The sequence below is a fragment of the Haliotis rubra genome, unplaced genomic scaffold (assembly GCF_003918875.1).
Source record: "Haliotis rubra isolate DU_JTF1 unplaced genomic scaffold, ASM391887v1 Scf193, whole genome shotgun sequence".
NCBI lineage: Eukaryota > Metazoa > Mollusca > Gastropoda > Lepetellida > Haliotidae > Haliotis > Haliotis rubra.
This window is the reverse complement of record NW_025765925.1, coordinates 902,783-971,850: the sequence shown is the minus strand read 5'-3', so window position 1 is coordinate 971,850 and position 69,068 is coordinate 902,783. Positions and strand designations below refer to the sequence as shown.

Genomic DNA, 69,068 nt, shown 5'->3' with positions numbered 1-69,068 from the left:
TCAAACTGTATTGGCTTTGTGTCCATTGTTATTGCTTGTATTTGATCTGTATGAGTGACGATAGTCACCCAGTGTCTACTGAAGTCTATGGGTGTAATAAACGAGTATCTAGGAAGCCATTGTTCCTTGGGGACAACATGTGTCATGCATGTCGGGGTCCCACTGATGTTGCTTTTGCTAAATTTCATCAACATCACAGGTTTGTCTGACACGATTTCCACAAGTGTGCCAATGTTTACAACAATCCACTCCCCAGATACGCCAATGTTGTAACTACTATTGCCAACAAGTATCTTCGTTTCAGAAAAAACGGATATTATCGATTAGACTCCAGTGACTGTTGGAATTCAATACAGATACGAAACTCTTCCCCCATGAGTCGATTGATTAAGTCTGTTCAACAAGATGGCTTCCTTCCCCGATAAACCTATTTCCACTGACCACACTAACACGTTTGTCTGCATGAATATAAGCCCCTGTAAGGTCAGTATCAGCTTCGAGAAGAAGGACTTCAAATTGATCCAAAGTGACGTTAACATATTCTGGAGCCGTGATTTGTACATCATCCACGACCAACACACATCCAAGCGGTAACCTGACCGATACGCTGGTCATGGCATTGCTTGCAGTGATAGCAACTTGACTTCTACCTTCGTCGTGAGTGATGACATAGTACCTCTTGCATCAGCGTCGAAGACCAGGTAACCATCGGTTGGTCCAAGTGACGTGCTGACAGCCATTACAGTTATCCAACGTTCTTATGACACAGAGAGGCTGTTAGTCGAACGTGTATGGACTGGCTCTGAATTGTCCAGAGTTGCTTTCCATCCATAACCACGCTGTCTCTTGGCTGTATATGACGTGGACGTACTTCCTGCATGATGACATATGGTTCCATTACTTTCGTGGAATATGGACGTTGAGATGAGGAGCTCACCAGGAAATGGTCCTCCGTCCCCGAGCAATGTTGGTAGGATGACTGACTGACTGAGTTTGGATTTACGCTGCTTTTAGCAATATTCCAGCACCATCACGGCGGGGTACACCAGAAATGTGACGCCAAAGTCCCGTGTTCGACTCCCCACATGGGTACAAAGTGTGAAGCCCATATCCGATATCCCACACTGTGATGTTGCTAGAATATAAAAGCGGCGTAAAACTACACCCAATCACCCAGACAGATATAATTTAATTTACTCACTCACTCCAAGACGAAGGCAACCCTTATCATCTTTTTTAAACACATATTTTTGGTCTTTGTCATGCGTCAACGGTATCTGGCCTAACATCTTCGAACTGTGTCAACCAGAAAGTCCCAGAAATGGAAAGCCGAATATGACCACCCAGCAAATGCGGGTCACTCGAACATTCCCAGACATGTCATGAACACCGACTGAATCTTCTACGTTTTAAATCCTGTTGTGGTTTGGCACCACCAACACAATGCCAAAGACTTAAGTCACAAAACGCTTTTCAAAATATTTACTGTTTTCTCTTAATCATTCAAAGTATCATGTGTGATGGAAAGGAATGTCTGTTTGTATATATAGGGGTGTTTCTTGAAGTTAACACACAAACGTTTTAAGATTGACCCAAACAAGATTAAGGCTACCCGTAACACCGAGTTTTAACACTTCTTTTGGTTTTTGGTTTAAGTGCGGTCAAAGGCATTTTGAATCAAAACATTTATCATATTCTCGTATTAAATCCTACCACTTAGAATATCCAAAAAAAGCTACCACAAATAGAAATCTCATACAACTGTACTCACATGTCTGCACGGAATCTGGCGAATACGCCACAAGAATTGTCCAGAACAGTACCAGACCGACTTCGTCCATTTCTGCCGCGTGCACTGGTCATAACCATACTTGTCAGTCAGTTTGTATTTATACTGTCGTTGATTGTTGACTGTTTAATTGATCAGTGAAAATTGTTGTTAGCATCAGGACACTTTTCTGAACATCAAAGGAGTAGCGACAAACACAGAGCAATATAGCAAGCCGATCAAAAATATAAATTTTGCTAAATTAATGAGTTCAATAACACTAGTTTTAGGTTTTGAACAAAATATTTTTGACACAAAGATTGAGATTGTTGTTTATGTAAAATGTGAAAACAACATGTGTATGTATTTTTGTTTAAACACTAGTTTGTAAATATTTGCATTCGTTCGTATTCCAACGTTTTTCAACCTGTATTCAATGCGTTTTGCAAGTGGAGTCCAGCAAGAAGGTCGTGGTAGTGAAGTGTCAAGGCTGATGGAGAATGTGTTGATGTCAGCATACTGATACATTTCACAATGTGAATTGAACAATGCTTCGTATACGAGATGACCTCGAGACAAATCTGCCTCGCAAAAGAAAATATTCACTGGAAATGGGCTATGATCAAACCGTAAGGAACGTTTCTCGGTTCAGTTCCAATACCACCTTTAGTACAGGTAACAAAAACATCCCCATCCGATAAGAAGCTCCTGCTCAGTTCGCTCTATTCACCACCCATTAAATATTTTTCTGTATATTTCCTTGTTTTCACCATCGAATATATACATCTTGTTTATTTCGTTTATTTACCATCTATTAACTGCTTCTTTTTTGGACCCGTGCAGATCTGGGTTAGAACTGGTCTGCAACAACTCATGCTTGTTGTAAGAGGTGACTGGATTGGGTGGTCAGGTTCTCTAATTTGGTTGACACGTGTCATCGTATCCCAGTCAACCTATTAACCACTGCATCGTCTGCTCCAGACTCGATTATTCACAGATTATTTAGATGGAATATTGCTTAGTGCGGTGTTAAACAACCAACCAACCAACCAACCAACTTCTAGTTCTTGTTTATTTATTTTTTCACCACCAAATAACGATTGTACAGTTAGTTTTTTCTCCATCCAATAACATCTTCGTGTTTTTTTTCTTTAAGGCACCATAAAACATGGATGTATGCCACCTTTCGCCGGCAAATTGACCATGTGCTCACAATGGCCGGTATATATGGCCGGTATTTGTTGGATGATAGATCATGGAAAACACAGTACCACGTTTCGATATCCATGTTTTGAACACAAGGTACCGGTCATTCTATATGAACGGAAATGGCAGGCCACATTGTGCACGCGCCGTCGGTCATAGCTTACGCCAAGAGGCGGTAGCAACTTTAGCTTGGCCCCGCATGGAGTCCTGATCAAAAGTAATATGCACATGAAATGTTTTCATTGTGTGGAAAGCGTTGATAGATTCACTAATATGACTGAATTCAACTTGTAAAATCTACGCTCCGATACATGGAGTTGGACAGATTGAGTGTAACATGTCTTCCCTTTGTCTGGCTAGTACAAATCCGTACATCTGACAACCTAAATTTATCGATTGCTTTCATTACTAATCAAACCTTCATCTTCACCGTATTTGATACAGGAAATATATTCTGTTTATCTAGTCAAGCACAAGAAATAAGTTGGACAAAAAATGAAACAAAATTAAAAATTCATTAAAAATGAAAGGGAGTTTTCCTGCGTAAAATCAACATTACTTATTACAATAAACGTTGGTGGCGTACATCTGAATAAATAATGACTAGTTCATTATCAGAATCTTTAGTTGGTGGAATTCTCTTATTTTAAACAAACATTAAAACATGGCAATGAAAATACGTTGATCTGCACACTGCAGAACTATAGTGTCTACGTTGATATTTCAATAAACGACTGCGTGACAGACAGTAAGTCTTTGAACCGTCTTCCGTCAGCTGGGTGCAGGATGGAGAAGAAAGAAGCTAACAAACAAATAGCGGGATCCGTCACTGATTAAGGCAAACTTATATTTCAAAGAAATAATCTTGCGGCGTTGGCGCATCCATGTTCAGCAATTAAACTTAATTAATACCAAGTAAGAAACAAATATTAAACTCATGTTTAGACATGATATAGTAACAGCTTTCATTTTTAGCATCTAACATTGGGCGGATGGATCAGTCACTTCTCAAGAATTATAGTATGACCAGAAATTATTAAGAATTTTAGGAATATGTTTAATTAGATTTCTAGTATAAACAACCTTGACCAGCTATCAAGTGCTTGGTTTCATTCAAGAGAGACAGCTCCGTTAATCCTTTTTCATTAGTTTGTGAAGAGTTATCCCCCTTTGTTTACTTGCTAGCAGACGACATTTTCAGTGATCCTCAGTATGGATGATTTAGAGAAGAGGAAGTTGATTTTAGAGTATTATAACAAGGACATCAGATCAGCTAAAGTGATTTCAAGGAGAACAGGCATCCCTTTGTCCACTGTTTATCGTGTTTGAAAAATATTGTAAATGGGTATGGGATTGAGCACCAGGGAGGCGCAAGTAGGCCAAGAAACTTGACTGTCGGTGAGAGGAGGCGGCTTGGTATTCTTGTTTCTAACAACAAACGAAGGAGTTTAGAAAACTTCAGGCTGGATATGATCGATAGAGGAACTGTGGCTGTCTGTAAGGAGACAATTAGAACTGAGCTGCATGCAATGGGTTGGCAGAAAAGTCGAGGAATTCCATCACCGATCATGAAACCTGAACAAAAGGAGCGAAGGTTGAACTGGTGCTTACAGCATACAAATTTTAACTGGGACAATGTGATTTTCTCAAATGAAAGTTCCGTGTGGCTGTTTCCTAATACACTGAAATTCTGGACCAAACAAACTGAAAAACCTTTGTATCAGCGCCCAAAGTACAGTTCGAAATATAACGTGTGGGGTGGCATATCTGTGTTAGGGGCAGCGCCCCTCTGTGTATTTGAAGGGACTATGAACAGTGAGCGGTACACAGATATTCTCGAGGGACATTTACTTCCATCTGCTCACGTGTTCTATGGAAATTTTTGGATTTTCCAGCAGGACAAGGACACAAACAACCGTTCAAAGCATTCACAGTGCTGGTTTCGGACCCAAAATATGACATTATTAGATTGGCTAAGCTAGAGCCCTGACCTAAATCCAATAGAAAATGTTTGGGGACTTATGAAGGAAAGTGTCAATAAGAAAAATCTGACAAATATTGCTGAAATGAAAGAAGAGGTGGTCCGATATTGGGACAGCATGGACCACGACTTTCTAACTTCTTTGATCAGTAGTATGCCCCGCGCTTTGAAGCCTGCATTGCTGCCCATGGTGACTTGACAAAGTACTAACTGTTCACCTGTCTTTGAATCTCGAGTTATGTTCTGCTAATATTCACATTTAATACGTGAGTAATGAGTGAAAAAAACATAGAAAAATTACAATCTTAAATTCTCAATAATTTCTGGTTGTACTGTATAGTCTTGAACAGTGTGCGAAATAGTTTCCAAATTTTGCTAGCCAGTCCGGCTAGCTATTCCTGAAAGTTACAAGCCCACAAAATACATAATTCACTAGCCCGAAATTTGAATGTAGAAACTAAGCAAAAGATTACAAAAAGGTAAAATACCATAAAAAACCAATGACCCCATGAAATTCACTAGCCAGTCGGACCAGTGACTGTGGAGATTTACTGGCCCGATTTGAGTTTTACTAGCCACGGGCCACCGGGCCAGTGTCTATTTTGCACACTGCTCCTTAAGACCAATCCAAAATGTCATGGATAGGAGGAGGATAGGAGGGTAAACCCAATAACCAGACTCACTTTGTCATTTCCGTTCGTTTCTGTACTACGGACAATACACAACATTGCATGAATATCTGAATCTATACAATATATTGCTTATGCCTAGGTCACGTATCCACTTTTGCCATGAAAATTAGTTTGCGATGCCCAGCCGGGCTTAAAATCGGTAAGATTGAGAGATACCCGACCGGGAGGTGGACGATCATCCGTGGGCATCGGCTATGTTTTTGACATCGGAAAAACCCTGTTGACAATTCGAAGATAAGTGGAAAAAATCCTTTTTTTCTTACGGCGATCGGTTGTCTACACTCCCAACAGATCTGTGGCATATTTTCCGGCAACCCACCGGTGATCCTACAGGAACCTGCCACACCGCCGGGAATCGGACGATTTTTGCAGTCTGCTGTTGTGGTATGGTCACCGGAAGATAACAGAAAGGTTGTCTGCCGGGAATCGATCATTTCTTCAATTGTTCCCGTTCGTAGACCGTACGATTTAACTTAGTCGGAAGGTGACCAATGACAGTCTGGACAAGCATCGACCATGCCCCACACGGGTGACCAGGCATCGACCATCGCCTGTTCGGGAATCGAACGATTTGGTTTACAATCGAAGGATACCGTCTGGGTATCGATGACCGGCCGATTTCCCGCCAGATGACCCGTTAGTCACTTGACGACTTTAGCCTTCCATTTTTCCAGTGAGTGGAAGCGTACCTTTCGATCATCCTTGGTTTTGTGACGACTGCTCCGATGTGAAACGGATGTGCTCGTACATCTGTCGCACGCCACAACATCGGTGAAACCCACAATGCCCCCGCATCGTCCGGCGACCTTTGTAAAATTAGGTCTATGTGACCTGGCATAAACATTGATGTGCTTTGTGCTTAGAAGACCAGTATCCTCTACCAATCCGTTTTGTTCATTCTTATCCGTTTCGATGGCGCCAAGTTGATGATGTCATGGCAAAGAATCGGCAGGTCTATGACGATCAGGATACAAAGAGCACAAATAAGTAATACGATGCCGAGCGTCCCCAGAGCTCGTGCTGACACTCGCGAATCAGGGGCACTTGTGTGCCTTCTCTTGTAGGCCGACAGATCCTTCTGGTTCAGAAGCAGATTAAGACGGAAACGATCAATCATGTCCTTACGTTGATCTTGAGTGAGGTTTGTTATGAGTGATTTAACACTGACACAACCCTCCCCAGGAAAAAGAATGTTGATCACTTTGGGTTTTCTCAACAATTGCTCTGTCGGAACTGAAGATCTGAAGATGTTTCCTTGCCAGACGTGGCTGGTGAAGTGAAAAGTGAAAGGTCCTGACTTGAAGTCAACTGAGAAGTAGGGGTGGTATGTATCAAAAGTTCAGATGAAGAAGATGCCTGTATGCTCAAAAGCCCCAGGTCCATGGTAGAGTTTACTGGAAACGTCAAACTTGAAGACGGTTCCTGTACGTAGGAGGAAGTATCCTGCATGCACGGTTCTTCATTGACCTCTGGTGCCAGATATGTCCAGTTCTGAAGAACAAGATTATAAGAACTTTCCTTACTGACTACACACATGTACACACACGCAATCACACACAAACAAATAATGAACAGGTCGTTCACAGTATATGAATAGCACAACCGAATTTGCACAATTATGTTTTATTATAAATATTAAAATCACTGTTTTCCCTTGATATTGGAATCGACCATTGGTATTCTAATACTGAAGATGACAATACTGGCCAAGTCGTGCAGTGTCTTGAACTTCAGTGTGGAGTGTTTTCTCCCTTAAGGATCCTGCTTATCATGGTTTCTAAAAGTGGGAAACGTTAACGAGTTACGTCACTTGTCTCACATATTCCCTGTCTGTTGTACATGACGCATGTTTGGAATGGGTGTTGCTCCTAACGGCAGTTGCGATAACATATGCAGTTTACCATGTACCTCGTCATTTGATCTGAAATCTAACAAAGGTCCGACTGACACGATCAAATCCAAAATCACTCACTCAGTTTTAAGAAAGCTCAAACACTTACTGTATTGATGTTTCTTGTGCCCATACCTGCTGGATAACAGTATGAAGTTGTGGCATTCCCCGAGCCTGACAGATACACAGCACAGCTTCCTGTTCCATCCAGAAAGTGGGATCCTTCAGATACTTCTCTCACTCCAACGGATATGTCTGATCCAGGAACAGAGGACCATTGGAAGTCAATCTGTACTGGCTGTGTGTCCATTGTTATTGCTTGTATTTGATCTGTATGAGTGACGATAGTCACCCAGTGTCTATTGAAGTTTATGGGTGTAATAAACGAGCATCTAGGAAGCCACTGTTCCTCGGGGACAACATGTGTCATGCATGTCGGGGTCCCACTGATGCTGCTTTTACTGAATTTCATCACCATCACAGGTTTGTCTGACACGATTTCCACAAGTGTACCAATGTTTACAACAATCCACTCCCCAGACACGCCTATGTTGTAACTACTATTGCCAACAAGTATCTTCGTTTCAGGAAAGACGGATATGATCTTATAAGTATCGATTGGACTCCAGTGACTGTCGGTATTCAGTACAGATACGAAACTCTTCCCCCATGATCTGATTGGTAAAGCCTGTTCAACAAGATAGCTTCCTTCCCCGATAAACCTATTCCCACTGACCACACTAACACGTTTATCTGCATGAAGATAGGCCCCTGTAAGGTCGGTATCAGCTTCGAGAAGAAGGACTTCAAATTGATCTAAAGTGACGTTGACATATTCTGGAGCCGTGATTTGTACATCATCCACGACCAACACACACCCAGTTGGTAACCTGACCGATACGCTGGTCATGTCTTTACTTGCAGTGATAGCCACTTGACTTCGACCTTCGTCATGAGTGATGACATAGTGCTTCGCGCGCCATGCAGCAACGTCGAAGACCAGGTAACCATCGGTTGGTCCAAGTGACGTGCTGACAGCCATGACAGCTGTCCTAAATTCTGATGCCACAGAGAGGCTGTTAGTCGAACGTGTATGGGCTGGCTCTGAGTTGTCCACAGTTGTTTTCCATCCATAACCACGTTGTCTGGTGGCTGTATATGACGTTGACGTATTTCCTGCATGATGACGTATGGTTCCATTACCTTCGCGGAGTCTGAACGGTGAGAGAAGGAGCTCGCCTGGAAATATCCCTCCGTCCCCGAGCAATGTTGGTAGGATGAACCAATCTCCTCTGGTTGAGACTATAAGACAAGAGTTTACAGCACTAGTTATATATGTTATTTCATGCAGACTGAAAGCCGTGTCCCAATGTACTACTGTACCCGATGTTAACTACCTATATATAATTGCATGTAACTTAATTGTTACAAATGTTTGATTTCGTTTCAAAATCATTTACCTTAGATGAAAGGAAGATAAATCACTCTCAAATGATTTTTTTACATATCTATGTTCAAACGTGTCAGTAAGATATCCTGAAATTCAGAGGCCTGAACAATTGTAATCTTGTAACTTGTCATAAATAGTTTTGATTAGGGTAATCTTTCCTTTTCATAAAATCTTTGAAGGATCCAAACACAATTGTTCACACATTGCTCCAAATTTCATTTACAGTGGAGCACCGTTGTCTCGATATTCATGGGACCAGGAAAAAATATCGAGTTATCCGAACTTCGAGACATCCGACCAGGGCATATCATCACATATCACTATGAAAGAAAACAAAACGCTTCTCAGTATGGTTTGATTCGAAACTATAATCCGTTATCAGTATCGTTTAGTCGTAACAGTGAGTTCTTCCTAATTAAATCTTTCTTATTTAATCCTATTGAACTAACAAACAAGTGACACCTTCAACTCAATTTGCCCTAATTAGTTTTACTACCGCATCCCTACACTACCGCATGTATATAAATGTCATATGTTTTCAGTGTATTTATTTTTTTCTCTAACTTTTCGTCTGGCTATATGCTGATTTGGCGTGTGTGTTGTGATTTGTTGCAGATGTTACACACCCATCAGTGCAACTGTCCATTGCGTAGTATAACCATAAGCAGACACATCAACAGTGGCGTAAACAACATCTGGCATGACCTCAACAGGAGTGTAACCTTCAGGCGCGACATCGGTAGTGTGAACATCAACAGACACATCAACAGTGGCGTCAACAACATCTGGCATGACCTCAACAGGAATGTAACCTTCAGGCACGACAGTGTGAACATCAACAGGCACAGCAATAGTGGCGTCTACAACATCTGGCATGACCTCAACAGGAATGTAACCTTCAGGCACGACAGTGTGAACATCAACAGACACATCAACAGTGGCGTCAACAACATCTGGCATGACCTCAACAGGAATGTAACCTTCAGGCACGACAGTGTGAACATCAACAGGCACAGCAATAGTGGCGTCTACAACATCTGGCATGACCTCAACAGGAATGTAACCTTCAGGCACGACAGTGTGAACATCAACAGACACATCAACAGTGGCGTCAACAACATCTGGCATGACCTCAACAGGAATGTAACCTTCAGGCACGACAGTGTGAACATCAACAGGCACAGCAATAGTGGCGTCTACAACATCTGGCATGACCTCAACAGGAATGTAACCTTCAGGCACGACAGTGTGAACATCAACAGACACATCAACAGTGGCGTCAACAACATCTGGCATGACCTCAACAGGAATGTAACCTTCAGGCACGACACGGTAGTGTGAACATCAACAGGCACAGCAATAGTGGCGTCAACAACATCTGGCATGACCTCAACAGGAATGTAACCTTCAGGCACGACAGTGTGAACATCAACAGGCACAGCAATAGTGGCGTCTACAACATCTGCATGATGTAACATTGTACTGCCAATTGCACGGACTGTGTGTAACATACACATTATTGTTACTGCATGTAGGTTTCACACACATTGTCACACACAGAATTGTTTTAAAGGCAACTAAAATATTTGAAAATCTGTTTTGATCGTACATGCATGCTTTATTTCCAAAAGATTTACGACTGTGATTTACAAGTGTGCCTGTGAACAGCACACATCACAATGCAAACATTATCAGAAGTGGAGTAAAAACAAGCCATTAGGATGCTGCAGATTTGGGCTGCAAACCGCCATATCACCAGAGCTTCGGCTGTACAAGGCAGACCATCATCAGACAAACGAGACGCGTCAACCAGAAAGTCCCAGAACTGGAAGACTGAGAATGACCACCCATCAAATCTGGGTCACTTGGCCAATTCCAGGAATGTCATGAACAATCAACATCGACGTTTGGAATAATATCCGTCGCGGTTTGGCCACAATGTTTAAGACTCAAGTCACAATCAGAACACTTTTCAAAATATTTACATTGCTGTTTTATCTTAATTATTAAAAGTACCAAGTGTTAGGGGAGGAATGTGTGTATGCATTTTAGGGGTGTTACCTAAAGTTCACACACAAACGTTTTCAGAGTGATCCAAACACGACGAAGGAAACCCACATCACTTGGTTTTAACAGTTCTTTTTGTCTTAGTCTCAGATGCGGCCAAATGAATTTTGTATTCAAACATTTATCTAATTCTTGTATTAAATCTTACCACTTATATAATAGCAGGTCTCCGAAAGGTCATTACGGATAGAAAGCTCATACAGCTGTACTCACATGTCTGCACGGAATTTGGCGAATACGCCACAAGAATTGTCCAGAATAGTACCAGACCGTCCATTTCTGCCGTGTGCACTGATCATAACCAAACGTGTGGAAGTGAGTTTTTATTTACGCCGTCGCTGAGTGTATCATTGATTGGTGGAAAACTAATACACATGTTGTTAGCATCCACACATGTGTTGTCCGGTATTGTTGACATCAAATCAACGGTGACAAACAAACAGCAATATAGCAAGTCAATCAGATAAATAATTGCTGTTAAATAAATGAGTTCAAACACAGTAGATTTATGTTCTGAACAAAATATTTTCAATAGATAAACTTCTCGAGGTCGCCCCTCACTCACCAGATAATCCCTTTAGTCCTGCACGCGTACTTGACATTTTTGTTTATGAAAACTGTGGTAACAACATATGTATGTATTTTTGTTTAAACATAAGTTCGTAAATATTTACATTCGTTCGTATTCAAATGATTTTTTTTTCAACCTGTATCGAATACGTTTTGCAAGTGGAGTCCAGCAAGAAGGTCGTGGTAGTGAAGTGTCAAGGCTGAAGGAGAATATGTTGATGACAGAATACTGATACATTTCAGTGTGTGAATGGAACAATGCTTCAAATACGAGAAGTGCTCGAGACAAATCTAGCAAAAGAAAGAATTCACTGGAAATGGGCTATGATCCAGTTGTAACGAACGTTATCCAAACGTTCCTCGGTTCAGTTCCAATACCACCTGAGGTACCGGTAACAAGAACATTACCATCGAATAACAATTTCTTGTTTATTTCGTTCTATTCACCATTCATTCTTTTTTTTTTTTTTTTTTTAATTTTTTGGGTGGGAAAGGCTATTTCGTTGTTTTCACCATCCGATGAATATTTCTTCTATATATCGTCCTTTTCATCATCGAATAAAAACCTCTTGTTTACTGGTTTATTCACCACCTATTAACTACTACTTTCGTAAGAGGCGAATTTCGGGATCGGGTGGTCAGACTCGCTGACATAGTTGTCATCGTATCCCAATGGACTCGATTATTTACAGCTGGAATATTACTGAGTGCGGCGTTAAATGACAAACAAGCCAACCAACAAATGTTTTGTTTATTTCCTTTTATCACCATCCAAAACCTAGGTCTTGTTTACTTTTTCTCACCACCAAATAACGATTTTGCAGTTCTTTTTTTTTACCATCCAGTAACATCTTCTCATTTTTTATTTAAGGCACCATAAAACATAGGTGTATGCTACCATAAAACACGGCAGATAACATTCCATGTCATCCTGTATAGAAGAGTGTAAAATGAAGATGAATCTCAAGCTGAACGAGTAAAAAAATAATGCATCCGCACTATTTAGATCTGTCGATGGTGGATTTACAAATTAATTATATTAAATACTCATGAATATATGCACATGCTTACACATTGCATTTAGCCAATTGTCTCCATTTATGTATTTAGAAACAGACATCCAATCAATATGCAAATGGAATGTTTTCATTATGTGTAAAGCATTGATAGGTTCACTAAAATGAAAAGCCCCAACAGAGTTGAGTGGAAAACACTACGTCTTCGCTTTGTCTGACTCATACAAATCCGTACACCTGACAACTGAAATCTGTTGAGAGCTTTCATTACTAGTCAAAACTTCATGTCTTCACCGTATGTGATACTGGAAATATAATCTGCTTATCCAGTCAAGCACGCAAAAACTAAGTTGTCTGTTGACAGGAAAAAGAAAAGAGTCTTGTGCTTTTTTTCCTTTCTGCGTAAAATCACACTACTTGATTCTGAAACACGATGCCATTGCCATTAAATAGTAACGCCATTTAGTACTTTATATTAGGTTTTCAACAGTCTATGTACAATACTTCCCGTGTTTTAGCCTGACACACTAGACCCCCAGTACAATGTCAGTAACATAAATACCACCCGCTCATCAGCCATTTCCACTGTGACTGTGTCAGGTGCTGGTCAGTTGCTGATCACTACTTCTTCGCAGTACTTCAAACTCCTGAAGAAAACTGACAATGGAATTCCAAGACACAAACAATAAAAATATATATTCGTACAACAAACGCTGGTGGCAAACATCTGAATAAGTTATGATTAGTTCATTATCAGAATCTTTAGTTGATGGAATTCTCTTATTCTCTTATTTTATTGGTGAGCAAGCAATAAATACATGACAAGTACGAGGATGGACAACTGAAAATACATTGATTTCCACACAACAGAACTAAAGTCCCTACGTTGATATTCAGATAATCGAATGAGTGACAGACAGTGAGTCTTTGAACCGTCGTGTGTCGGTTGGGTGCAGGATGAAGAAGAAAGAAGAAGCTCACAAACAACTACCATGATCCGTCCGTGGTTAAAGGCGAATTCATATTTCAAACGAACGATCTTGCAGCTCTGGTGCGTCTAACTGTGACTCCGCAAAAAGCAAAAACTTTGGGTGGCGGGATTAATCCGAATAAGTACATGGAAGGTGTTCTTAAGTCTTAAAACAAGAAAAAGCTAAAAAAAACCCAACTACCTGGATCCGTCAGTCAGTCGAATTTACATTTCTTCGATCTTGCACACGTACATGGAATATTTTCTTGTCTTAAAACAAGAAACCACATTGCATTAATCACTTTATGCTGGCATAATAATATTACAAATCTCGTTTCAGGCAGGTTTTAATGTTGCTTTTGTTTGTTGTTTATTAAACAGTGCCCAAAGCCAATTCCAGGTGAAAATAATCCTGTCTGGATCAAACAATCTCGGTGAAAGACACAGGAGCATCTACATAACTATCATACAATGACATGCATGACTGACCGTCAGTCACTCTGGCATGTGTTCCTGAAGACCAATCCGGAATTTCACGGCGATAATATTTTCCATTTATCAGAGAGCACATTAGTTCGATAGTAAGGTAAACCATTCTGGCTTTTCGTTTGTTCCTTTACAATGGTAAATTGAACACGGCATTACAGAAATTTCTGATTCTTGTATTCACTACTAAACCGTTTGTTATTTCTGATCCGTTTCGATGGCGCCAAGTTGATGACGTCATGGCAAAGTACCGGCAGGTCTATGGCGATCAGGATACAAAGAGCACAAATGAGTATTACGATGCCGGAAGTCCCCAAAGCTCTTGCTGACACTCGTGAGTCGGGGGCACTGGTGTGCCTTCTCTTGTAGGTCGACAGATCCTTCTGATTCAGAAGCAGATGAAGTCGGAGATGGTCTATCATGTCCTTACGTTGTTCTTGAGTGAGGTTTTTTATGAGTGATTTAAAACTGACACAGCCCTCCCCGGGGAAGGATGAATGTTGATCACTTTGGGTTTTCTCAACAATTGCTCTGTCGGAACTCGCAATTTCTGAAGATGTTTCCTTGCCAGACGTGGCTGGTGAAGTTAAAAGTGAAAGGTCCTGACTTGAAGCCGACTGAGAAGTAGGGGTGGTATGTATCAAAAGTTCAGATGAAAAAGATGCCTGTATGCTCAAAAGCCCAATGTCCATGGTAGAGTTTACTGGAAACGTCAAACTTGAAGTCGGTTCCTGTACGTAGGAGGAAGTATCCTGCATGCACGGTACTTCATTGACCTTTGGTGCCAGATATGTCCAGTTCTGAAGAACAAACTTTGAGATCAGTAAGATCTTTCTTCACTGGCTACACACATGTGCACACACGTAATCACACCAAGCAAATACTCGCACATCGCGAGTGTTAGGACCGAACTTGCACAAACGCCTTGGAATTAATATCAATACTTTACCAAGAGTCTGGAATTGACCATCGCTATTACAATACTGAAGATGACAATACTGGCCAAGGCGTGCAATTTACAATGTTTGACCCTTAAGGATCCTGCTAGTCATGGGCTCGACCAAGATGGAACTTTTATTGTTTCCTCAAGGGCTTTCTCGATATCGAAAACGTTAACGAGTTACGTCGCATATCAGATGTATTCCCTGATCGACTGACACGATCAAACCCAGACACACTCACTCAGGTTGGACAAAGCTGAAACACTTACTGTATTGATGTTATTCGCACCCATGCCTGCTGGATAACAGTATGAAGTTGTGGCATTCCCCGAGCCTGACAGATACACAGCACAGCTCCCTGTTCCACCAAAAAAGTGGGATCCTTCAGATATTTCTCTCACTCCAACGGATATGTCTGATCCAGGAACAGAGGACCATTGTAAGTCAATGAGTACTGGCTGTGTGTCCATTGTTATTGCTTGTATTTGGTCCTTATGAGTGACGATAGTCACCCAGTGTCTATTGAAGTCTATGGGTGTAATAAACGAGTATCTAGCATGCCACTGTTCCTCAGGGACAACATGTGTCATGTATGTCGGGGTCCCACTGATGCTGCTTTTACTGAATTTCATCACAATCACAGGTTTGTCTGACACGATTTCCACAAGTGTGCCAATGTTTACAACAATCCACTCCCCAGACACGTCTATGTTGTAACTACTATTGCCAACAAGTATCTTTGTTTCAGAAAAACGGATATGATCTTGTAAGTATCGATTGGACCCCAGTGACTGTCGGTATTCAGTACAGATACGAAACTCTTCCCCCATGAGTCGATTGGTAAAGTCTGTTCAACAAGATGGCTTCCTTCTCCGATAAACCTATTTCCACTGACCACACTAACACGTTGGTCTGCATGAACATAGGCCCCTGTAAGGTCAGTATCAGCTTCGAGAAGAAGGACTTCAAATTGATCCAAAGTGACGTTAACATATTCTGGAGCCGTGATTTGTACATCATCCACGACCAACACACACCCAGGTGGTAACCTGACCGATACGCTGGTCATGTCGTTACTTGCAGTGATAGCAACTTGACTTCGACCTTCGTCATGGGTGATGACATAGTGATTCGTGCGCCATGCATCAACGTCGAAGACCAGGTAACCATCTGTTTGTCCATGTGACGAGCTGACAGCAACCACAGTAGTCATCTGCTGTTCTGATGCCACAGAGAGGCTGTTACTTGAACGTGTATACCCTGGTGCTGAATTATGCATAGTTGCATTCCATCCATAACCACGTTGTCTGCTGGCTGTATATGACGTTGATGTATTTCCTGCATGATGACGTATGGTTCCATTATCTTCGCGGACTCTAAGCGTTGAGATAAGGAGCTCGCCTGGACATATTCCTCCCTCCCCGGGCAATGTTGGTAGAACGAACCAGCCTCCTCTCGTCGTTACTACAAGATAAGAAATTACTAGCTATTTTTAACTATTTCGAGCATCCCTCACAAAAAAGCAATGTGCCGGTCAGAATTTGAATGTACTCCTGTGCCAACTGATTTCCAAATGACTCGGTTACCAATGTCTTACCTGCATATAAGTTGACTTTATCATTACAGTTTGTTTGGGGTTTGTTTGTTTGTTTTCTTTTCGAATACAGACATTGTACCTTGTGATCTGTGAGATAACAGGACGATAAATCAATGTCAAATGGTCTTTTTCACTTTTCTTTGTTCATAAGTTCGAGCAAAGTTTCTTGCAATCGCACCATTTACAAACAATGTTATGCATGTTAAAATATGGCTTCCCAATGTTATTATTTAAACCTTTCTTTTTGAAAGAAAATATTGAATAGTCTAAACTTGCAACATTAGTCACACATTGCTTCAAATTCAATACAAATAGATTTCATGAATTCTTCAATATAGTTTTGTATATTCCTCTCCTTTGAGGTCGACTGTGGAATAAACTTATGTGTGTGGTTATTGGTTGTATGCAATGAATAAAATGACTCAGGGGTGTCCGGAAGGTGACTGATGCCGACATGGGCTATCGACCCACTGACATAGGGGATAAGTGGAGACTGGATTTCATTTCAGTCACTGCTTCTAAGCAGCATCTACTCTCTCTCTCTCTCTCTCTCTCTCTCTCTCTCTCTCTCTCTCTCTCTCTCTCTCTCTCTCTCTCACACACACACACTCACATACACACACACACACACACACACACACACTCACTCACACACACACACTCATAAACTGACGTACAAAAAAAGGTACATTCCTTATTTGAGGGAACAAAAGAACTGTTTTGATTGTGCCACGTGGGATATTTTCATGATTTTGTTGACCCCTACGTCCATGTTATGCACCAAAAGTATAACAGCCGATTGATATTGTTAGTGGTATGCCTGTGAACGGGACACATCCCAACGCAAACATTTTCAGAAGGAGAGTAAAACAAGCCATTAGAATGTCGCAGATCGGGGCTTCGAACATTGTAGAACGTTCGGCTGTACAAGACAGACCATCATCAGGCTAACGAAACGGGTCAACCTGACTGGCAAGACCTCTGACAGCTCTGAAACTGGAAGAACAAGAGTGACCACGCCGGAAGATGCGTAACCGGATGCGCACATTGACGTCATCAGCATCAGTAGCAGTGGGTCACAGCACCAACCGAAATACAGTGGCCAGACGACTGTGTGCAGTTGACAACACGTACACAATGTTTATGACTTGTAAGAATTACGGTTTATAATTTTCCGTGACAAAAGGTTTAAGAGTCCCCTTTGAACCAGCAAAATAGAACACAGACAAGTCTAAAATATTCAATAATATATTGAACAAACAATGAGCAAGCTACAATGAATGACAACACAGATTTCTAGTACAATGCCATTGAGTCACAAATCTAAAATATTGGGTCACAAATATCAAATATTAATTCACCAGAGTCTTAACATTTACAATGAGAACATATATATTGATTGAAGGTTGTTTACAATGACAGTAGACAACTAGGCAACCACCATCGGTCTTGAAATGTTGACGATTGCTGACAGATGTACATTAATCCAGTGATATGAAAAGTCCCATGTGATTCCGTGTCGCACAACACAACAACCAGCCTTGATATAGCTCTTACATAGTTTTCGAGCATTCTAGGCTAGGCTGTATCAAGATCCACTCAGAACTTTATAGAAATTCGTCGAACATGCGACATGACAAAATAAAATAAACAAGCCAAGGGTGGCAAATCTGGAGCACTATCAAAAATGCGTTCCTCTACAAATACTATTGCCATTGAACATATACGATGTGAGATGCGAGACAAAACCCACACCCAAAACTCTAAAGATTCTGGGGGCGATGGGGAAGCCTAGTGGTTAAAGCGTTCGCTCGTCACGCTGACTACCCGGGTTCGATTCCCCACATGGGTACAATGTGTGAAGCCCATGTCTGGTGTCCCCCGCCGTGATATTGCTCGGATATTGCTAAAAGCAGCGTAAAATCAAACTCACTCACTCACTCACTAAACATTGTGACCAATAACAACTATTACTCAATCAATGTGATATTACAAATTACAAAAAAAAAAAAACACTCTCGTAACAAGAGTGTGAACATATATACTGATGCAAAGTTGTTTACAATGACAGCAGTAATATTGAAGAGACAAGCACGGTCGGTCAGCTTGATGATGGCAGACAGATGTGTATAAATCAAGTCATGTGAAAAGCCCCAGTCGCACAACTCAACAACCAGCCTGTATATAGCTCTTACAGTTCTCGAGAATTCTAGCAAAGCTAGGCTCCATCATTATTCTCTCGGAACGATTTGGAATCATGTGGAACACACGGCATGAAGTCAACAACTTGCCAAGGGAGGCAACTCTGAAGTGCTATCAAAAGGGCGTGCCACTAAATATACTATTGCCATTGAACATATATGATGCGAAATGCGAGCCAAAACCCAAACTCAGAACTTTAAACATTGTGACCCACAACAACTATCACTTAATCAATGTGATATTACAAATTACAAAAAACACACTCTCATAACATAAGTCAGAATAAAAATACTTAAAGTTTTCAAAATATTTGCGTTGTCTTTTTGGGAGAAAAAAAACTCCAAAAGCGCCGACTGTGTACTTTCTTTCGTGTGGCCGTTTATGTCACCATATTCAGACGTTCCAGACAGACAGACAGACAGACAGACAGACAGATTTATTTTCAGTATACAAGGCCATGGCCCACATTACAGAATGTTTTTACATTTTGGTTTGATGCTGGTAAAACCAGTAATGGTCATACATTATTGCCTCTGAAAGCTGTGAAAACATTTGTGTACAATGTACAGGCATAATATACCCTTCTAAAGAAAAAGTAGCAACACTTATCAAAACATCATCCTTAGATGACACAAGTCTAACAAGACTATCTTACACGGGTTACCAATATATAGGCAAGGTGGAAAACATTCTATCTTATGCATTTTTAAACATTGACATTTTAAATGGTATTCCTCTTCAACTACTGGTATAGCAATATAAACAGAGTCTATTACAGTACAGTGTATTATGCCTCCCTGTTACAGTTGGAGGTTGGAAGCTATTATATCTGGACTAGCTTAAAACATGTTTATAATACTGTAGAATATATCTTTCAATTTACACAAGTGTCATAAAATGACAGTATGTTGTAATTTGCTTTATAAAGTGTCTGACATACTTGCACAGTGTATAGGCATAACATATCTAAGAAATAACATATAGATCTTAATGTGTAGAATATTGACTGAGATTTATGCATTTCTAATTTTGCCTCTGAAAGCTATGAAAACATTTTAGCACAATAAACAGGCATAATATACCCTTCTAAAGAAAAAGTAGCAACACTTATCAAAACATCATCCTTAGATGACACAAGTCTAACAAGACTATCTTACACGGGTTACCAATATATAGGCAAGGTGGAAAACATTCTATCTTATGCATTTTTAAACATTGACATTTTAAATGGTATTCCTCTTCAACCACTGGTATAGCAATATAATTAGAGTCTGTTACAGTACAGTGTATTATGCCTCCCTGTTACAGTTGGAGGTTGGAAGCTATTATATCTGGACTAGCTTAAAACATGTTTATAATACTGTAGAATATATCTAAGGAAATATATCTTTCAATTTACACAAGTGTCATAAAATGACAGTATGTTGTACTTTGCTTTATAAGGTGTCTGACATACTTGCACAGTGTATAGGCATAACATATCTAAGAAATAACATATAAATCTTAATGTGTAGAATGTTGACTGAGATTTATGCGTTTCTAATTTTACGAGCCTTCATCAGAAACTTAGCAATACTTGTCAAAACATTTTCATCCTCACATGACATGAGTCTTGCAAAACTTTGCCTATCAGGGTTTCTACTATAGGTATGGTGGAAACATTCAATTCGTGCATCTTTATAGCGTTGACAAACCATCAATAGGTGGTATTCATCTTCAACTAATGACATGCCTTTGCTTTGACAATATAAACAGATTCTATTGCAGTACAGTGTATTATTATGCCTCCCTGTTTCAATGGCAAGTTTGAAGTTATTACATCTGAACTGGCTTAAAACATGTTTGTAACACCATGGAATGTCTAAGGACAGATATCTTTCAACTTGCAAAATTGTCTTAAATTGACAGTATGTCTGACATTTGCTCATAAGTGAAGTAGTATGATGCCAATCTTGGTTCAAACAATCAGACAATCTCTGCTTAAAAGTGGGATAAACATTTTTACATTTCCTATGTCTTGGCTTATCCATAGAATACCAAAACCAAATTGAAATAAAATATTTCTGATATGCGATGCCCATGTAATTCTCCCTACACCATCAAGTGTCTTAAGCATACAATAAGCTTGATAAGGCATTCTATTGTTATCCATCATAATCAACTTACACCAATATTTAACTGATTTTAACATGTAATTATACTGAAGGGGAACTCTGCCACATTCACCCAATGCCATAACGTTACATGTATATTTATTCAGCCTCAATACCCTCTTGCATAACTGTGTTTGTACTCTTTCAATAATTTGTGAATAGTGAACACCCCATACCTCTGCTCCATAAGTAACTATAGGTAAAATCATTGTGTCAAAAACTTTAAATACATCAGTACAAGAGACTAATCCATATCTATATTGGTAACCATAGAATGCCATTAAGGCTTTATTTGCCTGAGATGCTAAACAACTCTGTGCCCTAGTCCATGATAGAGTAGGAGTAAACACAACACCAAGATATCTATAATTATTAACAGTCTCTATTTTGTTGCCCTTATAGTACCATTTTTCATACGATCTGAGGGGACCACCTCTACGAAACACCATGATTTTAGTTTTGCTTATGTTTATCCTCATTCCTGTCTCATCACAGAACCTTTCCAGAACATTTACCTTCCTTTGGAGTTGAGCAGCAGTATCACTAACACCAGAAATATCATCCGCAAAAAATAGTGCAACCACGTTTGGAAACTCTTGAGTCATGAAAATACCATTTCCACCTTTCTCCTCAAGCATCACTGATAAGCGGTTTATGAAAATGATAAATATTATAGGACTTAAAATGCAGCCTTGCCTAGTTCCGATATTACACTTGAAAAACTCTGTTATTCCACTGGGTGTTCTGACACAGGATGCAAGAGATGAATACATGGAAATCAGGAATTTAAGGAATCTGCCTTTAACACCAATATCATATAAACTCTGAAAGAGAACTCTATGATTTATACAATCAAACGCCTTGCTAAAATCGATGAATATACAATAGAACCTACCATTTTTCTTGGAGAGATGCTTTTGAATCATTGCTTGCAAGGAAAATATCTGGTCAACAGTTGAGTAATTTGGTCTGAAACCAGCTTGTAACTCCGAAATAATATTTCTCTTATCACACCAAGTTCTCAACCTCTTATCTAAAACAGCAGCAAGGGTTTTACATAGAGTGTCTATTAGTGAAATCCCTCTATAATTATCAACACTCTTTCTATCTCCAGACTTATGTAATGGACAGATAATGCTTTTACCCCATTGAGCTGGAAATACACCACTATCAAACAAAGTATTAAAGACTTGTGTCAACAAAGGAACAATATATTGTTTAGTGCTTTTCAGAAGTTCACTTGGAATGCCATCCTCCCCCGGTGATTTACCTTGCTTAAGATTTGACAGACTCAACTCAATTTCAGCCTCAGTAAAAGGAGTGTTCAGTTCTTCCACGACATCAACACCAATGTCATCACCCAAATCAGAACATAAGGTAACCTGTTCAAAACAAGGATGAGAGGTCTCATCTATATAAGAAATAACATCATCGGTATTGTCAGCAGAAAGTACATGTAACAATTTCTCAAAATGATTGAACCACTGATAAGCACTGATTTCCTTTGGCAAATCTCTCTCAATTCTATGCCTTTTTAGAATCTTCCAGAATGTTTTAGGATCATTTCTAGATTCCATAAGTAATGACCTCTGTTGGGTGTGATAAATCTCTCTTTTCACTGAGAATAAAGACTTAAATTTATTCCGTAGGCTTCTGTATCTGTCAAAATCTATACCGGACTGACGGCATCTATTTAGTGTCAAGTACTTTTGATGCTTGTAGTATTCCAATTCCTCATCCCACCATGGTGGTTGTTGCACACCAGATATAACTTTACGGTGGCAAGGATAACTTTTCCTCATACATAATGCTGCTGATTGATATAGTCTGGTAATTTCGAGAACACACTGTACTACATCATCTGTTACAGATCTGTATAGGGAATCATAAGCTGGTAAAACATTTCTTGAAAATTTGTCAAAAGAGTATCGCTTTTTCTTATTCCATGCATACTTATACCAAGGCTCAACATTACAAGTTTCTGAATATACAACTGCATCGTCTATACTGGCGATTTCATTATTTTCAACATGATTATCCCATGACAGGGTACAAGAAAGAGGAAAATGTGAGGAATCGTCCCGTGCTAAAATTCTAAAATCACTGAAGTACTGGAATAGGTCACTAGAAGCTAGAAAATAGTCTACTAAGCTTGAACCATTGTGTGTTACACATGTCATATTACCTTGGAGGTCACCGAAGAGTCTTCCATTTAAGGTGTGCACACCAAACATACAACACAGATTTGCCAATTTGATACCAAAGTTATTATAGTGCTTATTATCTCTTGTATTTCTCGGAATGTCAAAATGGTCAGATGGGTAGTCATCACAATCTTGTAATATATGTGTCAGATTATCATGTGGTATATAGTCCAAAAACTCCCTCATTCTCGCATTAAAGTCCCCTGCTAACAGCACATGGTGATTATCATAAATCTGCACAATAAGCTCCAGGTAACTAGAGAGTCGAGTGATTCCATCCATGCCCATGTTATCATACACTGGGGAAGACTCAGGGGGAACGTACACAAACATCAGTATCATGTCACGATCAAGTCCCAACTGGGAGGTTTTTACCAATAAAACAACAACATCTTCAAAATTTTCAAACACACGACTAACGTACCCATCTTTAACAAGATATCTTTTTATAAAAGCGGACACACCACCACTATGTCTACCCACCTTTTTTTGTTTTCACGCGAACACAGTTATACACATGATAGCTTTCTAGAAAACCCGTGAATTCATCGTTTTGCCGTACAAATGTTTCACACAAACCTATCACGTCATATAACATACAAAGATCCTTAAAGTCTGAAAATTCATTATTTACGTGTTTCCTTAGTCCTTCCACATTCCAGCATAGAATCGACAGGCCATGGTCCTTGTCTCACTTGTTTGTATCTGCATCACCACGATCGCGATGAGTATCCAGAGTGCTCTCCCTTGCTGGTCTACTTTTCGATGTAAACAAACCCGGCTGTCGATCAGCTGGTTTCTCAGTACCACTTTTGTTCCTGTTCCTGGACGTGTCAACATTGTCACTCGTTGTCCTTTTATCTGAGACACAGACCACTGATCGACTTGACCTGTCATATTTGTACACTTTGCTGTCCACAATTAGTGAGTCCTGTCTCATCATGGGATTCAAACCTCGTTGTAATGCATCCGAGTATGTATCCGCGAGCATCCGACGGTCTTCTCTCACTTGCCTTGTCAGGTCTTCTTTAACACGATAATCGGTCCCCTTGAGTTTTTCTCGGGCTGCTTTCAGAACCCTCGACCGCTCCTGGTTAAGGACGAAACTAGCTATAATTGGTGAATTTGCCTTTCCTCTCAACACACGATGGGCCCTCGCTATAAGGACACCACCAGCGTTTTCAATGCCGAGATTTTCCTCCATGAAGCTTCGCACTTTGTCTTCGGTAGTATCCCATGGTTCATGTTTATCACCGTCAATTCCATGGAATAGGAGATTATTTCTCCGCGACCGCATCTCCGAGTTTTCAAGCTTTTTATTCATTTCTCGAACTTGGTCTTTTAGGTGACTATTTTCCGTTTTCAGATCCACAATCTCCTGTAACATGTGGCTCGCGAAGTTCTCGAACTTAGTGTCTAGGTTCACGACACGCTCATTTGTTGAGTCCACACTCACTTTCATGTCCATAATCACCTTCATCAGGTCTTCGTTGCTGTACTTCTGTGAGGAAATGCCCAACAAACCCTCGTCCTGTGATAGCGTTGACTGTCGCGACGAAGCAGACCGCGTGCATGCGGCTGCCCCTGTCGGCCCGGGGTTGACCTCCACGTCCCCGCACAACACGAGCAAAGTTGAAAACAGCAATAACAAGCGTAAACTCGTAGACAAAGTTCTCCCATGGATGACAATACCATGCAGGCTACTTTTACACTTGTTTGGTTGAAGAAAACATCCTATTTTCGCCCGATATATAGCTAGTTCTACCCCCATATCGGGAGACGATGGGAACACGTGCGGCCACCTTGATTACCCAGCATGCAAGCATGATATAGATAGAAGCCATCAATTAATACACCATCTTCTATAGCGCACAGTCTCCAAACACCAAGTGATTGCTCGCGGCGCTTAATGAGAATCTGATTATTATTACCCCGGATAACCCAAGCTGCCGGTCATGTCCCATTAATCATACAACAAATGAGGGAGCAAATAAAACAAAAATAGGCAGGAACCCTTTGCGACTAGCCCGCTGATTAGAGAACTTGAGGTTAGTTTAATCTCTAACACTGAGAATGCCACAGTCTTTGGAAATGAAAACATATAAACGAATGTTATTAAAGTATATTACATTGAGGTTATATGAACATAATACACCACAACCGTTGGTAATCAAAACATTTAAATCAATGTCAAACTCTCCTGAGTTTGATTGAATTTACTCAATCTTGTAATAAAACATAAACTAGCGCATAAAAGTTCGATGTTATAGACTCTAGCATATAACTCTTGTTATCTAGGCGAGGTACACAACAGGTACTGTTTCAAGGTCACCTTCACAACAAGAATTCTACAAAGAAACACTGTATCCATTGGAGGTGTGTTGTGAAGACTTGCCGGGGTAGAGTCACTACAGTTGGAAACCATGTCAGGAACTCCACTCCTCACAACCATGGCCCACAAGAACATGACACGGTGAGATTCATCAGCAACATGAGGAAGAGGGCCAGAGAAGAGATTACCCCAATGCCAACCCTGTATCAGGAAGCAGTTGCCCAAGAAGATCCTGATGTGGTTCCTCATCTACCATCCTATGCAAGCCTTAGCATGCCAGAAGAGGTTCGAAGACATATCGGTACCCCTTGGTGTTTGCCCATCTCCCTGATTGCCAGAGGACAAACCTACTGCCGGCTTTTCCACAGATTGAAGGAAGAAGTACAGCAGCAGAAACTCAACAGAATCCTCGTTCCTGTCACCGTTCAGATCGACTTTGAGCAAGCCGCCATTCGAGCTATTAAGACTGAGTTTCCTGCAGCCAAAGTGAGAGGATGCTACTTTCACTTCAGCCAAGCTATCTGGAGGAAAGTGCAAGACCTGTGGCTTGCTGCCCAGTACCAGGAGGATCCAGAGGTCAGACTCTGGGTCAGAGAGCATCATCCCTGGCACTGTTACCAGAAGGTGATGTGCAAGATGCCTGGGTCGAAGCCATGGACAGTACGCCAGAAGTAGACAACGCCCACAGATTTTACAGATAATGTATGTATACCATATCGTTTAAGCGTACAGATTATGTATGTATACTATACTGAAGACAGATCATTAAAGTTCACTAATGTGAAGCTGTATTTTTGTTTCTTGGATCATTCAACTATATTACAAAGGTATTACAAAGGTAGTTGTTGGTGCAGTCAACCATACCAGTTGTTGTTTTAACCCGTATGACTAATGGGACGTATGACTAATGGGAGGACACCAAGCTGCCTGTTAGGCGCTAGAAGTTTATAGTCACATGACCTTATCCAACCGGGTACCCATTTTCGGCTTAGTGAAAAGAGACAATTTTGAACAAACTCGCTTGTCTAAGGTGAGACCACATGCATCACATGTGCTTCGTTGTGGGGCAGGACTGAAGTCCTAAAACTCTCAGGAGTCAAGCTGCCAAACACGGTCACCCATCCAATGACTGCCCGAGCTCGACGTTGCTTAACTTCAACTGGTTCGTGATCTGAGCTCTGTGCACAGACCACACGCCCCCACATTTGGTTGTGATGCAGTGAGGCAGCTCGGACAAGGCCTCCCTGCAAGGTCACCCTGGTCTTCTTAGACGTTTTGGGGCATGATGAGAGAGTCGTACCAGTATTGGGTGTTTCGGGCGTGTCGATGGGACAAAACTCTGTACCGTATTGGTGTGTATTTGTCGCCGTGAGTTGTCGTCCGTGCGTGTGTGTGTGTGGTATGCTGGGCGGATGAAGGGAAGGGAATGCCCATATGTGTATTAAGGGGTGCTTCTGGTAGTTCACACATATTAGATTGAGCCAAAAAAAAATGAAGACAAGCCACTTGCTTTACAGGGAATCAGGTAAACGCATCTTTGTCTATGTTTAAGGTGCAGCCAAATGAGTCTTGGGTCCGAACATTTATATTCTCACATTAAATTCTACCACTAAGAATATGTAATGGTCTATCCCCGAAAAGGCCGTGACAAACAGAAAGCTGATACAATTGTACTCACATGTCTGCACAGAATCTGGCGAAAACGACACAAGAATTGTCCAGAACAGTACCAGACCAACTTCGTCCATTTCTGCCGCATGCACTGGTCATAACCAATGTGGAGGTCAGTTTCTATTTATGCTCTCCCTGACTGTGGTATTGATTTAGTATGTGTGCAAAAATTAATCACCATGCGTACCTGTTTGGTGTGTACATACATTGTAAGTGCAGCATACTCTGTTATCAGCCCAGGCGTCTCTGATCTTGTTGCTTTGCAATTTTTGAATCGCTCAGTAGTTTATTCCTTCAATCCCAGTACAATAGTCTTACAAATAAGATGCCAGGAAGAGATGGCTTTGATTGATGTGAACATCAAAGAGTTTCGACAGATAAACAGCAATATATCAAGTCAATCAGGATCAAAATTGCTGTTAAATTATTGAGCTCAGTAACAGTAGTTTTATGTTCTGAAAAGTTGACATTAATTAAAAGATGACATTAATTAATCCTACAATCGTACTTGACATGTCTTTCATGTTAATTGTGGTAACAACATGTGTAGATGCTGCTGTGGAAACACCAGGTTTATAGATATTTACATTCTATATTAATTTGTGTATAATGTTATTTGCACCATCAATAAGGCAGGTAAGGAAAAAACACACAAAAGTTATTGAATGGAGAAAAAATGAAACAGAGAAGAAAAATATATTGGATGGTGGAAAAAATGAAATAATGAAGAAATTGATGCTTGATTGTGCAAAAAACATTATATACAAATGACGTAGAACGTAAACCTGGTGTTTCCACAGCAACAGATACACGTGTTGTTACTACAGTTAACATAAAAAACATGTCACGTACGATTGTAGGATTAATCAATGTCAGATTTTGAGTGAGGGGCGACATCCAGACGTTTTCAGAACATAATACATCATTTTTTCACCATCCATTAACTAGTTCTTGTTTATTTCATTTAAGGCACTATCACACATGGGTGTACGCCTCCTTTCCCTGGCAGTTAAGATTGACCATGTAGTCACAATGGCCGGCATATCTGGTTTAGTGATGGCAGATCATGGACAACTCATTAATGTGACCTGCCTTATTATGGCCGGCCTATTGAGTCGGGGTGGATATGCATTTGATAAATAGATACAGGGAAGGAATGAGTGAGTGAGTTTTGTTTTACGCCGCACTCAGCAATATTCCAGCTACATGGCAGCGGTCTGTAAATAGTCGAGTCTGAACCAGACAATCCAGTGATCAACAGCATGAACATCGATCCACGCAATTGGGATAAGATGGCATGTGTCAACCAAGTCAGCGAGCCTAACCACCCCATCCCGTTAGTCGCCTCTTGCAACAAGCATGGGTTACTGAAGATCAGTTCTTACTCGGATCTTCACGGGTGATTACATACAGTAAAGGAGATTTGGATGGAGGCATGGGTGAATAGATAGATACAGTAATGGATGGATGGAGGTGTGGGTGAATAGATAGATACAGTAAAGGATGGATCGATGGATGGATGGAGGCGTGGGTGAATAGATACAGTAAAGGATGGATGGATGGAGGCGTGGGTGAATAGATACATACAGTAAAGGATGGATGGATGGATGGATGGATGAATGGATGAATGGATGGGTGGAGGCGTGGGTGAATAGATAGATACAGTAAAGGATGGATGGATGGATGGATAGAAGGATGGATGGATGGACGGATGGATGGGTGGAGGCGTGGGTGAATAGATAGATACAGTAATGGATGGATTGATGGAAGGATGGACGGATGGATGGATGGAGGCGTGGGTGAATAGATAGATACAGTAAAGGATGGATGGATGGAAGGATGGATGGATGGATGAATGGATGGATGTACGGATGGATGGAGGCGTGGGTGAATAGATAGATACAGTAAAGGATGGATGGATGGATTGATTGATGGATGGATGGATGGAGGCGTGGAAGAATAGATACAGGGTAGTCGCCTCTTGGAAACTGAGTGAGTGAATTTAGTTTTACGCCGCTTTTTTAACGTTCCAGCAATATCACGGCGGGGGACTGGAGAAATAGGATTCACACATTGTACCCAGATGCAGGGAAAGAGGGATGGATAAAAGGAGGGAGGGATGAATAGATTCAGGGAATGATAGATGACACAAGGAATTATGGATGGATACAGTGGGGGGTGGTTTGGTGCATGGATGAAAATCACTGTTTGAAAATGTTTTGCTAATTTTCCGTTTCATCTTAACTAAACTCCAACAGAAAGTACACCAAGATTTTGAAAGATGACTGAAGCAACGCCGAAAGAGGTTGAATTAAACACAAATATATTTAACGAGAGGAGCGTTTCAGAATTTACTCCACAAAGCAGAAGCTCTAAGCAACAAAGATAGGTGTCAAAGTGATATTATTCACATTGTCATTGACAAAACACATGTGTAGCAACAAGCTTATAAGTCACGTAAAGGCATTTATCACTGTCCATATTAAGTATGACATCATGATAGACATATTGGGCATCAGGGGCCCGTTTTACAAAGCCCTTCTTACCGGTACGACCACGTAAAGCAGGTCGTAGACCACCTCTTACTTTTTCACCCCGTTTCACAAAGACATCGTATATTTACACTGTGCCGTAAACAGCCCAAAATTTAGGACCCCGATTGACCTGTCGTAAATGCTTTAGGGGTGGTAAACACTACAAAGATGGCGTCAACGAGTATGCTACTGCAACTGATTAAAACGCGTAAACAAAGAAGACCTAGAATATTTAGAGACAGGTCGAACGTGCTCGACACTCTGGATGATGTTGACATGATGTCGAGATATAGATTTCCTAGGCATGTTGTTTTCTAACTGTGCAGAATGTTAGAGCCCCAACTGAACAAACCTACATGACGTTCACATGCTATCCCATTTTCCAGTAGCTTATCGTCTGCGGGTGACACTAAGGAAAGTAACTCGTACTTCACAGCGATGATAGGTTGGGTATTTTTTCTCGCAGCTATCGCTAGTTCGAATCCATCATATTTTTCATTTTATTTTATCTTGTAATTTTCAATGGAATGTAGTACATGACATATAACTATACTTCTAAATGATTTCTAGTATTTCCCACGTCAGACATCAACAATACCCCAGCACCAAAACATGCTGTTTTGTTGATCGTAAAATAAGGGGAACTCAATCAATCAATCAATTGCTATCACATTCTCGATTGCCAAGGGTATATTGCCTGACTTTAGTTTTGTTTGATGAATATGTGCCTTTGGCAAGTTGAGTAACTCTTTACACACTTTCCGGACATAATCTATTTTGCGTCTGAATGAGGTATCCAGGTTAAACTGTGCCAGGGTATCTGACTGGAGTCCGAACTAGTACAAGCAACTATGCATAAACACCTATACTGGCCATAATCTGTAACCCGAAGTTACATCCTAATTTATCTCTTTACAAACCTTGAAATAGTTTGATGCAGGAGCTATAGTCACTGTCGCCTTTAAAAAAATCATAAACTTTGAAAGTAATGGATTTGATGTCAGAGGTGAATTTCATTGTCGCAAGTACCGTTTCAATAAATCGATTGGCTATGCTTGATGTGATGTCACAGTTGCATTTGCTTCCCGCCCTTGAGGCTATTCCTGCAACAGTTTACTGATACTTTACCCTGGTAAAACGCGGAAAATCAAAACAAAATGATGATAGCTTGTTAAGAAACTTTTATATTTTGGAAGGAACTTTTTCCCAGAGTTGGTCTCTTGTTTTCATTCATTCTGCGTTTGAAATGAATTCTTGATCATGAACCGATTTTGGAGTTAGATTGTGATTCATCGGTATCAGTTTGACCCAAACAGACTAATACCAAACTCGGTCATAGAAGCTCTCGTAAAATACTCCGAAGTTCACAAAGCTGCCTGAATTGAAAATTGGGGGACGGGGCAAGGTATTTGGGGCTGGGCTTGTTGATATGCAATTTAAGCTTTTTCTTTCTTTCCAAAACCGCAGTCATACATTCCATCTACACTACACCGTCCTTGCAATAGTCGGGTCTGTACCAAGACACCAGTTCCTGGTGTAATTAGGAACAGTTTCCACCCTGGCTAGTAGGTACACCGGCACGCAACCCAGTCATCAAACCGGTACATCAGATCCATCAAATCTTCTTGCTCTCCTGGCTTGTGGGCATATCAATCACATTATGATTTTAACGGCAATGACGTCATTGGCATCATGTGATGACATGAACTACGTTCGATTTGTTGCAATGTTTATTTAAAAACTCAGAGTGCTATACACTGAGGCGCAAAATAAACTACAACTATCAGTGGATTTATCAAAGGTCTATTTTTCAACTGAAAACATCTTGGTGGCGTTATCATATCCAACCACATGAACTGTACTGATGCCAAGCAATCAATTTCAAAAACACTTCTACATGGCTTTATGGTTTGAAATATTTTGTATATATTTATTATGAGAAAATAAAAATAATTGGCACAATACACTACCGGTGATGTGTATACCAGACAGTTCTTATCTTTGAAAATCTTTCTTTTTTTTTAAATCGGCCCAAAGCATTTCAAACACGACAGGGGCCATGTGGTTGCAAACGGTTTTTTATCCCAGGCTTCACTGAGTCAGTTTAGTTTTACACAAAACTTCCCAGTTACAGTTTACTTTTTACAAACTGTTGCGGTAATAAGTGCTGGTTAAATGTACATATTAACATTCAAGAACAGTTCTTTCAATTTTCAATCACGTAGAAAACAATATTGGTATATTTTTTTCCAATCTCAGTTTAGTTGAAAAGTTATGACAAATGACGTAGAGAGGGTTCGCTTCGTGAAAGAGACAACGCTCTATGTCCGTTGCATGAGCCGTTAATATTCGCTGAGTGAGTGTGTATGATTTTACGCCGCTTTTATGAATATTCCAGCAATATCGGGGGGGACACCAGAAAAGACCCGGCATTTTGGGGCGGTGGGATAACCTAGTGGTTAAAGCGTTCGCGCGTCACGCCGAAGGCCCGGGTTCGATTCCCCACATGGATACAATCTGTGAAGCCCATTTCTGGTGTCCCCAGCCCTGATATTGCTGGAATATTCATAAAAGCGGCGTGAAACTAAACTCACTCTCTCAATCAAATCCCAGATTCAGATTCAGTGTATGTTTCAGCGTTTGTGGCTGACACCCCTTGCGTCTCTTTGGACTTTCCCACATCAACAGTATGTGACCTACCTTGTACAACTCTACATCAAGCACGTTGTTTAATAACGACAGTATTGACCAAAGAGCCGTTAAAAACCTCAATTGTTCACAGTTTAGACTGAAATGAGAACATCCAGACATGTCGTCATCCTGTCTCTGACTATTACATGTCAAGTAAACCCTCGGCAATCCGAACACTTTAGTCGATCTGATCAATCGTGGAATATCCTCTGAATATAGGTAGGCGTTCCGAACAGTAAAGTGGAGTTTCTGGATTAAACAGGGTTTGACTTTGGAGTTATTACTATATTGGCCGTTCCTCAACACGCCTCAGACTTAGTTTACCTAATTCAACCAATAAACTATGTCGCAAATTGCATATCTATGGAATCCTGGAAGGGACGTTGTCGCGTTGTCGCATTATCGCGTTGTCGCCCTCTCAAATACAAGCAAAATGAGGCTAAATTAACCAAAACGCGACACGCGACACGCGACACGCGACATCGCGACAACGCGACATTTCGCCCATTTGTCGCATTGTCCCGATGTCGCGTGTCGCGTTTTGAATAAAAAAAAAATTATTCCACCAAAGGGCGACACGCGTCATAGCGACAATTTTCAAGGTCAAAATATGTCGCGTTGTCGCACGTCGCCCTATGTAAGATGTGTAAAAACAGCCTAAAACACGCGACAATGCAACAATGTCCCTTCTCGGATTCCATACATATCAGTAAAAAGAAATTACTATTAAAAATGCATTTCGGTGTCCATATATGCATGTTGTGCATTAGAGTTCCAAGCAAACGGTTGCATATTAGTTAATCAAATGTAACAGACCCCAAGAATGTAAATGAATACAGACATATTTATACCTTTCGAATAAGATATTTAGCCAATGAGTATTTTATTGTTTAATATTTTGTTTTAATCGTCGTCGTTATGTTGATGTTAGTGGTAGTAATAGTGGAGGTAGCAGTGGTGCTATTAGTATTAGCAGTAGTTGTTGTAGTGGTGGTGGTATCGTTGTTGTAGTAGCTGCAGACGTCGTAGTAGATATTGTAGTAGCTGCAAGCGTAGTAGTAGTAGTAGTAGCAGCAGCAGTAGTAGTAGTAGTAAAAGTAATAGCAGCAGCAGTTGTAGTAGCAGCAGTAGTAGTAGTAGTAGTAGTAGTAGTAATGGCAGCAGCAGTTGTAGTAGTAGTAGCAGCAGCAGTAGAAGTAGTAGTAGTAGTAGTAATAGCACCAGCAGCTTGCTGTAGCAGCAGCAGTAGTAGTAGTAGTAGTAGCAGTAGTAGTAGTAGTAATGGCAGCAGCAGTTGTAGTAGTAGTATAGCAGCAGCAGTAGTAGTAGTAGTAGAAGTAGTAGTAGTAGTAGTAGTAGTAGTAATAATAATAGCACTAGCAGTTGTTGTAGTAGCAGCAGCAGTAGTAGTAGAGGTAGTAACAGCAGTTTATCGTGTATTTTAGTTAATGACAAGTAACATTAATAAATAACTACGCATCTGTTTTCAATAGTCATATTAAATGCTGACATTCTGTAAAACTTCTGTTAAACGTTGCATATTATCGTATTGCAAGTCTTGTCATGGGTCTGGGGAGGGGGGGGGGGGTCAAGAGAAAAATGAGAGTGGGGATTAGGGGCATGGTTGTTGTTTTTATCACCATTACCACATGACCGCCATTTAGCAATCAACTCCTTGTCGAATGTTCTACAGTATTACATTCCCCCTTGAAATGATGAAATGCTCTCTGTACAGTATGAGGAGCAGGCAAGCCGTCCCACACAGTCTCACACCACATGTTCCTGCTACTGAACATGCAAGCCCAGCCACTCTTGCATCACCGCATCTCACAGCCTGCACCGACACCACCGTCAGAGCCCCCTAACGTCACGCAGTGATGTCGAGTCTATTCTCAAACCCCTAACCGTCGCTTGACGTCACCGAACCCCTTGCCCTTGACGGCGTTTACTCAGCGTAAAAGGCACGATCGAAGCTGTGGGAGTCATAGTCGGCTGGAAGCTACTGGGAGACATACCGCTTCCTTCATATTTCGTCAGTCGATCCCAAAATACTCCTGTCTGCAAGACGCTCACTGGAATACCAGCATCTCATGCTGTAGGAGATCTTCATTGGCGGTTTCTGTGAGTGTTGTGACCATCTCGAGGACCGTGAAACATGGCTGGGGACAAGCGACATGACATGTCCTCCTTCCACCATATTGTCCTCCTAGCTGCTGATAACACGGAGTTCTCCGAATATGCGTTTAACTGTAAGTATCCAGCTTACATGGTGTTACATGTAACCTAATCACTGGGGCTGGGGATAATACTATTTCAGGAGCTGGGAGCGATATGCAATGTCACTGCAAACGTATATTCTCTGTGCACTCCCGTTGAACCCTGTTATAACGCCGCCAGCGTTCACACCAAGATCAACAGGTTTCCATTAAGTTTAAATACAACGTGATTATGTCATTTTGATAATGGTGGTATAGGTGGCCCAGGCGTCGCGATTAATTGTTGTCAGTTGTCTCGACATCTGTGATCGTGAGTTCGATTCCAAGATTACCTTAATCTCTGTTTAAGTCTGTCAGTACCATACCCGTAGTTGTGTGTTTCAAGTAGTAACCCTTTACAACATGCATTCCATTTCTTCTGAGATAAACCTGTTGAGCCGAGATATGGAAATACCGTTTAAACCCGCGTTAAACCACTCACTCACTCACCCACTCACTCTCAACTGCATTTGTCGCGGATTTCTTGACAAACAGACACCACAATAACGGATTTCATTGTATGTGTCATTTTCAAAATCAAATAGCAAATAATTCATTGCTCAGATTGAAATATACAATCATGCATCCATAACGTTGCCAAATATAGCGTCGTTGTAATAGGTGCAAGGTGTGTCATTCGAGCGAAACGGTACAGCTGATTATATCCGTGCCAGTCTCCCTATTGGTAATGCATTGTTGCCATGTTCTGTATACAGAACACGCCAACCTCTTTGTTCTCATGACACCTGCACACCTGTGCAACACCTGGCACTATGTGGCGCCACTCAGCTAACGGGATCTCCGCAGAGCACCGGACGCAATCAGTTCCGTGTAGTAACACTATCACCATTAACGCAGTAGTCATATGTTTATTCTGTTCTGTAGATAATACATGTATTGCGACATGGTTGAGTACATGTGTACTCTCACACATAACCCCGACTTCAATGATAAGATATCTTGATATCTAAACCTAAGTTCAGTTGGTGCAATCTCGTGAGTGCGATAGAGGATTGCATTGTTATCAGGAGAATTCTTGAATATTACTCAGGACAACACTACACGTGAAAGAAGCTACTTTAAAAACTTTATAAATATCACTGAGTTGATGCAACATTTTACAATTTATATTGATGCACAGCGTGTACGTCTACGTCGATAGATATCTTTCTGGAACGATGGCAACGTTTCTTAAATTCAGACATATCGATTCTTGCTTCTTTTCAAACTGAAAATTCTCAAACGCTTTACAACTGGTATGGAATGCGGTAGGATCGATATGTCGCAGTATCACAGGGCAACAGTAAGAACGAGTAATTAACTAACTGGTCCACATGCCTCGTCATAATAACAAATTTTTTAGTAATATTTCGTTTCAGGTGTAGATTATAATTTTTTTATACTTTGAGCATTAAAATCCTTAAAAGACATCCAAACCTTTTCATAGCTAGACTTACCCACATTGAAAGACATGTATTGAGAAAATCCGATATAAAACATACAATTCTTTAATGCAAAAAAACCCTTTGAACTTATAAAGAAGGTAAATGATTTTACACAGATAGGAACACTGACTAAGGTCTAATAAACCATATAAAACATTTCATCTGTGAAATACTCTGGATGTACTGGTTTTGAAAAGAAACTCTCCAGTCTAACGCCGAGGGCTTTGATAGTGTTTATCCAGAACAAATGCCAATCATCAGGTGTTAATTTATTTACCATACAGCTATTTTGCCTTCAGTAAAGCCCCCGTTCCCCGTGGCACGGCGGGGAATAACACTCACGCGCTCCCAGAACCTAGCATCAGGTTAGCACATCAGCGACAAGAAAGCACTGTGTTTATATTTTGTACAAGAAGGTAAATATCGCGATAGACTGCAGGGAGTTACCGAATGTACTTGCTTCCGGAGGTTAGATGAAGTGGGGTTAAATTTAGTGGTGAAGATTTTTACCAGCATACAGCTATATATGTCCCTCTCTCCTAATATCTCTGTGTGTTTGTCTCTCCGTATGTTGGTGTGCGCGCATCTGCGTCTGCGTTCTCCAGTCCGGATTAATGGCAGTTAAGCGAGGTAACCCAATGAAGTTCTAGAACTTCTATGCCAGAGGTTAGCATGGATGACCCTACTCAGGCACAATTTACCGAGCCCGTGTTTTATCCCCTAATGCAACAGTAACAACAATTACCATATTCTAACATCATTCTGTTTATATTGTGCGGCCACAGTATCGAGCTACTGATATTCTGGTCTCGGGCAGATACCACGGAGATGGAAGTGTTGTGGAGTGCACTTTGTATCATCACAGCACGCTAATTATGATTTAAGATGCGTATGATAGGATTGGATTCAGAGGTTGTGTTAACGTGTAAGCCAATACATTAAACTGAAATACATTATCGTTTAGAGTGATTACTGGATATGAAAATGTAGCGTTACAGAGATGAACAGCGCCGTGCTTGATGGTGTAAGGTAACGATTAGTTATTTAAGTACATGTATTTATCTTCCCAATTACCCAGCTACGATAGTTAGCTTTAAACACAATAATGATAATCCTTTAATAAACACATAATTTCGTATTAAGGTGATAAAACCCAAATAATCACAACTATATAAACACTTGTCAGCTATTACTGATTTATACATGTTTTAACACGTGGTGTTTTTGCGTATATAGAATGCAAACGAATGCATACACATTTGCCATTTCAAGCATATTTTAAATCGCTGCTGTAACAACGAAAACAGATCCTTGAAGCAGTTGTTAGTTTTTCAAACACACAATGCACTGAAGGTAAATATATGGTAGCTGATTTGGGCCATCACTATAGTTACTTACATATAGATCTACGTGACTTCATGACAAAGCGATAGTACCATACGATACGAGTGAGTGAGTGAGTGGTTTTACACCGCTTTTAGCAATATTCTCAGCAATATCATGGCGGTGGACGCCAGAAATGGGTTTCACACATTGTACCCATGCGGGGAATCGAACCAGGGTCTTCGGTGAGACAAGTGAACGCTTTAACCACTAGGCTACCCCACCGCTCCTAGTACGATACTACGATATCGCCTTTTCGTTGTCTTGTCACAATATCGTTTTATCGTTGCGTGTTATTGCAATATCCCGATATCGTTATATCGTGTTGTAATATCGCTTTGTCGCTGCGTGTTATTGCAATATCCCGATATCGTTATATCGTGCTGTAACATCGATTTATCACGATATCACGTGAATTCTTCGGGGCGACATGGCGAAGGCCTTAACGAGCTACCATATAAATATGAAGCAAAACATATTCCTGTACACAAATGTCAACTACCTTAAGGTGATGGCGAGTCATATTTCTGTTGGCTTCGACGTCAGTGTCACAGTGACCTCTACCTCAGCCTCATCAACAACATCCAGTCTCTAGGTACATACACATAATCATCACTAGATATAAAAACAGACATTTCCGGACGGTGAATGGCAGTCACGTGTGTTGATGTTCGGAAATGTTTAAAACGGTGTGCTTCTGTAAGATTGAAACATCCCGACTGCGTCTGATTGAGGATGTTTATAACGATGTATTACGCTATAAATGGCGAGCTCTAACAGGGCAATTAGCGCTTCAGGTGTAGTAGATCTGTTCCGTATCTATAGCCCAGATGGTAGATCTGTTCTGTGAGTCTGACGCCGAAGATTCCACTCATGGAGATAACGTGTGAAGCCCATTTCTGGTGCGCACACGCACACACGCACGCACGCACACACGCACACACACACACACACACGCCGTGATATTGCTGACATAGTGCTAAAAGCGGCGCAAAATAACACTCACTCACTCAGTCACTATTTTCCCGGTGTACGATAATGTAATGGTAACAGACTCACCTGTCCGTCATACAAGTTATTTATTTCTATAAGAGTTACACTAAATATGAGTAGCATAACCCTTTCCACATTTATTAGAAAATATCTGCAAAAAGAATTCTCGATTTACAGTTCCCACTACGCCGTGAGCATGTGTTTATGAATCATGCCAGATCTTCGCGAAAATGTGAGCGTATCCCGCTCCGCCGGTGACACCTATCATAAACACATGCAAAGACTAGTCAATCGTTCACCTGAAAAGCACATCGGGAACGTATAGTACATTTAACAATCGGGAATTGCATCATTTTTATCACCGATGAGCCAGAGTTTGAACTTCCCTCCACATGTCTACCAACAAAACTTGTGAATGCTTTTACGTCACTGAGGTTTGAATGTTTTAACCTTGATCGAAGAATTTCTGACCAAGAGTCGAAGAAGCTCTTTGAAATCTTTATTAAAAGACCATGCTCCATTGTACCCCAAAGGTTTTGATACACAGACACCAAGCCGTTGGAATATTACTCGACAATAAAGCTTCCGATATATTTTTGTTTATGCCGCCAGATAGCTGGAATATTGCTGCGTGCGGCGTTAAACAACAAGACACACATTCCAATATGTTCTGTGGTAGACATGTGGGGGACAATAATATTTGACGTATCAGTAACAGAAATGATGTCCTATTCATTTCTCTATTATAGTTTGTACCATAAGTTCCCTTGTTTAGTTCAACCGCCACCGTGGTGTAGTGGTTAGAGCGTCCGCCCGGAGAGCGGAAGGTCGCGGGTTCGATCCGCGTCATACAAAAAGACATTTAAAATATGGTACTTGTTGTTCCCTGCCTGGCGCTCGGTGTTAATTGGTACAACAAGGACTGGTCGGCTCGTAGTCAGTGTAATGTGTCTGAGTGGGATATTCATGCTTAACTGCGGCATGGTATCTTAATGAGCTCGCACTATAAAACCAGCTTAAGTATGGGCTAGTACAAGCAGCAACACATACACACGCATACACGTCGTCATATGTTCGAAATATTCTTAAGTGCGACGTTAAACCCCATTTTACCTCATCACATTGTTTAGTTCGGTGAAGTATTCACTTGTCCTTCCATTAATGAAATGAAACCTTTTGATTTTCACACATTCTTCCAACTTTACCACGGTGTCTTTCTTTGAACAAATCACACTGGACAATGGCGTTCTGTTTGCAGGGTACAAGGATTATATTCATCGACCTGAAAACTTTGTCATCATTCTGCACTGCACGGACCATCAAGCTGAGGATTTTCGTGATGCAAGTAGGTGATAAAAAGCTACATGTGACACTCAACTGTCACATAGATATGTCTACTGCATATATATTTATATTTTCAGCTATTGATGTCATATATTCCCGCTATTTTTGGCTATCATTTCTAGTGTAAAGCACTGGCATGTCTTTACAGAAATATTGTCAATGATACTTTTTGTTGTATGGATGTGTCTGTCTCCTTTGTGATATACGTTGATACATATCAGTGTTGGGCGTAGAGAAAAAACTCAAGGTTATACGAAAACGAAGGAAATAATTTCTGAGCTAAAATGCTGTTTTGTCTTCGAGCCAACATAGCTTACGTATGAAGTCTTACGTTGTTTTGTATAGCACCTTCACCATCTTATTGATTCATTTTTGTTACGGTGAATTTCCACACGCAAGACAGGGTTGTGCTCCCCTACCCCAGTTTGCTACGACTTAGATTGGTACAATAGCATGGGTTACGTGCTAAACCATCTGTGTTGTCATGACAGCCACTGTGGAACTGGTCCAACATCAGGAGCACCTGCCAGCCCTCAGTACCACAGCCGCGTACTGTGGAGATGTAGAACACGTTGTAATGTAGTCACGGCTGCTGCAGTAGCATGTCATCCCTCAGAAAATACTTTAGCATCTTCGCAAACACCCCCACTGATAGTGTCTTGCAAAGCATGTCAACAATATCCATTGTTTCTTTCAGGGACAAGTCTTCATTTTGAGTTGAATACAGTGACATTAACACTCGAATCACTGCATTGTCTAGTCCAGATAGACAAAGTAATACCACATTAACCATGAAACTACTTGTATGAAAATGTCTGCTGTGAGAATGATATAATATCGCTTGTAAGCTTCACTGATGCATTAATGTGTACGTATTACCATCTTGTACTGTTAAACGAGTCCACATTGCTGATATACAAATACTACAATCAGCAAGTCTATAATTGCTAAGTAGAAAGGTTCACGATACTTAATCTTGGTATGCTAATATGGTAGAGTACCTCCATGGCAGTGTGGAACTCTTCATCAGCTCACCACTTCATCTGTTATCATTATACAGGGTACAAAGAACAGATACTAAACCGAAACTGCGTTGAAACATTTATGACCAAACAAGAACGTTACTGTTAACATTTAAGGTTGGTTAAATTTAGCCACAAACAAAGTTTTTGTCCCGTAAACGGTAAATAGGAGATAAACCATTTCCAAGCCATAGGCACCAACTACACGACTAGTGTGTTTTAACAACTTTTTGCCTGTTTCGTTTCCATTGAATGAAGTGGCATGCTTGCCCATCATGTCGAGGATGCTGAGGTGTTCCCGCAGTTATCCCCGCAGTTATTTCCTGCAGGTATTACCGCAGGTATTCCAGCAGGTATTCGTGCAGGCCCGCGTTCTCTGTCTAAGTCAGAGAAAATTGTACGTGCTCTGCCAAAGAGCACTTGACTTTGCAGGTTGAACATCAACTTTGTCATACGTGATATGCCTCATCCTGGCTGCCTGCCCGTTGGTGCTTTGTTCAGAAAGGCTGTGTGGATTCATGTGTTTGATGTGACTGATGTTTGTTTTCAGTGTGGTTCAGTCTGCATGCTCACATTTGTTTCAATACGCCGTTGATTGAATCTGTCCATGTATGCCAGGCAGCTTTAATTGTACATCTCACAGTGACACGGAGAGTGTGAATGGCATAATTGCTACAAAGAGGGCGCGGACTAGGTTAGGTTCCTCATCAGGGCCCATGCCCCTTTACTGCAGCCAAAACAGCAAACCCCTGAAGACCCAGGTTAGAATAGGTCTTCAGTAACCCATGCTTGTCGTAAGAGACGACTAACGGGATCAGGTGGTCAGGCTCGCTGATTTGGTTGATCGATGCTCATGCTGTTGATCACTGGATTGTCTGGTCCAGACTCGATTATTTACAGGCGACCTCTATGTAGTTGGAATATTGCTGAGCTTGGCTTCAAACAACAAACCAGCCCACCAGCCAAAACAGCAAAGGGACTCCTTGGAAGCGCTCCTTTTAGGAACCCACGAAGAAATTACCGGAGGATTTGTAGACTGCAGTTTTGTTGACCTGAATACGTCTGAAAAATATTCCGAAGAATATTACTTATCAGTATCATTTGTCATGACGATATCTACATATTTTGGGTCTTACCATGAATGAACCTCAAAAACACAAGCAGACGGTGAAAAAGTGGGTCATGCCAAGCCCTCATGCCGCTTCGGATACCTTGTCAACGTTTGACGTCCACCGAGACTGATGGGCAGTTCCATTACATTCATTGCATAATGTACATTAGATTTGTACATTATATACTTAGATTTGATGAAAGATCATACGGTGGTGGTGCACCAAGAGAACGCATTTTGTTGCACCTTTCAGGCCAGCCGCCTTCATGCATTCACTTCCAGTCCAGTGCACATAAACTGGTGCAGTGGTCGTGCAACCCTTCCCTTGTAAACCTCAGCCTGTGCCTCTGATATGACACTTCCCTCGGTTATCACTTATTTGTGTACAGTCCAGCAGTTCTTCAGAACCAACACTGACACTGAGATTTTGTCCTTTGGCTTGTTTGCCAAAATTGTTAAATACCCTCATCATGAGCCTTGGCATGCTTTTAAGATCATCTGACAAGCACATGTGTGGCAAAGTGCACACATATTCTCTCATGGAGAGGTTTACGTCGATCAACTACGCCCTCCCAGCCCAGTATAATATGTAATTTTAGGACGAATGAAGGTGATGGGATCCAATGTTTGACATGATTCATGGTGTAAATACCCTGAATTTCTTGCTCCGTCTAATCAAAAACACCAACAGATTAAGAATGGCCGGCAACAGCAACAGTATTGCGAGGGTTCAGCTTAGAACTCCAGAGTCGTAAGTTGTAGTCTACCCAAAGTTTGTCCTCTATATTGTCATTCTGGAGTATGTCTTTCACCTGTTTCCCAAAGTACGTATAGGCCAGGACTTTCCACGAGGTGATCAATAGCCCTTCCGCCGAGAAAACAGACTGATCCTCCGTCTATCAGATGAAGAATGTTCCATTTGTCGAGACCAAAGTACACGGTAGTGTCATTGGAAAAAGACGGTACAAGGACACTCTGTTTTTTCAGTGTGCATTCTCCATTGGCAAGACGTCCAAGGTCATATATCTAAAGAAGCTGAAGAGGTGTTGTGATTCTGTCCTGATGAGGGTGATAGCCTTCCTCTTGTTTGTTGTTTAACGCCGCACACAGCAATATTCCAACTATATGGCTGCGGTTGGTAAATAATCGAGCCCTGGCCAACACATAACACAACTAATCGCTCAGGGAGGACAATACATTTTGATAGCCTTAATATCCATTCGTGAGGTACAGAATCATAAGTGGTTCTGTAGTCTATCCTACACATTGAGAGATCATGGTGGTAAGTTTTTTTCCTCTTCAAAGATAATTGGTTTAAACAATTGATCTTTGCAACCACAACATATGTTTCTGACCTTTTTCCTGCTCCTTATATATCATATGATTTATGATAACACAAGATCTATTATTCGACCTTTGCATACCCAAGGCGAAACATGAGTAAGAGATTGTGAACAGTAAGGTAAAGGAGTCTGGACCCAAGGGAACAGTTACATTGAGACAGTCGAATATATGTTGTCATGTACATCATCGTTTTGATCCTCTGCCCATGGTTTCTCAAGGTTGCTGATGTCCGGTAGAGACCACGACTCCTTCCAAAACCATTTGGCTGCATTTAGCTGGATTTAGAATTTGTGTTCATCAGTTTTGAACGTCTTATTCTCTTTATGAGATTTCTTTCCCCACTTCCTTCGCCGTTCCATCCAAATTTGCCTTCAATGGAGCAAGTGTCTAATATTTAATTTGTAATTTTTGGACAATTAATTTTTAACGCAATGTTATTGATTACACTGTTGAACCTAATGTCAAGCAAAGTTTATACAGGATATATCCTGTTTCAGTTTGCTCAGTTTGAAACCCAGTTTATCAACATGAATGCTTTAATTGTTGTTGTTGTTGTTGTTGTTGTTGTGGCTGTTATGATTATAAGTGTCGTCACCAGTACATTAGGCAGAGGTTTGATTTTTCCCTTGGCTATTATTTGGCAGCCCCTATCTGGCTCCCTCTCTCTGACGCCGAGGTTTGCTTTGAAATGCGGCATAAAATTATACTCTCCCACTCTCTCACCAACACCATTGAAACTAGCTGATAACATAATCCTTATAATTGCAATGAATAAAACTTCTTACAGAAACACCTGTTTGGTTCATGTATTGTAATAAAGACACAGTAAATGCTGAGTTTGTATGTTTCTGCTAGTCAGTAAGTCCTTTTCTGTAGCAACATATTGGGATTAATAATCAACCCCAATGACGTTACCAGTCAACATTACAGTGTTCCTCCCACTCACGGGATGCAACATAAGGGTACCTTATATCACCAGAATATGTACACACTCTGTCAGCGCATATGGTGGTAAGAGGTTTTCATCCCGTGCTTTAGCGTCAATGTGTGGTTGTGATGCTCCTACAGTAAGCTATTGTTGTATAAATATAAGTAAAGGTTATACCTACATAACCGAATTCTTCGTTCCATGTGATGCATAGCATCACCTTCTTCACCACCAAATGTACGTGTGAAAAAAACACCCCGTCTCCTACCCCCACCCCCTGACCCCACGGAGCATCTTCAACTCTGGTCCTACACCGACAGATTGTTGTCTTTGATGGTGGATGGTAACGCGAGCTGCAGTGTAACGGAAGGATGGGGGGTGCAGGTGCCCGTCTGTAGACTCAGAAGGATGTCTTTGTAATACTGGGTGTTGCCTTGTAACCTTTCATGTGCCTATCTGCTTGTGATAAGGATTTATTCCTATAGTATGTGTACGTGTGCTTATACATGGAACAGTTATCACAGACGTATCTGTTTGTTTGTCCTTGTCTGAGAATGAGTTGTGAGTTGTTCTCAAACAATTACGTTAGTGTCCTTCTTTACCTTACTCAAACAGATTATGCTTGCTCAGCAATACTGACATTGCTAATATAGAAACAACAAGGACTTTGTTCACCTGATAACATATGTCATTAGTTACATGAATTTGAGACAAATGATGATACATTTGACTTCAAACTGCTCAATCTATTAATCTGTTTACGATAGGAAATGATGCACTGAATCAAGTACCTTCTGGTGCTGCAGTCTTAGGTTTGCCAGTACCATAGACTCAAAGGATTCTTTAAAGTGTAATAATATACGACAGGCACCATTACTACACTCAAGCATTAAGCCGACACGTCAGTGTATAATTGGAATGCTACCTGCGTAATGCTAGCCATGCCGACGTTTAACCAACCCTCTGTTATTAATACCAGTTCTGTTTCCAATATCACTTGGTATATTAAGACAAAAGATTCACCACACAAGCCCTTCAGTTCTTCACACATGGGGCGTGTTATCCCCTAACCGATCCATCGCCTATCACATGAGATTCCAGATAAGGCATAATTTGGCCAATGGGGGAAATATTTATTCCTAATGATGACTGAAGTAGGATAATCACGATGGATGGCTCTTATCATCGTCATCCAACCATTGAAGCCAGCACCAAGTGGATTAAGTTGTTACTTTCCAGGCACCATAGGTATTATATATAGAATTCAGGAGGCCACGAAGAGGTCGAACTGTGGGTGTCCCGGGAATGATTGAAAGTTTGTTACTCTTATTGATTAATGCAATGCATTCCCAGTACGTTCTGTCCACTGCAGCCTCTGGACCCACGTTTCCATGATGCTCACCAGCAGTGATAGGCGGGATGACTTTTTCCAACTGTATGTGTATTTAATTAACTTATGGTGATGTTTATTTGCTTTCAGTGTTTACATGAGGCGGCCATTTCAGGTTCAGTGGACTCGTATAACACGCTGAGTTGTTTGCACTTTATATACCTCCTTCAGTCTTGATTTTAGACATACAATATAGTTGATTAGATGTTCATCCTGTGATTTGATGGGAGTGTCAACACGACTGTTATCAGAAATGTTACCATGTTACCAGATATCTGGGCGTGTATAATATCAGAGAGTATTAACATAATGATAGGTCAGATTAAATGCAAGTAATCTTTCTCACTAAGTTAACTTTCTTTCCTTCATCAATAATTTGCAAGGTTTGATCATATTTCGTGGCATGTCATTATATATAACTTGTTGCATTTCATAACCAACTGTATCTTTACACCACATATGTTCTAATGATATTGGGAGCGACGACTTAGTCCAGTGGATAAAGCGTCATCTCGTCATGCAGGATTCCCGGGTTTGTTTCCCTGGTTTTGTATTGAGTGAAGAGCCTCACTGGATAAAAACATGAACAAGATCAGTTCATGATTTGTTCATGAAGATAATAAGGCCCAACATATAACTTTCTGCTTCAGGTTCCCAGAATGCAAGTGGAAAGAAGGGTATGCAATTGTGGCGCCTCTGTTCTGTTTAATCAAACACCGAGCTATATGGTGGTTCTATAAACTTGATCCAGTTATTGCATGGTAATGAAGCAAGCCTTATTGCTGAAGGTCCTGATCCCGCTGGTACGGTGATGGCATGCTTTCTTCATCAACAGTGTCATCAAACTCATTGTCATTACAGAGTTTATGTTTTTAATAGTTTAATACATTCTAGTTCTGTACATGGAGTAATAGTGCAACAATAAATATCTATAGAGCAATAAATTTACCAAAAACGTTACCGCTGACTTCCTATTTCTCTTTGGAATATTTGTTATAGTTAACATGTTGTTGGTAGCTGTGTATCTTTACCATGCAGGTTGATTAAGCTACAGATGATAAATTTTGATATCGTTACATGATGTTTTGATACGTCTGAGCAACATCACTAACTCATCTTAATGCTTCGGTTACCTACTAAAACTGCTGCAACTTCCTTTTTTCTGTTTAATTTATAATCGTAGTAATTGCCATCCTCATTAACTGTATAATATTACAGGTAATTACATAACAGGTGTTAATTACTAATATGCTAGATTGAAGCAGTATGTTTCGGTTTTCAATGATGCGTTTTAATACGGTATTGCATTGCTGAGTGCTACAGAAGCATGGCAAATAGGCAGCTATTTATATTAGAACTGATTAAATCAACGCATTGCAATTATGTTTATATTGACGGCTTTATTTATGTTGTGTGTTATATTTAATGATTCTGAATAACACGCCGTGACAGGGAGCAGATGTATCTAGTGGTTTCTTTTCGTCTTAACGCCTTCCTCCCAACTACCACCAACTTGTCGATATGAAAATTATGTTCTTTTGTTTTGGATTTTTTGTTGTTTTGTGGGTTTATTTATTTCTGTTTCACTTATAATATGTTCTTGTCATCGTATCCGAATTGCGTAGATCTATGCTTGGGTGTTGCTGGTCAAGATTTGATTTTTACAGGACGTGATCCCAAGCATTTTTACTGCAAAGCGGCGTTATTTATCAAAGAAACTTTTTCTTATATTGTGGAAAAACTAATAGAGCAGTCAGAGCAGGTGTAATTCCGAGATTGACACAATGTCATCACTAACTTTTAGTGATGCATTCCTGTAATTGCCATCACTGTTTTGCCGGTTATACTAATAGAATCTTCTACGGCAGATAATTTGGACTGATCAGTCCTTTACATATATGGCATATATTCTTTTATGACGGGGCTGGGTGAGGAATGCAATTTCTTGGAGATGGGTCTCCGTGAGAGGGGAGCATGTTTGTGATACTGGAACAAGTTCAGCATCATTTTACCGTGACTAGTCCCTGGAGATATTTCTGGCGCTACTGCCTCGCGCATACTTGTGTGAACACACCTGACATGACAAGACCTTCAATTGTGTAAATTGCATTAAGGGCCTCGTTGCTGCTGTAGCGTGTCTCCAGACGACGTTGCTGATTCACAAGCGTTACCGCTGCAGCTGGTTATAGTAATTGTTCCACTAACACATGATTTGATATTTGGACAAAGATGTTAGGATAAACCACGAGGTAATTTGTGAAGGTGTCTCGCGTTTCTTACAAGTTATTTCCAACTCGATGCAGTGTGTTCGGCGTGTTGTCAATACTGTCTACCTACATTTGTGTATATTTAGAAAATAAGAATGAAAAGCTAATTCACTCTCTTGATCTCCACGTGTATTACTGTACGTGCAGGTATTACACCTCTCGGTACGTTGGTTTTCGCACGTTGTCGAGGTTTGGGAAATGGCAATGAGGGACACGTGTACAAAGGAAATACGCAGTTCCGTGAAGGAATGCTGAACCCTGTAAAAAATGTTCATTCAAAGATCAGGCTTTTTGTCTACAACAGTCAATGCTATATAGATATCTGCGCGTAGTGAAATATATTATAATGCAAATGGGGTATGAAATATTTATATACAATTTTCATATTTTTTCAGTTTGAATATGTTCATGTAATTGTGATAATTCGTAAGACAGCTTGATATCACCGCTCTGTGACGCATGCTGATATGTCATGCAATGAATAAAATGACTCAGGGGTGTCCGGAAGGTGACTGATGCCGACATGGGCTATCGACCCACTGACATAGGGGATAAGTGGAGACTGGATTTCATTTCGGTCTCTCTCTTTCTCTCTCTCTCTCTCTCTCTCTCTCTCTCTCTCTCTCTCTCTCTCTCTCTCTCTCTCTCTCTCTCTCTCTCTCTCTCTCTCTCTCTCTCATCTCTCTCTCTTACAACAAGTGTCTACCAACGACAGAGAGCATTCTACGATCCTGTGGAACTGCTTCTAAAACTGTGAGTGCCTTGAAAACCAGCCCGTTTGCGCGTGCTGTGATTCATAAACATCAGTCCCACTGTTTACACATAGACATCAGTCTCACTGTTTACACATAGACATCAGTCTCACTGTTTACACATAGACATCAGTCTCACTGTTTACACATAGACATCAGTCTCACTGTTTACACATAGACATCAGTCTCACTGTTTACACATAGACATCAGTCTCACTGTTTACACATAGACATCAGTCTCACTGTTTACACATAGACATCAGTCTCACTGTTTACACATAGACATCAGTCTCGCTGTTTACACATAGACATCAGTCTCACTGTTTACACATAGACATCAGTCTCACTGTTTACACATAGACATCAGTCTCGCTGTTTACACATAGACATCGGTCTCACTGTTTACACATAGACATCAGTCTCACTGTTTACACATAGACATCAGTCTCGCTGTTTACACATAAACATCAGTCTCACTGTTTACACATAAACATCAGTCCCACTGTTTACACATAAACATCAGTCCCACTGTTTACACATAAACATCAGTCTCACTGTTTACACATAAACATCAGTCCCACTGTTTACACATAGACATCAGTCTCGCTGTTTACACATAGACATCAGTCTCACTGTTTACACATAGACATCAGTCTCACTGTTTACACATAGACATCAGTCTCACTGTTTACTGTACAAACGTAGATATGTGTTTGAGATGCAACGCCATGAGCACGCCAGCGAGTGTGGATGTGTGCACAATAGAGATGTGCACTTTAATTACTATTATCACGATTCCGACTTTATCATAAGCATGTGTTAACATACCCATTAGCGACTCACACGCCACCTACATGAGTTAATCTTACTCGGGACGGATACAGGTGTTACGGGGTAATTACTCCTTAAACGCTTAATGTAACATTAACACATTAATTTCCTGGTTAAACCGTTCGCACGATAGAAGAAAGATGTGGTAGATGTGACTGTCAGTCACATACCGAGGATGGCCTACAGGTGAGCTACAGTACCTTGTGGAGGGAGGTATCTGGAGTATGGTAATTAACCTACTCAACAGAATTATCTCCGTACACAACATCTCAAGAATCTTTCTGAACACCCTTATATACCTGAATATTCTGAAGTTTTCAAGTACTCAATTTTCACAGAAATGGGCTTCCATAATAGACCTGTCAAACAGATTTATGTGCTTTATTGCATTATGTTGTCTATTTCATATTTCCTCGTGAGCATCCCCTGTGAAGTTGGGTAAAGAGATTATTTCTTAATTAATATTTCTCTTGTATATGTTCACTCGATATTCTTCTAACACACTGCTAAGTTTATGCCACGACTGGGTTTAACCTTTGGGCTAAAATATCAACGAAATGCATATGTTTCGTTAAGCCGCAAATCTGTAAATACACATGTCATATATGTATCTACATCATAATTTATTTCATTATTCATGGTTTTCTGCGCTACTTTTTTTGAGAGGACAATTAGCATCATATCATTCAAAAGTATAAAAATGTATAGGAACTATTTAGTTTTGTAATCTAAGCCTTTTCAATTCTGTACGTATGACTCAGATATATATATATATCTATATATTTCATATTTCTGCAAGTATCATGTCATGATGTTATGAAACCTTAACAGTAGATTGTTGCCTGGTGCTCTACATCAGTAGGTGATATAGCAGGTACATGTAGCTTTGACCACTTAACAGTCCTAACAAATAGTTGTAACCACATACCATATTTTCTTACCACTATACTCTTATTACAGATTATCACAGCTTTATGGGCTATGCCAAGTCATTCCAGCCTATTCGTCTGTTATAGAACAAACACAAAAAGACGTACATGTAAACTCCGTTTTAAATAACAGGAGAAACGCCAATTCAGTATCCTGTTGCGAACGAAATACATGTTTGACAAATGTCATAGGTGAATCAGTTAGTTTGGCTATAACGTTTGTTATATATAGACATAAGGCGCACCTAGGTACACATATGGAACCCATCAAGGTTGTTATAGATCTTAATCTCCCACAGTAATGATGTTGAATTATCTGGTGAACAGATCTGTCTTCCCTCTGGGCTATTGTGTCCACGTGCAAAGTATGACTGGTTGTTCTAAATTCCGGTATCGGATGTGGGAAGATATTTAACAAGAGGACATACCTTTCGAAATTTGTTAGTCTGTGGTGTTTATCTGTTTCTGCAAGTTTATCATGACATGTTAGGGGCACCTCGTGTCGCAATGTCCAATGTCGTCCTCTAACATACCCCATTTTGGAAAGGGGTAGTGGACAGGTTAGAAGGATTGTACAAATGCAGATTTGTCCAATGGGGCCTAGCCTCCATATTTATATATTGCGTCGATATACAGAAAAATGTACTTTCAATGTAGACTTCCTGAGAATGCACACACATACACACACATTCTCACACACACATTTACGGAGACGCACGGACACACGCTAGACTAAGGCTAAGTCTCTGAATATATATAATTTTGATAGTAACAAACAAGCCCATTTATATTGAAAAGGAGCCCTAGGGAGACCAGAGATTCAGAACCTGCGGAAATCTAGACTTGCTTTATTTAGGGCTTTAGCACAGCAGAGAGGGCTTGGCAGTAGGGAAAATAATGTGGTTCAGGGACTGTGAGACAGACTAGGACACACGCCTGCCCCGGAACATCTGTGGTGATGCGGTGCGCGTGCTGGAATGTACACAGGTCCGGTACATCCTTCCCCCTACCCCCCTCCTCGACGCGTGTGAAGATCAGGGTGACCCTGGAGGGTGGCCTTGTTCCGCCTGCCTCACTGTATCACTGCCAGTTGATGCAGCCAAGTTAGCCTAGTGGTTAAAGCGTTGGCTCGTCACGCCGAAGACCCGGGTTCGAATCCCCACATGGGCACATTGTGTGGAGCCCATTTCTGGTGTCCCCCTGCTAAAAACGGCGTAAAACCATACTCACTCACTCACTCACGTCCACCCTGGGACCACTGTACGAGCCCAATCATATGCATCGAGAGAGAATATGTTGATTCAGTCGTTAAATGCTCGCCCCTCAGGCGAATGACTTGAATCGATAGTCTCGTCTGTGTTGGAGATGTATATAAATATTTATATATACATAAATAAACAACACGCTGTATTTGGTCTTTAGTCCTGACATGTGTTAATCAAGACGAATTCTTCGGGGAAAATACTGACCGGATAAACGACTTCAACCTGGGCATGGACCAGCACGCACGCAGACAAGTACGCATGCACACACGCTCACACACACGCACGCACGCGCGAGCAAACACACACTTAAACACACAAGCAAACTTACTAACACATGAAGACAGAAACACACAAAAAAAACACACACGCACACGCACACACCCACATGCTCGCGCTCGTACCTGCTGAGGCAATGCGGGCGGGACACCTAATCCTTAGGCATTTGCTCTTTCACGGTTTTTTCGGTGTCGGCTTGCATGTTGCAACATTTAGAGGGGGCGGTTGGGTACACAAGTGGTTAAAGTGTTCGCCCGTCACGCCGAAGACCCGGGTTCGATTCCCCACATGGGTACAATGTGTGAAGCCCATTTATGGTGTCCCCCGCCGTGATTATTGCTGGAATATTGCTAGAAGCGGCGTAATACTAAATTCACTCACTCACTCACGACAACATTTAGCATTCCTCAGCAAATGACATTAACTGTCCACTTCAGTAATTCCATACACAAGGTGAATTCAAAGGGAATAAAAACATGACCGTTTCACAAAAGTTACGCGCGTGTGACCTTCACCAAGGTAAGACTCTGATACCTCACTCAGAAAATAAAAAAGATATGCAAAAACAGTTTATGCTATCTACGGCTCAGATTATACTCCATTTTTTCCACTTGATCGTATATAATACCACATGTTTCTCGTCCAGTCTTTGAGACATGACACACGGTTACCCTGTGCTGCGGGCAACACGTCATGGGCGGTGAGGTAAACAACGCCGATATTTGTTCATTACCGATAAGGACAGCCACAAGTTACTGATGCGTATGTCCCAACTGTTGGACGAGCCACAGACGTTGTCTGTTTACTCTTCATGATGAACACACACACATCCTGCCAGCAATATACATACTTCCCTGATCTATCAGACCATGTGTAGAGAATAACTGAATTACTGTCTAGACAGATCAGGTTCTTGGTCGGGTGATGGACGTCTTCATCACGGCAGCATCTTAAGATATTATGAGCTTAAAGGTGTTTTATACTCTATAATACTCGATAACGCTCTTATTGGGTAACCCGTGAAGATCCGGGTTAGAATTGATCTTCAGTAACCAATGCTTGTCGTAAGGGGCGACTAACGGGATCGGATGGTCAGACTCGCTGACTTGGTTAACACATGTCATCGTATCCCTATAGCGTAGATCTATGCTCATGCTGTTCATCACTGGATTGTCTGGTCCAGACTCGATTATTTACACACCGCTGCCATATAGCTGGAATATTGCTGAGTGCAGCGTAAAACTAAACTCACTCACTCCTACGGATTAACGTCCCTTGGCCGTTCCAGGATCAGTTGTTTGTATATTGATTAGTTTTGATTATGATTGTCACGTGGTGATTTGACGCAAAAGCGACGTCTAACTGTGTTTATTGGGTGACCTGGAGAGTGTTACTGTGAGTAGAGGTATTGTTAATTCCTTCATGTCTGACCTTGGGATGTTGCAGAGTGGCAACAAGTATTTATTTGTGGCAAACTGTTGGGTCACAGTGTCAGTTGTCTATATGCTCCGACTGACAGTGCGGAAAACAGTGAACGTGGGGCAGGGCAACCATTCACGGATCTGGACCTTTTTCAGGTTCCTTGCCAGGAACTTATTTGTATAGTACAACGCTTCGTTCTCACCCACCATAAAGCATTTCCCTGCAAGTGTACAACAGATTAGATCTCAAGGTTACCTGAATGTTTCTCTTGTCGAAACACAATACTCTGTCTGTGGTTATAAACATCCCACGTGAGAATGTGTTATCACTCGTACAGCGACAGCGACTGTCAAACCTTGACACTACGTCTTGTTCTGATGTTTCTCGTTAAAGAAAACATATTTATCACTGGCATACGTACCGTTTTTCCTGATGTTGTACACCCTGTATCTTGGGCCGTGACGGTCAGGTGGTGGGATGATCAGGTGATAAGGGTTTGTAAGACATTCAATACATGTTCAGGAATGTGTTCTCTGTTGATCTTTACTGCACTGAAACCGTCAACGTCTACTTTGCAACTCACGACCACTACGGTTGTCAAGGCCAAGGCATAGCCCATTGGTTAGCGTGTCTGCTCACCACGGTGAAAACGGGTACAAATACCCACATTGGTACAGTCTGTGATGATTGTCACGATAAGTTGTGATACAGCTGGAGTATGGCTTAAATCTTCGTGTCACATAGTTACTCACTCACTCTAGCGATGCTTGAAATGGCGATTCACTAAATAACAAACACAATCTCGTCCATTCTACGTCGTGAAATATTGTTTTAAATATTTTGAATGTATGCTGCAATTCAGGACCTGGTTTCGAGCCCCGGAAATCCGTCGTTTGAACACCTTTACGAATATCCTCTATGAGTTTTGTTAAACATCATATTGCCCAAACTGGTATTCGTCCGGTATGAGTGTGCTTTTCATTACGTATTCAGTCAGATTTTTTCTGCATGAGACTGATTATCGGTTGTCATGGAAGGAATGACGTCATATTTTGTTTAATGGCGACGTTGCTTTTGCGAAACCTGTTCTATTTGCATTGTCTCGCTGAGTTCACGTCGCCATTATAGCAGTCAATACCAGTTGAAATGTCTGGGAACAGAATACATTAATCTGAACGCTAAATGTACATCCTAAATGGTTCTCGCATGGGTTGATTTGATTGGTTGGTAACGATATTCACCCATGACACAGGTGTGATGTAGTCGCATTTATACTGCTTGGGTGAGTGAGGCATTTGGGTTTTACGCCGCGTTTACCAATATTCCACCGATATGACGACTGGGGGCACCAGAAATGGGTTGCACACTGTATCCATGTTGAGAATCGAACCCAGGTCTTGGGCGTGGCGAGCGAACGCTTTAACCACTAGCCTACCCAAACAGTTTGTACAAAACTTAGGCGTTTGCTCTTTCACAGTTTTTCGGTGTCGTCTTGCTTGTTACAACATTTAAAGGGGGAGATTTGGTAGGCTAGTGGTTAAACGTTCGCTTGTCACGCCGAAGACCTGAGTACAATGTGTGAAGCCCATTTCTGGTGAACCCCGTCGTGATATTGCTGGAATATTGCTAAAAGCGGCGTAAAACCATACTCACTCACTCACTTATACTGTGTACACCAGACGCCATAGCCTCTCTGTTAGTCTGTCTCACAGTCCCTGAACAACATTATTTTCCCTACTGCCTAGCCCTCTCTGCAGTGCTAAAGCCCTAAATAAAGCAAGTCTAGATTTCCTCAGGAATCTCTGGTCTCCCTAGGGCTCCTTTTCAATATAAATGGGCTTGTTTGTTACTATCCAAATTATATATATTCAGAGACTAAGCCTTAGTCTACCTCTCTGTACTCAGCCTATCGCTAATTGCATAGTTGTCACCTGTCGGTAAACAAAAGTAGGATAGCATTTTGAATTATAGCATGTTGATGTTGATTGTCGAAAATAGGGAAAGTTTCTTATCTCAGCGATCTATAAAAGTGTTGAGTATTCAGTTACATTGCTCCTATTTTGGGATACAAACTAGTCTCACCCCGAAGCCCGTCCATCTTGCTCGAGATCTTTACATGTTGCCCCAATATCGTGTCCAAACATGTTACCCTTGCACTGAGCAAGAACAACAGGAAGCTGAGTGGATTGTAATCTGTTCCACCCACGCCGAATACCTGAGCACAGATCCATCTCCAGGCGATAGGCCTCCCGTCTACATGGAGGAATCTGATACCCCTCCCCTCCGGGGGGTAGGTCACGTGATGACTTCTGTAGATCCTACGGAAAAGCGTGTGAGACGATGTAAATGTCATGTAGTGGATAGTTGGTAGTAAGGGGGAAGGGTAGGGATGTGTGCTGAAAATAGGGACAAGGGTACCAGCCATCGAAGTCCGAAACATAATTGGTTGTCCAACCATTCGCCCCAAACTATCCCCACCCTACTCCAATCCTCAATATCGTTTTGCCTCTCCATTCAGAGTCACAAGCGCGCCCGCACGCACGCACGCACGAAAGCACACGAGCACGCACTAACACAAATTCCCACACGAGTGAGTGAGTGAGTGAGTGTTTTAGCAATATTCCAGCAATATCACGATGGGGGACACCAGAAATGGGCTTCACACATTATACCCATGTGGAGAATCGAACCCGGATCGAGCTCGGCGTGACGAGCTAACGCTCTATGCACATGCACATGCACACACACACACACACGGGGAAAGTGGTGTACCTGCACGTAATAATGACTAAATCCTTTGGCTTTCGATTTCAGCTTGACAGACAACAGATATAGATAAAAATGCATGGTTATTATTAACAAGTGTATCGTAATATGCAGTAGATATGCACAAAACACCACGACGTGCATATTACAGTAATAGACAGTCATGGTATTACTGCCCAGTGATCACTGCATCTTTTGTCTGTTTGCAGTGAAAACGTACCGATGAATTTTACTTTAAACAAAAAAGTACATCAAATAAAGTGAAATTACGATTGCGAATCCTCATAATTTTACCTTGCCATTTGAACATTTAAATCTCAGAATTTTATTCAACTTAGGATAAAAGTTGTTTCCAAAGTTTCAAATCGCTATTATTGGTTTGTTTACAACGGGGTACGCGCAGTAGTTGTAACAGTGAAACAAATGCACGTGCGGTACGTGATGAGCGTTAACTAGACTAGTAGAAACCAACCCTTCTTGTTCTCGGGGTTTCATTTAATGTACATACCCCTTACAATACATTTGTTCACCGTTAATAATTAACTTATGGCTTGGGGAGGGGGGGGTTTGTGTGTTTTGGAATTGTCTTACAGCACTGATACAGTGGTCTGCTACTCAGTGATACGAAAATGCAATTCCAGACAGACAATATGCTTTTTGGTCCAGTATGACGGTGGTCTGTAGATATTCTAGTTTGGGACAACAATCTAGTGGTCGATATTGTGAGCAACGATCTCCGTCACTGGGTCACGGTGACATGCATGACCGCCAGAGACCAGGCCTGACCACTCGAGCCATAAGGTCGCCCCGGACGAGGGGTCGGAACTCCCAAAATTACCACAAGTTCCAAATTCAGACGCTTTCTCTGACCAGCAACGAGATGCTGACGATAAACGGGGAACACATGGCAAATACCCGCCAATGTTACATGCACAGTAAGACTGTTCTTCTGGCGGGGCAGTATTAACGTTTGTAGCCCTGGTTCCCCCTCTGTAGCCGAGACCTGACAATGATGAGGCAGCATCTCGCACAAGTGGGAATAATCTATATATACCAGCAGAATACCACATGGTGTATCCACCTCGGTATTCTCACGAGACCAGCTTAATGTTCATCGAGTGAAGGTTTCTCAGTTCTAGTGGGCTTTCATCATGTTACTAAACACGCCACAATACTCGTGTTTAAACACCTGTTAACATCATATAGATGTGTGTAATATGAGCTTTTGTATACCAAAGAAAAACATATTGAGCTGTGATAATACACAGATGTGTGCCTTCAAAGTGCTCTTTGCAAGTGCAAAGGGCTCTTTTGGGTTAACTTAGGAGTGGGTGTATTTTGTTTTGAACACACAAACTAGTGGTTGATACTATGAACAACGTCCAACGAGCAGGGTCTCCATGTCCAGACCATGTAAGTGAGTGAGTGAGTGAGTATGGTTTTACGCCGCTTTTAGCAATATTCCGACAATATCACGGCAGGGGACACCTGAAATGGGCTTAACACATTTTACCCATGTGGGGAATCGAACCCGGGTCTTCGGCGTGACAAGCGAACGCTTTAACCACTAGGCTACTCCACCACCCAGACCATGTAAGTACCATGTGGGAAGACTTAATTGCGTTTCTGTCTTTTTAAGGTAACAATATACTGGTATCGTCATCTACCATTTGCGTTGAAAGATACAAAGGTTATAACGTCTTTAATCCAGTGTATCAGTAAACAAAGGTATCATATATATAAATAACTATTTTGCCCTTTATGCACTAAGGAATCTGATTATTCGAGACTGATTATTCTTCGGTGCTAAAGCTTTGAATTGAATCAAACACAGAAGTTTACTTAATGCAATATACCAAGGGAATAAAATCTCTAGTTCAACGCGTTTTAGTGGAATCCTACATTGTTCAATCTATCTGCTGTTTTTATCCGTGGTCCCTGAATGACCTCCAGTCTTTGTCCTCATCTATATACACCAGGATGCCATGAGGTACAACGCCATAATGCAATCATGAAACCAGCGCTATCACAGCGATATACAGAACCTGGCGCCGATATGCCGTGTTGGCATTGACGGTGCAGTTCAACGTCGTTAAGACGTCACTCAGAAGTGCTGGATTGATAGTTGATGCGAATAACTAGAGGATATTAGCTGACAGATACCTGTCTGAAAGTAATTGATTTTTCTTCTCAAACCATTACCGTTTTGATATAAATTGATCAATTATATGTGTTGAGGTAATTAAGTAATTTAGTGATTAACTATTGTAGCGTGAACTTGCTAAAGCTTTCCCCGCTGTGGATTTCTCTTTTATAGTGAGTGAGTGAGTTTCGAACTTTGGACAGTATTTCAGTAACATCACGGCGTATCATTCTTACGTTGACCATTCTTACGTTTACCATTCTTTTTACCATTCTAACGTTTACCATTCTTACATTTACCATTCTTACGTTTACCATTCTTACGTTTACAATTCTTACGTTTACCATTCTTACGTTTACATTTACCATTCTTACGTTTACCATTCTTACGTTTACCATTCTTACATTTACCATTCTTACATTTACCATTCTTACGTTTACCATTCTTACGTTTACCATTCTTACGTTTACATTTACCATTCTTACGTTTACCATTCTTACGTTTACCATTCTTACATTTACCATTCTTACATTTACCATTCTTACGTTTACCATTCTTACATTTACCATTCTTACATTTACCATTCTTACGTTTACCATTCTTACGTTTACCATTCTTACGTTTACTATTCTTACATTTACCATTCTTACGTTTACCATTCTTACATTTACCATTCTTACGAAACCAGCGAGCATGGTTATGGTGCTTCCAATCTACGGAACATAATTAGACCGAATATGGGATTCAAACCCACACCTTGGTGGCTCAACATTTGTCAGCGAAATGCGTATAAACTGTGCAAACTGTGTTTGAGGTATTAGATCATGTCGGGTTTTTAAGACAACTGTGCTTGTTTATCTGTTTATGTGTTTATATCGCGTATACCGTGTGCTGGTAAACTGCTGAGAGAATGGGTATTGGATGGTCACAATAGGTGATGTGTCTGAGGTAATGTCAGGCAGGAAATGTCCAGACAAGAACAGCTCTAAAACTGACCAGGGCCCAGCGACAGTAACTCTAAGATTGTCATATCTTCCATAGGTTTACAACAGTCGTATCGTCGCTTTCAGATCCAGGCCACCGATTAATAGCATGTGGACTTGACATATCATACGGAACACCCGATATCATCGCTATCTGACAATGGTTCACGAACTTACATGCACTTGTTTGGCCTTGTACAATGGTCTCAGAGTGAACGAAATTCATTATTGTATTTATGAATTTTACTTTATCACATTATCTAGCATATATTGGTTTCCTTGGTCTGGGTCGAGTCTGTAATGTTCCTGTTTATAACATAGTTAGCTGTCTCACAGTCCTTGAACTACAGTGTTTGCCTTCCATGAAGAGTTCTCTGCACTGCGAAACCTGTAAATGAAGCAAGTCTAGATTTTTTATCTGACTCTCCCAAATCACTGGGGCTCCTTTTCAATTTAAATGGAATTATTTGTTTCTATCAAACTTTTATATATTCAGACACTAAGTGTTACTCTAAAATGTAATGTAAGACGTAAAATTGTTTTCAAATCTGTCGGATATCTCCAACGATATCTGGCGGTTCCTTGATAACCTGGACTAGGTCAACCACACGTAGATGGCAACAGTTTCGATCCGAGCCATCAGGTTACCATGACAACCAGTAAGCCCTGTAATACAATGTAACCACCCAATGCCCATTTATCGATTCTTACAAGCACGATTTATCACGGACCTGATCGACCCTAAACCCCACAAAAATAAACATTTCAAAGAAAATGGCGTTAGATGGCGAGATGAAGCTGGTGTGAAGCCTCTACGGTAGTAATTGCTTCTATGAAGTCATGATCATTTTTTGATTTTCTTCTGAATGTTTTTCTGAATGGTATTTCATGATGGTTGACGATTCCAGTTACATGTAGTAGAAACTTCGACAATGTTTTCCCTCAGAGTAGATGTCTGATCACGACTGGGGAGGGCTGCGATGAAGACAAGATACTACACATGAGAGCGATCACGGGGGTTTCAATAAACGGCAAAAATCAAGTTACTCGTGTTATGTCGGCGAAACCGTGACTTCTACTCACACATTCGCTCATATTCCTAGATGGGAAAGATTACTTAAGACACGCTTTTTGTTCCAATGCCGTTATGATTTCTAAGTTTACTCTTTATAACCCCCCTTGAGCCCGGAGACGCGACTGTAAGGACTGGTTGCAACATCGGAATAAAGATAAGGTTATCATGATGCTCTGAAAAACCGTATTGGCAGTAGAGGCAGTGTGCCAATAAATAACAGCATCAGCAACAGCAGTAGGTGTGTGCGTTGCCAAGTATTGGCCAAATAACACGCCACAGCATTTTACAATTGTTTAAAGAGCCCGGAAATAAACAACAGCCTGCGCCAGATGCAGGTCAGCTGTCATTAACCCCGCGATATGTAAGTACCCCGGCTGTTGTGTAGGCTATGTGAAAGGGTTTTGTTTTGTGGTGTCTATTAACTGCTGAAGTGGAGTTCTAAGGGGTTTATTGCTTCAGTAAAATGTTATACGTTAACGTGCATGCTCTTTCGAAGGTCAGTGATAACAGTTCATGCTAGCCACAACCTGGCAGCATCTCTACTGTAAGTGAGCAAGCCTGTGAGTGAGTGAGTGAGTGAGTCCTTGGGTGAGTGAGTGAGTGTGTGAGCTGGATTATACTGCGCTTCGATCACCACCAAAATGATGATACACCAGCACTTGTCTTAGCACAGTGGACAATGCGATATCTTGATGGTTCCAGGGTTTCATTCCACCCTGCCATTTATTGATGGGGTTCGTCGTGCTTGAGAATACTTTCGCTCATTGACGACCATGTTTGTATAGTGCTAGCCCAGCTGTTGTTTTTATAGTGCTAGCCCACTGAGATACCAATCCGCAGTGAAACATGAATACCCCACTCAGACACATTATACGGACTCCCAGCCGACCAGTCCTTGTTGTACCCATTAATGCCGAGCGCCAGGCAGGGACCAACAAGTACCATAAGTTAACGTCTTTTGGTATGACGCGGTCGGGGATCGAACCTGCGACCTTCCGCTCTCCGGGCGGACGCTCTAACCACTACACCACGGAGGCGGTCTGGCACTTTGTGGCACTAAATGCTACCAGTATTCTGTCATAGAATTCTATTCAACGTCTACCTACTTCAGCTTACATTATCGCTGGCTGAAACAGTACCGATGCGACGTAAAACTTAAACTCAACTCAGCTCACAGAACTAATTATGTGAAGACAGATGAGGTGTTTTTCCTTGGCGGACAACTTTCGGGTCGTAGTGATAACAGCGCTCGCTCGTCACGCCGAAAACCCGGGTTCGATTCCCCACATAGGTACAATGTTTGAAGCCAATTTCTGTTGTCCCCCACTATGATATTGCTGCATATTGCTGAAAACGATGTAAAGACACACTCACTCACTCTGGGTCGTATATATGTGTACTACTGCTCGTTGTTCAAGTGGTAAGAGGTATCATATCCACTATACTGGCTGTGTATTTGTATAAAGAATTTGTCTTAATTCACTGTTGTTTATCTAGAAGCCAAAGCTGTGAAAACATGTACATAAAACACACGGATCGTCGCTAATACCTGTCAGTATATCTGCATTTGTGTTCAACTTTCTTCTAACCGTCCGCAGTATCAGACTCATGATTAATGGCTCGAGTTTTGTTACAACCGTCTAACCTAATCCGCTTTGGTATGCCGAGTAGCATTTTAAGTATATCGAGCCTCGTTCACGTTTCAACCACTGCAGAAACTGACTTGTTGCCACAACAAACTGAGGAAGAGCTCCTTGTTTATCTCTGCTTGCAATTCTGATGTTCCGATTGACTTGAAATGCATGAGATTTATCCAAGGGTGTTCATTTCACCATTTTCTGCTTATTCCATTGCCCAATCAATCACCCTCGGTGCCTCTTGCACGACATGCTATTAACAAAATTGATTGAAAATGACAAGCAACACATGAGCTGTGCGTTTCGCATCAGGGCTATTTATTCGGGGTCTTATAATAGAAAACTACCATCTTATCGCCACGAATTAATTACCTTTGAGGAGAAATCATATGTTTTTACCAACACTGAATAAATACATGCAATGTTAGTTTTGCATTAACTTGGGACAAAGTACAACTGGTTCTGGATTTAGAAATTAATGATGAAGATTCACCATCTGAACAAACGTCGTTTGTTTTATAAGCAAGTCATAGAGCACACATCACACAATGAGACCAAAAATATACTTTCGTGTTATATTTTCGTTGATTGTATTAATGGAGAGTTTCATGTCATTCTGTTCGTTACTGGGTTAATGTTAGATAAAAAGTGCAATCGGCCTGGTAAAACGTTTTTTGGTAGCGGTTGTGCCATACACGCAGAATTTATATATTGTTTTTATACGTTTTAGGTCCAGGCCGAACCGCGAAAATGTTCAAGGAATACACCGAGGCCCTGCGCTGTATCGAGGAGAAGTTCGGGACATTGATGGCCAATGCAGGGGTCAGTATGACACGTGGTTTATGATGTTAGGAGTGAGTGAGTGAGTATGGTTTTACGCCGCTTTTAGCAATATTCCTGCAATATCACGGCGGGAGACACAAGAAATGGGCTTCACACATTGTACCCATGTGGGGAATCGAATCCGGGTCTTCGGTATGATGTTAGGAAGTAAACAAGCTGTGACCAGTTGTTGAGTAGATGATCTTTTGTTGTGCGGCATTATTATGAATAGAGATTTTCGATTATCAGCAGACGTGTTATCGGGTTGAAACAGTAAATAGTCGTATTGATACATAGTTTACCGTTGTGGGGTCAGATATTGATACATGCCGATACAGAAATGAAGTGTAAACTATAAAAAAAATGCGATGATCTATTGGATAGTAGTGTTCAAGTCAGTGTTAGGTTTACTGAATCATGTCTATGAATAGTGGCTCGGGAGGGTATGGATATTAGACTGACTGACTGACTGACTGAGTTTGGTTTTACGCCGCTTTTAGCAATATTCCAGCAACATCACGGCGGGGGACACCAGAAATGGAGATATTAGAAGAGAGTTGGGTAGGAGCTAGGTGGGAAAGTAGAAGGTATAGGGTAGGAGTGGAAGGGGGTATATAAGGGTAGCAGAAGGAATATGGATGGATGTAGTGAGTGAGTGAGTTTAGTTTTACGCCGCACTCAGCAATATTCCAGCTATATGGCGGCAGTCTGTAAATAATCGAGTCTGGACCAGACAATCCAGTGATCAACAGCATGAACATCGATCTGCGCAATTGGGAACCGATGACATGTGTCAACCAAGTCAGCGAGCCTGACCACCCGATCCCGTTAGTCGCCTCATTACGACAAGCATGGGTTACTGAGGATCAATATTCTAACCCGGATCTTCACGGGTATGGATGGATGTAGGACGTATGAGGGGGTGATAAGGAGTTGGGGGTAAGAGTAAAAGAAGAAATGTGGGTATTAGAAGGGGTATGTGTAATAGGCTGATATAGGAGAGGAGAAACAACAGTTTTTAGGCAAGTTTGAGTTAAGGGCAGGACATGGGTAGGAAGGTAGGGACACGTGTAGTGCAGGGCGTCACCATATTACCATCATGAGAACCATTCGCGCTCACAGAGTGTGTCAATATCAATCAAAACGTCAAATGTTTTTTTCAGATGCACGGTAAAATCCGGAAGGGGAACGGCAAGCCGGGCGAGGCCATCATCCAGGCGGCCGCAGAGGAGGGGGCGAGCATGATCGTCACGGGGACTCGGGGACTGAGTAAACTCAAGCGGACATTCCTCGGCAGCGTCAGTGACTACGTCGCCCACCACTCTCCCGTCCCCGTCATCATCTGCAGGCGGAATGACAGAAGTACATAAACACCTGCCAATAAACGCGGGCATGGTTGTACATTTCTGTGTGCATAACAGTGACATATACATATGCTAAACCTTTACGGATCAACGGATAATAGATATATTTGTCAACCCCAAAGAAACTTATGACATTTCAGGACGTCGTCGATGACGCTAACGTCAAATCAAAGCTGACACTTGACGCCGTTGACGTCAACACCAAGTTGTTCAACGGGACACCCAACCGTCGTTGTCTCCCATAAAACCAAAAACTTGTAAAATAACTTTCAAGCAGAATATTTAATGTAACGCAGCTTTCAGAGTTGGCAATTCGCCGTCACCGACGTCGTGATTCAGCCCACGTAACGTCTGCAGACGCATGGACAACGCTAGACTTTGTGATATGTTCTGCACCAGTCTGCTACTAATGGATACTTTGTTCCGCTGCCTGTGTCGTTATATATGGTTTGTGTTTATATACTTGTGTCGACATCCCTCATCCATCATGGCTGATATTTACACTGGCAATTGGTTTCTGTGAATTTGTTTGGCTGTCAATCTTTTAAATAGTGGATCAAACCCCAGAAAACATACTATTGATTTGTTAACAGACAATTATTGAATGTATCTTCTACTTTAATTCTCACCGTTCTCAACTGCCAACAAAACACTTGTTAAACTGAAGTAAGAAAACGTGCATACGAAATATTAATTTGGATACACACAGAATGACATGTTGGATAAGGTGGTTTTGATTAGAAAACACTTGAAGCGCCCGTAAAATGTGTATATATGTACGAGCTTGTGGCAGGAGAATAAACGAATGTCAAATTGTTAAGATTGTAATCCCCCAAAAGAATTCGGATTTTTCGATTGTTGTTTAAATTATAGTACTACAAACATACAAATTAGCAACTGCCTTTACAACATTTTCTTAATATTACCAAGTACTTCAGTGTATTGTGTTTTATAAGTAGTAAATAGATGTATTCTATCACTATACTATTCAATACATGGGTTATTTACTATGCATGCATATGCCCATTTGTAATGTATAACTTGTGATAAATACAGTGGAACCCCGTTAATCCGGGTCATTCGTTCCTTATTTAAAGGTCCACATTAACGTATATGAGTAGATCGTATATTACGTTTGCAACAGAAACTGAGTTCCCGGTTTGACGAGGTGTAACTATACCTCAGTGTACAGCTGTTTGAAAGACGGAGTAACATCCTCAGTTACGTCGAAGGAATATTATTTTTATAAGTACTGTATTTGATTCTGCTTTGTCTGATAAGCCTAGTATTTGCTTATCCCATATATACCACTATAGTTTTTCTGTGCATCCAGCAACACTTTGTTCTGTTTAAAGGGGGACTACACTCAGCTAGGGCCGATTTCAGTCAAAATCAATCTTGTCTGACTACTAACAGATATTGAATCTGGCAGTTATTTACCAACATAATGCCAGTACTATTTACAGAATGACGTAAGGCACGAGTTACAATGCGAGGGCACGCAACGTGGAGCGAAGTCCCCCTTTAAGGCTCAAACCTGTACAAACTTGTCTATCTAACCCTAGCACGGTGTAGCAAATTGACCCAGCTGTGTAGCCATTTGTTTTGTAATTAGTCACCTTCTCGGTATTAAACTTCATACCCTGTGGTGTGGTTGGTGTCGTTGCTGCTGCTGTTGTTACTCGTACATAACGCGTAGTAAGTAATTAAGGAGTTGGGTTTAACGCTACTTAGACGAGTGTTTCGGTCATGTTTCAGAAAAGCTGGAAGTGATGATGTTATAAATTGTTTACAACTTTTGTGTTATGCTTAATTATTGTTTCCCAGCCCTCAGCACCAGGAACCGTTACACTCCACGCATAACAAGTTTCAATATGAATTTCGGGGAAAAGTAAATTGTTTCAAAAAATACTTTGATGGTGAACACGTTGTTTATCTTCATACTTAACAGATGCAGTATGTAAAGGTTTCAGTTTCAATTCCTTGTATATACACTATGAAAGACATAACATCCCTTGAGAAGTGCGCTGGGGTGACGAGGAAGTATGTGTATGTGTGTATGTCCGCCTATCATTTTCGAAATCTACAAATTAATCTGCACACGTGTAAGGCTAAGCCCATGGGTGTATAGTAATTCTATCCTTTAAAGAGGCAAGTCTAGATAAGGGGACAGAAAGGACGCCAGTCTGTTATAATATTTCTTTTTTATAATTCCGTGTAAACTATTAATTATTACCTTATATTAGAGACTTATGCAAGTCTAACACACGTGACACGTGACTTGGAACAAATTTCTCTTACGACTGTAGATACATGGTGTATATTGACTGATATAACCAGGGCAAGTGCCCGATGTTATGTTTATAACTGTATTGTAGTTGAGATATTTGCATTTTTATTCATTCATTTATTGAACGCGTGGGGCTTTAATGGTTACTGATCAAACTGTTCACAAGTTATCCGGCAATAGCAAGCACTTATTCCACAGTGAGATAATTTTATCAGATATAAAACTACAACTAAACAAAACTCGATATTGTGAAATCCAATTTCTGATAAAATAACACTTTTTTGTACCAAAAGTATTTGAAGTTAAATCAGTGGATATTTTAAACCGAATTATAGGTATATTAAAGATAAAATGTGATTGTTAGTTTCCGACATCATGTCTAAAGCACTTTAGTGATAACGTATCTCAGGTTTCCCATCTTACTGACAATGTTCGTTATCACCTGTTCACTTCTGAGGTCTCTGAAGGGATACGATGACTTGTTTGCACTGTGCATAATACTAATACCGACAGCTAATACTGATCTCCACCGACAGCTAATACTGATCTCCACCGACAGCTAATACTGATCTCCACCGACAGCTAATACTGATCTCCACCCACAGCTAATACTGATCTCCACCCACAGCTAATACTGATCTCCACCGACAGCTAATACTGATCTCCACCCACAGCTAATACTGATCTCCACCCACAGCTAATACTGATCTCCACCCACAGCTAATACAGCTCTCCACCCACAGCTAATACTGATCTCCACCCACAGCTAATACTGATCTCCACCGACAGCTAATACTGATCTCCACCCACAGCTAATACTGATCTCCACCCACAGCTAATACTGATCTCCACCCACAGCTAATACAGCTCTCCACCCACAGCTAATACAGCTCTCCACCCACAGCTAATACTGATCTCCACCCACAGCTAATACTGATCTCCACCCACAGCTAATACTGATCTCCACCTCCACCCACAGCTAATACTAATCTCCATCTCCACACCACAGCTAATACTGATCTCCACCCACAGCTAATGCTGATCTCCACCGACAGCTAATACTGATCTACCCACAGCTAATACAGCTACTGATCTCCACCCACAGCTAATACTGATCTCCACCCACAGCTAATACTGATCTCCACTAATACTGACAGCTAATACTGATCTCCACCGACAGCTAATACTGATCTCCACAGCTAATACAGCTCTCCCACCGACAGCTAATACTGATCTCCACCGACAGCTAATACTGCTCTCCACCGACAGCTAATACAGCTCTCCACCGATAATACTGCTCTCCACCCACAGCTAATACTGATCTCCACCCACATCTCCACCCACAGCTAATACTGCTCTCCACCCACAGCTAATACTGATCTCCACCGACAGCTAATACTGATCTCCACCCAGCAGCTAATACTGATCTCCACCGAGCTAGCTAATAATACTGATCTCCACCCACAGCTAATACTGATCTCCACCGACAGCTACAGCTAATAATACTGATCTCCACCCACAGCTAATACTGATCTCCACCCACAGCTAATACTGATCTCCACCGACAGCTAATGCTGCTCTCCACCGACAGCTAATACTGATAATACCAGCTCCACCGACAGCTAATACTGATCTCCACCCACAGCTAATACTGATCTCCACCGACAGCTAATACTGCTCTCCACCGACAGCTAATACTGATCTCCACCGACAGCTAATACTGATCTCCACCGACAGCTAATACTGCTCTCCACCGACAGCTAATACTGATCTCCACCGACAGCTAATACTGATCTCCACCGACAGCTAATACTGATCTCCACCCACAGCTAATACTGATCTCCACCCACAGCTAATACTGATCTCCACCGACAGCTAATACTGATCTCCACCCACAGCTAATACAGCTCTCCACCGACAGCTAATACTGATCTCCACCGACAGCTAATACTGATCTCCACCCACAGCTAATACCTGATCTCCACCCACAGCTAATACTGATCTCCACCGACAGCTAATAGATCTCCACCCACAGCTAATACTGATCTCCACCCCACAGCTAATACCACAGCTCTCCACCCACAGCTACAGCTCCATACAGCTCTCCTCCACCCACAGCTAATACTGATCTCCACCCACAGCTAATACTGATCTCCACCGACAGCTAATACTGATCTCCACCGACAGCTAATACTGATCTCCACCGACAGCTAATACTAACAGCTAATGCTGATCTCCCAGCAGATCTCCACCCACAGCTAATACTGATCTCCCACCCACAGCTAATACTGATCTCCACCGACAGCTAATACTGATCTCCACCCACAGCTAATACTGATCTCCACCCACAGCTAATACTGATCTCCACCGACAGCTAATACTGATCTCCACCCACAGCTAATACTGATCTCCACCCACAGCTAATACTGATCTCCACCCACAGCTAATACTGATCTCCACCGACAGCTAATACTGCTCTCCACCGACAGCTAATACTGCTCTCCACCGACAGCTAATACTGATCTCCACCGACAGCTAATACTGATCTCCACCGACAGCTAATACTGCTCTCCACCGACAATGCTGCTCTCCGCCGATACTGATCTCCA

General features: G+C 41.2%; 1 protein-coding gene across 2 annotated transcripts; it reads left to right on the top strand.

Annotated features, from left to right (window-relative positions):
• Nucleotides 1–34,197: 34,197 nt before the first annotated feature.
• Nucleotides 34,198–65,815, top strand: LOC124274673 (universal stress protein YxiE-like). 2 transcript variants are annotated; one of them, XM_046710032.1, is made up of 5 exons: nucleotides 34,198–34,671; nucleotides 39,757–39,843; nucleotides 46,288–46,314; nucleotides 62,714–62,805; nucleotides 63,969–65,815. In XM_046710032.1, the coding sequence occupies exons 1-5, from the start codon at nucleotides 34,578–34,580 to the stop codon at nucleotides 64,173–64,175; spliced, it is 507 nt and encodes a 168-aa protein (XP_046565988.1). In that variant the 5' UTR covers nucleotides 34,198–34,577; the 3' UTR covers nucleotides 64,176–65,815. The 2 variants fall into 2 exon arrangements, with proteins under 2 accessions (XP_046565988.1, XP_046565989.1); XM_046710033.1 differs by lacking the exon at nucleotides 46,288–46,314 and having other exon boundaries at nucleotides 34,200–34,671.
• Nucleotides 65,816–69,068: the final 3,253 nt, after the last annotated feature.

Coding starts and splice junctions, on each gene's coding strand:
- LOC124274673 (XM_046710032.1), top strand. CDS start 34,578: ATGGCTGGGGACAAGCGACATGACATGTCCTCCTTCCACCATATTGTC. Junction 39,844..46,287: donor TGAGGATTTTCGTGATGCAA/GTAGGTGATAAA, acceptor TTTCTGCTTCAG/GTTCCCAGAATGCAAGTGGA. Junction 46,315..62,713: donor GAATGCAAGTGGAAAGAAGG/GTATGCAATTGT, acceptor TATACGTTTTAG/GTCCAGGCCGAACCGCGAAA.